The sequence below is a fragment of the Salminus brasiliensis genome, chromosome 2 (assembly GCF_030463535.1).
Source record: "Salminus brasiliensis chromosome 2, fSalBra1.hap2, whole genome shotgun sequence".
NCBI lineage: Eukaryota > Metazoa > Chordata > Actinopteri > Characiformes > Bryconidae > Salminus > Salminus brasiliensis.
The window spans coordinates 56,193,597-56,265,685 of NC_132879.1; the positions used below are offsets into that span (position 1 = coordinate 56,193,597).

General features: G+C 44.3%; 2 protein-coding genes and 1 long non-coding RNA gene across 4 annotated transcripts; all 3 read left to right on the forward strand.

Moving 5' to 3' along the window:
• The first annotated feature begins 12,577 nt into the window (after positions 1 to 12,577).
• On the forward strand, positions 12,578 to 15,125 carry LOC140549524 (shaker-related potassium channel tsha2-like). The gene has a single exon (XM_072673237.1). The coding sequence runs from the start codon at positions 13,052 to 13,054 to the stop codon at positions 14,528 to 14,530; it is 1,479 nt and encodes a 492-aa protein (XP_072529338.1). The 5' UTR covers positions 12,578 to 13,051; the 3' UTR covers positions 14,531 to 15,125.
• A 1,108-nt stretch (positions 15,126 to 16,233) lies between these two features.
• LOC140549535 (uncharacterized) lies at positions 16,234 to 31,351 on the forward strand. The gene is made up of 2 exons (XR_011978994.1): positions 16,234 to 16,639; positions 26,990 to 31,351. It is a non-coding gene; the product is annotated as an uncharacterized lncRNA (long non-coding RNA).
• A 29,525-nt stretch (positions 31,352 to 60,876) lies between these two features.
• Positions 60,877 to 70,979, forward strand: kcna1b (potassium voltage-gated channel, shaker-related subfamily, member 1b). 2 transcript variants are annotated; one of them, XM_072673238.1, is made up of 2 exons: positions 60,877 to 61,607; positions 62,132 to 70,979. In XM_072673238.1, exon 2 carries the CDS (start codon positions 62,339 to 62,341, stop codon positions 63,824 to 63,826), a length of 1,488 nt encoding a protein of 495 aa, XP_072529339.1. In that variant the 5' UTR covers positions 60,877 to 61,607; positions 62,132 to 62,338; the 3' UTR covers positions 63,827 to 70,979. The 2 variants fall into 2 exon arrangements, with proteins under 2 accessions (XP_072529339.1, XP_072529340.1); XM_072673239.1 differs by lacking the exon at positions 60,877 to 61,607 and adding an exon at positions 61,615 to 61,866.
• Positions 70,980 to 72,089: the final 1,110 nt, after the last annotated feature.

Here is a 72,089-nt window from a genome sequence, read left to right on the forward strand (position 1 = left end):
CTGGAAACCAGAAAGCTTCGTCCATGGTCTCCATGTTGGCCCCACATATGGATAGGTGGTGGGACCAGGAGGGGTTAAACATGGGCCCCATTTGGGTGGTACACTGCATATAGGGCCTGGATGGGACCCATGTGAGGTTAAGGTGGGCTGTAATGATGGGGCCCATTTGGGAAGCCCAACTGGGTCCCAGAACACCGGTTCTTCTATGGCATCTAGTGTAGACTACATGGCCAATATTGCGTGTATGTGTGTGTGTGTATGCCTGGGTGTATAAATAAGGACAATAACACTGCCTGGTAGATTAATTCAACCCCCCCAGGCCTCCCACCCATTCTGAGACACTAGCAGTGTGACCTATTCAATCCACTAATGCTTTCCTGGATAGCACGGCTGAATGACTGACAGCAGTGAGAATCCCACCACTGATGTATTCCAAGCACTAAAAAAATAAAGCCCCCCCCAAAATGACATGCGAATCACTGCCGCAGCCCATCATTCAGTCAGGCAGGCACGAGGGAGATGCAGTCACCTTGATGAAGTCGGTATTATTACTGAGGTTATAGCCTGCCGAATGCCTGGAAAGTGTGCGTGTGTGAGTGTGTGCCTGCATGTGGGTGTGTATGTGCATGATTTGCTCAAACTGTTGATTCGTTAGGGGAGCTATTACAGCAATTCGACAGGGAGGCAGGCTGCTGGCTGAACATAATGGAAATTCAAAGCAATGAATGACGCAAGGCTGCAACAAACACTGACTAGCGCTGCTGGTCTGACCGTTACCTGCCCTTATCAGTGGCTAACCACAGACAAAGACAGGAGAGGAGGAACCTAAACAGAATAGCATCTTTATGGGTTGATAAAGAGGGAACGGAAACTCAGAAGGTCTAAAACTGAGGTGTATAACAATAGAAGAGACAGTCGAAAACAGTTCCAGCTGAACCTGGAGCTATGTAGAGTCCAACACTAAAGGCAGCTCGTTTTAATGACTTAAAGAGGACAAACTCAACATATCTGACTGTCTTCCCCACAACATGTTCTGTAAGATTATGACCGCCTACCTAATAGTGGGAGTAACCACCTTTGGGTCAGGTGACACGTCGTGGCATGGACAGTATTAGGGTGATGGAAGGTGGTCAACACAGAGGGTAGCTGCTCCACAGTGGAGCGTCGATTCCTCTGTACCACTCGTCAAAGTCGTTGTTCCCCTCTGGCCCCTATGACACTGTTCTGCTGTTGGGAGGCACTCCGCCCGGTACATCTTCGCCCGGTACCTTATTATGATGCTCCTTTGCCAATTATGATGGTTTAGCACTCTGCGACAACTGACTGGTGTGCTCGCTTATGTATATGTACAGCAAACCCTGCCATGTGGCATCAGTGGCATCCCGGGCCGAGCTCATTTCAAACCAGGGATGGTCATGATACTCTGAAATGGCAGCATCTCGAAAGGCTGTATTAAAGGTGTATCAAGAATGAGCTTCTTTAACAGCGGTGCTCCACAGGCCATTGATGCCAGAGGGGAATGACGACTCCAGCGAGTGGTACAGAGCAATGGACGGAGCACCGTTGGTGAAAGTGTGCCCACCTTCCGTTACAGTCCCTAATACAGTCCCTGCCATGATGTCTCACTAGTGTCATCTGAGCCAAGGGTGGCTATTCCCACTATTAGGTAGGTGGCCATAACAGCCACTGGGACGTCTGTCTGTACGCTAAAGGTTGACGTTACGTAAACAGTAGAGGATGTAGATGTAGATGCACTACACTCTGCTCTATAACTCATCTATGAAAATCAGCCATGGTCATACCCAACTTTAAACACTCCCTGACTGATTGTTTATATTGGGCTACATTCTCAAAGCATCACCTTCATAAAATAAGACATTCTCCAAGCTGTGTCACAACTCTTCTGGTCATCACTGGTATAGTGTAACTCTGGAAATCTATGTGCCAGAGAGTGCAAAGGTCCTCCACAAACTCCAGTATGTTAATGAGCTTAATTAAAGATTAAGCCGGTGAGGCTCAGGGACTTCTCTGTGATAAAACAAGCTCTTTATTCCAGGTGAAGATAAGGGAGATTCCCATTCTCGCTTGCAATTAGGAATTACTTCATGTCCTCAAACAGAGAAAAAGACTTTTGACTGCTTCCAAGGTTTCCAAGCAAATTACAAAGCAGGACAGATAAAAGGAGAATAAAGAAACTGGAGAATAAAGTTTTAAAGACACACCGATCTGCCATAACATTAGAACCTCTCTTCAATCTTCATCTCTCGGAGGCATGGACTCCACAAGTGAACAGTGATCAGTTCTTGAAGCTGATGTTGGTGTTAAAGCAGGAGAAATGATCAAGCATAAGAATCTGAAACTAGACGACTAGACGGTCAGAACATCTCCAGAACATCAGGAGCAGGTCTTGTGGGGTGCTCCTTCCTGGTATGCAGTGGTCAGTACCTACCAAACATGCTCCAAGGAAGGACAACCAGTGAACCAGCAACAGGGTCATGAGCACCTAAGGCTCATTGAGGTTAATGGAGGCTCCGCCCACCTCACAATTTACAGGACTTATTAAAGGATCTGCTGCTAACGTTAGTTAGTTTTGGTGCCACAGATACCACAGCAGGACGCCTTCAGAGGTCTTGTGGAGTCCATGCCTTGAATGGTCAGATCTGTTGTGGCGGCACAAGGGGGGGTTTACCCAATATTGGTCAGGTGGTGTTAATAGTACGGTCATTTTATATGAGATGACAAGCTTTCCTGAATAAATTCAGTGGAGTTATAAATGAGTTTTTAAACATACCATGAAATTCAGTGGTCAGTGAGGAGAACGGTGAGAAAACTCTATTAAAATTTGACATTGACGTAATTACTACAATCACTGGAATGCAATTATTTGCTGTATGAGAAGTAGAATGTTGCATTGCACCTGATAATATGGAATTGTGTGTAATTCCCTCGGTGCCATATGTACAGTAGGTTTACTGCATAAACAAGGCAAAGGCAAAGGTGACCATGATGCTGTTTCAGCAATTTCTGAATGGATCTTCAGTGTGAAATACCCTATATCTAATGACTCAGCATGAACACTGTTGTAGCTTTGCCTTCTGCCTATTATATTATTGTTCCAAACAGGTGAGCCACACATTTCCCAGCAGTGTCCTTGACCCTCAACAAGAACACTGGACAAACGTCCAGTAATTACTGGCAAAGACTTGATGTACAGCTCTTCTAACAAAGAAAAGGACCAGTGGAGATCAAGCAGAGGTCTGAAAGACCAAGACAATCCAAACCAGACCCCTCTGACTGCAGAAGACCTTCAGGAAGATTTAGCAGACTCTGGAGTGGTGGTGCACTGACCACTGCATACCAGGAACACCCCACAAGATCTGCCTGATGTTTTGGAGGTGTTCTTACCCAGTTGTCTAGTCTCAGATTCGTAGACTTTTAGCAGATTTAGCAGACTCTGGAGGGGTGGTGCACTGTTCTACTGTGCAGCAAGTTCTGGACTGCGACACAGGCTTGACAAACCAGATGCTCACGGATGTAAATAAAGGGATCTTTAATAAACGGAGGGTAATCCACAAACCAGACCCTGTCTGACTGCAGAAGACCTTCAGGAAGATTTAGCAGACTCTGGAGTGGTGGTGCACAGGTCTGGACTGTGACACGGGCTTGACAAACCAGTAATAAAGGGATCTTTATTAAACAACAGTAGAGATTATCCCAGATTGTTGATTGTTCGGTCTAGTTCGCACTGAATTTCATGGCATGTTTAAAAACTCATTTATAACTCCACTGAATTTATTCAGGAAAGCTTGTCATCTCATATAAAATGACCATACTATTAACACCACCTGACTAATATTGGGTAAACCTCCCCTTGTGCCGCCACAACAGATCTGACCATTCGAGGCATGGACTCCACAAGTCCTCTGAAGGCGTCCTGCTGTGGTATCTGTGGCACCAAGACTAACTAACATTAGCAGCAGATCCTTTAATAAGTCCTGTAAGCTGTGAGGTGGGCGGGGCCTACATGAGCATCAATGAGCCTTAGGTACCCATGTCCCTGTCACTGGTTCACTGGTTGTCCTTCCTTGATTGCCCTGCTGGGAATTTAATCCTGGACCGTATCATCATCACCTGTTTTTGTGGATTACCCTCCGTTTATTAAAGATCCCTTTATTTACATCCGTGAGCGTCTGGTTTGTCAAGCCCATGTCACAGTTCAGAACTTGCTGCACAGTAGAACAGTGCACCACCACCACCCCCCCCCTCCAGAGTCTGCTAAATCCAGAGTCTGTAAGAATCTGAGACTAGACAACTGGGTAAGAACACCTCAAAAACATCAGGCAGGTCTGGTGGGGTGTTCCTGGTATGCAGTGGTCAGTGCACCACCACTCCAGAGTCTGCTAAATCTTAAGGTCTTTTGCAGTCAGACATATGAGCAGCTCTATCTTTCAGACCTCTACCTGATCTCCACTGGTCCTGTTAACTGCCATTTCTTAATTACATTAAGAACAACTGAGGACACGGCTAACTGAAAATGCTAATTCTATCTCTTACAGCCTCCTTAATCGATAAGCTACACCTGCAATGAGAAACAAGCTCTTCTCCAACATTTTTATTCATTATTTCAGCCAACATGTCCATCTGGGGCCTGTACAGGTAGCTCAGCTCGGAACCAGAACATTTTGTCCCTGAGTTTCACGTTGGCCCTGCATATGGATCCCTACCAGGGTCAGTGCTCGGACCAAGAGGGGTTAAACATGAGTCCCATTCGGATTGTACACTGCATACAGGGCCTAGATGGGTCCCCCATCTGTGAGATTAGGGTGGGCTGTAGTGATGGGGCCCATTTGAGAAGCCTACAAACCAACGTGCTCACTGCCTTCGTCCAAATGTTTGTGGACACCTGTTCTGAATGAATGAATGCAGTCAGCTACTTTAAGCCGCACCCATTGCTGATCGGTGCAAATGCACACATGTGCAGCTTGTCTGGTCCCTGTAGAGAACTACTGCCAATAGAATTGGACTCTCTGGAGCAGATAAACATTAACCTATTGGCACCAATAGCCTTCCCTGGAGAGTAGCGACAGTTCCAGCAGGTGTCCCAATACTTTTGTCCCTATAATGTATGGATGTCCCACGGCTTGATAGGTGCCACTGAAAGCAGATAATCAATGTTATTCACTTCACCTGTCCGACCTGGCTGGTCGATGTAAATCCATAAGTATTTCTATAATATAAAAAAAAATGGAAGTGGAATATGACTTTTTTAGCCATACCGAAGCATGAAAGTGCTCCTGGAAAGGCTTCTTACTGCACACTAGCACAGCAAATGTGTTGCGTATCGTGATCAAACCTCTCAAAAAACGAAGTTGGAGAAGTTTGAGAAGATGGAGAACTTAGCCAGTGGGTGGGAAGTCCTCCCTATACAATTGCTCTTTAGCTAGAGTGCCAGTAAGTTGTTTTATAAGGATGCTAACAACCTCCACAACCGCATATGTGGGCAGCGTGGAGCCGGGCAGCTCACTATAAGTACTGAGACACCCACCATCATATCTGGAACATGCAGAGCTGTGCTACGGCTAAGTGTAATTATAAATGTGCATATTAACAAGGCTAGCAGGCTCATTAACTCAGCGGTTTGTGCTTTTGTGCGTCTAATTACCACCAGCACTCACCAAAGCTTCTGGAAGGGACGAGGAACACCAGGAATATCACACGTCCCATTTGTTTATAGCTGCTCCCTGACAGAATCTCTATGGTGAAGCCAAAGCTTCTCTTATGAAGGAGAGCTCAACAGATGCAGCGGTTCAGAGGTCGTCATTGATTGCCCCTGGGAGACAATGCATTGTCCCTAAATTTGTCCCTGCACGTGCTTGTGTGGTGTAATCCCACATGCAAGGGTCCAAACAGCGAGGGTTTGTGTGTGTGTATGTGTGTGAGGCCACACAAACACCCAGCAGCAAAGCTCCTGGTGGATCTGCATGTTAAAGAGCTCCTGGCAGTCACTGCTTACGTGACGTGCAAACGTGAGTCCCAGTCAGGCGCTAGCACCGAACCCCCCCACCCTCCAACGTTTTCCACACGTAACATGAGATGATTCAACATGGAGTGTGGGACAAGACCTTCCAGAGCTGGAGGTGATATATCCAAATGCTCAATAATCCAACAGGCATTTGCTTATGAAAATATTGAAAATTACCACCCCAGATGTACAAGAACAACCAGGCTAGCGTTACTAGCACTATATGTACAAATAATTGTGGACACCCCAATGCAAGGAATGCATTCAGCTACAATATCCTGACCTCACTAACTCAGCTCTCATCACTGAATGCAGTCAAATCCTCACAGCAATGCTGCTCCAGAATCTAGTAGAAAGCCTTCTTGTTCTTCTTCTTCTCTGGATAGTAGAGACAGTTACTCCAACAAAAGCAGGATCAACTCTTTTTAATAGCCTTGATTTCAGAAGAAACAATGAATGGATGAGCAGGTGTCCCAATACTTTTTTGAACCAGGTGCATTGCATTTGGTTTAGATTGGGTGTGCATAATTTGCATGTGATTAAAATAGCCACTCAGTTATCATCAAAGGTAAGTACCAATAGAAATGCTCCAAGAAGAATGCATTAAAATGTGTCCACAAACTTTAAACCAAAAACGTCTCTACAGGTTTGGCAAAATCGTGGAACTACTAGCTCAGTTTTATGCTTTATCCTTAACTAACCAATCCAACTTACAGTTTACGTCAAACTATCCCTATAGGAATGAATGGTGGTATGTCCAGGAAGGTCAAACTGATGACGTCCAACCATCTTTTAGCCAAAGGTTTGTGGACATTGCTCTATTAGCCAAACATATTGGATACGATTTTGCCCCAATCATCTTTTGGGCAAAATTTTGGCGTCCTATATTTAAAAAGTATGTTGACACATCTCTATTAGCCAAACTTTAGACAAACACCTTAGCAACCACTATAGCAGAAACCTACCACCTAGCAAGAACTTAGCAAACAACACTTATACTGTAGCATCCACTTAGCGGCACCTTAGCAACCTAAAGCTATACCTCAGCAACAACCGTAGAGCTGCAGACACATTTCTGGCCAAGATTTCGGACTCCAGAGGTTTAAGGCCGGTTGTTGTGGTTGTCAGAATGGCCGAATCAGCCTCAGACTGCTGCTCATCCTTTGTAATAGCCTTGATTTCAGAAGAAACAATGAATGATTGAGCAGGTGTCCCAATACTTTTGTCCATACGGTGTATTAAATACCTGTCTGAAACATTTTGGTGAACCAGATGCATTGCATTTGGTTTAGATTGGGTGTGCATAATTTGCATGTGATTAAAATAGCCACTCAATTATCAAATTGAAATTGCATCAAATGTGTCCACAAACTTTTAACCAAACATTCAAACGTCTCTACAGGTCTCGGTTTTTGAGCATCAAACACCAAATTTGGCAAAATTGTGGAACTAATAGCTCAGTTTTATGCTTCATCCTTAACTAAGACACGCTCACAAAGCGCACTGTTAACATTTCTGGCCAAGATTTCGGACTCCAGAGGTTTAAGGCCGGTTGTTGTGGTTGTAGGATTGGCTGAATCAGCCTCAGACTGCTGCTTATCCTCTAGGGTGGGCCAGTCGAAAGTTGAAGAAGGCACAGGTCCCTTCAAAGCCATTTAAACACTTGATGAACGTCAGTGTTTGGCATACGTGCCTCTGAGCATTGAGCAATTGTCTGGATTGGCAGAATGTTTTATTCATATGGAATCAATTTATTCACACTGAAATCAAGAAGAATCCAATGCTTTAATGTGACCAGTGTAGCGTCTAGTATGTAGTCTAGAATGAACCGGACTGGTCTGTTTAATCAGAGTGAAGCATGTGATGTGTGTACGGGGGGTCAATGAGGGCGGCCAGTAAATCATCCCGCTATGGCATTTATGGCCTGAAGTAGTGGTCTAGCCATAAGCGTGATTGTTATGGGGCAAGCAGGGCCACAGACGGACGGCCACATGCCGGCTGGAGAAGAGGGGGTAGACTGACAGAAAGAGAGCCAATAAAAACTTGAGCATGAGTGATGACCTAGGTCTACACCATTATGGTTCTTTTAGAGGTGCCATAGAAGAACCACTTTTGGTTCTATAAAGCACCTGGAACCAGCTCATTCTCTAATATCTACCTAATAATGGGCTTTATTCCCCAAATCTGCAAGCCACATCCCAGCCAATATGCTTATATTAGGCTCACATGGGTGGAATGTGGGCTAGGTGGGTTCCAGGTGTCTGAGTGGGTTTCTACATGCATTTTTACAGGAACCCAGTTGGGGTTCCCAAATGGGCCCCATCATTACAGCCCACCTTAACCTCACATGGGCCCCATCTAGGCCTAATGTATGCAGTCTACAACCCAGATTGAGCCCATGTTTAACCCCTCCTGGTCCCATCGCTGACCCTTGACCAGCTTGAGCATGCTGTTTATGCTAGTGGTCAATGTGCTTAATCATGCTGGACGCTGGTTATGCTGATCAACCAGCATGATCAAGCTTGGTCAGACTGGTGGTCTAGCTTGGTCAGGTTCATCATGCTTACAGACCAGCTGGACCATCATGCTTGGTCATGCTGGTCGGCCATTGATGATACTGGTCTTGAATGGACAAGCTTGGTCAGACTAGTAGTCATCATGCTTAGAGACCAGCTGAACCATCATGCTTCGTCATTGGTGATGCTGATCAACCAGCATGGCCAAGCTTGGTCAGACTGGTGGTCTAGCTTGGTCAGGTTCATCATGCCTACAGACCAGCTGAACCATCATGCTCTGTCATGCTGGTCAACCATTAGTGAAGCCAGTCTTGCTGGTTGACCAGCTTGAGCATGCTGTTTATGCTAGTGGTCAATGTGCTTAGTCATGCTGGACGCTGGTTATGCTGATCAACCAGCATGGCCAAGCTTGGTCAGACTGGTGGTCTAGCCTGGTCAGGTTCATCATGCCTACAGACCAGCTGAACCATCATGCTTGGTCATACTGGTCAACCTTTGGTGATGCCGGTCTTGCTGGTTGACCAGCATGGCCAAGCTTTGTGTACTTGGTGGTTTAGCTGAACAATCATGCTTGGTCATGATGGACGGCCATTGGTGATGCTGGTCTTGCATGGACAAACGTGGTCAGACTGCTGGTCTAGCTTGGTCAGGTTGCTTGGTCATGCTTGTAGACCAGCTAAACCTAAATCATTCTTCATCATGCTGGTCAACCATTGGTGATGCTTGGTCAACCAGTATGGTCAAGATTGGTCAGGTTGACCATCAAACTCAAACAAAAACATACCCTATGCTGGTTTATGACAATGACGATTATAATTGCCAATGATGGCATTATGATTATTGATAAAAATGACCGCTTTCCTCAGATTTAAGCAACTCTTCTTACAACACGATGAACAGGACGGCTCTCTACTTTGCGTACGACCACTTTTTATGAGCAACACTTGCGTAACTTTCCCTCTCTGGAGGAGACAGTATGCGACTATGCGTTGGAAATGTAAAGGGATATTTCTGTATTCCAGCTTTCCTTTTTTTTGCAGCTGCTGTCGGTGGTAGTCCATGGGAAAAGAAAGCTCTCTGGGCCCAAGAAGGAAAAAAATAGCTATTTTCAGCCTTTACGTCACTCTTTTCTACTTGGCCCACAACTCTCCCTCTCCCTCTCTCTCCCTCTCCCTCTCTCTCTCGCCTCGATCAACTGTTGCTTCATCTCTGTTTCATGAGATATATTTGGATATGAAGCAAACCAACAGAAGATCAGGCTGAAATCGCAGCAAAACGGCTGTTGAAACACATTCCAGGGAGAAACACAGCCAGTCAGAACAGCTGAGGTGGAGGTTTTTGTTTTCCCACCCGTTTTCAGGCAAACCCCGCCTCCTGCTCAGAAACATTAGCTCGCAGTTTTCCTCACGCCTGCTCTGCGATTGGCTGGTAGTTACTCGTATGCCATGCAGCGATTGGCCAGTAGTTTCCCGCCACCTGCGATGAATTGGCTGGATTTGGTTGTGAGCAGCCAATTGGAACAGCGGAGGCGGGACTTGCCGGAATACGGGTGGGAAACAAAAAACAACGTGGCCCGTCGTGACGAGGCGAAACAGAACCGAGCCGAGTGGAAATGTGGACCTTTCCCTCCGCGGAACCGCCCTTCACACTGAGGTACACACGGGTGATCCACAATGAGGTCAACAACTGCAGGTCTCTCTGAGGTACTGTGGGGGTCTGCTCAGGGGGCTGGTTTGCAAACTCTTGCATGGCATTTGAGCAACACACACACATACACAGCCCAACACACACACACACACAGCCCAACACACACACACACACACAGCCCAACACACACACACACACACACAGCCCAACACACACACACACACACACACACATACACAGCCCAACACACACACACACACACACACATACACAGCCCAACACACACACACACACACACAGCCCAACACACATACACAGCCCAGCACACACACACACACAGCCCAACACACACACACACACACATAAATACACAACCCAACACACACAAACACACAGCCCAACACACACACACAAACACACAGCCCAACACACACACACAAACACACAGCCCAACACACACACACATACACAGTCCAGCACACACAGCCCAACACACACACACACACACATACACAGCCCAACACACACAGCCCAACAGAACACACATACACAGTCCAGCACACACACACACAGCCCAACACACACACACATAAATACACAGCCCAGCACACACACACACAGCCCAACACACATAAATACACAGCCCAGCACACACACACATACACAGCCCAACAGAACACACATACACAGCCCAGCACACACACAGCCCAACACACACACAGCCCAACACACATAAATACACAGCCCAACACACACACACACAAATACACAGTCCAGCACACACACACACAGCCCAACACACATAAATACACAGCCCAGCGCACACACACATACACAGCCCAACACACACAGCCCAACACACATAAATACACAGCCCAACACACACACACACAAATACACAGTCCAGCACACACACACACAGCCCAACACACATAAATACACAGCCCAGCACACACACACATACACAGCCCAACACACACAGCCCAACACACACATACACAGCCCAACACACACACAGCCCAACACACACACACACAGCCCAACACACACACACACACAGCCCAACACACACACACAGCCCAACACACACACACACACAGCCCAACACACACACATACACAGCCCAACACACACACACACAGCCCAACACATACACAGCCCAACACACACACACACAGCCCAACACACACACACACAGCCCAACACACACACATACACAGCCCAACACACACACACACAGCCCAACACACACACATACACAGCCCAACACACACACACACAGCCCAACACATACACAGCCCAACACACACACACACAGCCCAACACACACACACACAGCCCAACACACACAGTGTGAAATGAATTAGGCCTCATTTTCAGAGCATTTTATGCTTAGACGATAATATACCGATTTGTTTACGACGTTTAGAGTCTATTAGAAATATTCTGCCGCTGGAACTGAAATATTAACCATGTTTAATAATCCTACATTAATAAACAGTAGCTACAGTAAACCCATACGATATACCGTCGACATACTGGCTCTCCTCGCGAACACAGACACAGAGGTCAGCAAATTCGATTGAGGTCATGTGCACATATCGTAGATACGTCGGAAAGGTTACAGTGTGACAGGCCTAGACATCAGTGTGGCTGTGTGTCCGCAGGGTGTAGCAGTAAGGCTGGTGTTAGTGTTAGTCTGGTGTCTGACTGGGACACGGTGTGCAAAAAAAAAACAACAACAAAAAAACAAAAAAAAAAACAACGTACCTATATGACGTCACACGCAATTTCTGGAAATGTGTAAAAACGTAGCTGGACGTTCTTATGACGTTGTCTGGCAGCACCGTTGAAGCTGAGGGGCTGCGTTCACGAGCCCACGTGACACTTAGCCTGGTTATAACAGATGTAAACCTGATATTAAGTGTTTATAAACGTTTGCTGAGGTCATATGTACGTCAGAACTGGACAAATGCACCGTTTCTGACAGCTGCAGGCTGCTTGTGTGTGTGTGTGTGTGTGTGTGTGTGGAGGTGTCATGTAGGCTTGTGTTTGTGTTTATGGTGTATTTTGGAGGGTCAGAGCCACAGGTTTGTCGCACGAGCCGCCTTTGTTCTGAAGCCCACCTGGATTCTGGTCTCTTTCTTCAGGTAAACAGGAGGAAAAAATCTAAAGCGCGCGCGCGCGAGCGTGCGTGCGTGTGTGTGTGTGTGTGTGCGCGCGCGCGTGCGTGCGTGTGTGTCTGTCTCTCTCGTTCTCTCTCTATGTGTGTGTGTGTGTGTGTGTGTGTGTGTGTGCTTCCACGTCACGGCGCGGGGAGGGCGAGACGCCTGCTTTAAAAAGGCGCGAGCGTGCCAGCGGTTCCAGACAGCCCGCGTGCGGAGGGAGGGAAACGAGGGTGGGGGTAGAAAAGAGAGAGTGAGAGAAAGAGCGCGCGCGAGAGAGAGAGAGAAAGATCAAAGAAAGAAAGAAAAACAAAAGAAAAAGCAAACGGCAACAAAAGGAAGGGGGGGATAAAAGCGCGCGAGCCACCTGTGAAGGAGTAAAGAATGCGCAAGAGAAGGACAACACGAAGAGCCACGCGAGCGCGAAAGCGAGAGTGACGCGCGAAGGAGCGGACGAGCGCGAGCCCGAGAGAAAGAGAAGGCGAGAGAGAGAGAGAGACAGAGGCGCGCGCCTGGGGAAACTCGGACTTACCCGTTGTTGCCCCCCCATCCCCTCCCCCTTCTCCAGGAGGGCGCACACGGAGGGGTAAACGCGAGACACGCGCGCGCGAGGCGCGGTGAGGGTGCAATAGAACAGGCGCGCCGGTGCGCGTTGCCCTCTGGGGGTTGGGGAGGGGGGTGGAGGGGTGGGGGGCACAAAGATGACCGTGGTGCCCGCGGAGAACCTCGACGAGACCGTGGCACTGGCTGCCCTGTCCCCGGATGCCCATGAGCCCGAGAGAGCTGACCAGGAGTGCTGCGAACGCGTGGTCATCAACATCTCGGGCTTGCGCTTCGAGACGCAGCTCAAGACGCTGGCGCAGTTCCCGTCCACCTTGCTGGGTGACCCGAGGAAGAGGATGCGCTTCTTCGACCCGCTGAGGAACGAGTACTTCTTCGACCGCAACCGGCCCAGCTTCGACGCCATCCTCTACTACTACCAGTCGGGCGGCAGGCTGCGGAGGCCCGTCAACGTGCCGGTGGACGTCTTCATGGAGGAGATCCGCTTCTACGAGTTAGGCGAGGAGGTCATCGACAACTTCAAGGAGGACGAGGGCTTCATCAAGGAGGAGGAACGGCCTCTGCCTGAGAACGAGTTCCAGCGACAGGTCTGGCTCCTCTTCGAGTACCCGGAGAGCTCCAGCCCGGCTCGGGCCATCGCCATCGTCTCCGTGCTGGTGATCCTCATCTCCATCGTCATCTTCTGCCTGGAGACTCTGCCTGAGTTCCGGGAGGACGGGAAGGCGCGCGAGGAAGAGCGGGCGGCCTGGAACGCGACGGGACGCGCCGACTCGCCGCTGCCACCGCCCCCCAACCCCTTCACTGACCCCTTCTTCGTGGTGGAGACCCTGTGCATCGTGTGGTTCTCCTTCGAGCTGCTGGTGCGCTTCCTGGCATGCCCGAGCAAGGCGGCCTTCTTCAGGAACATCATGAACACCATCGACATCGTGGCCATCATGCCCTACTTCATCACGCTCGGCCTGGAGCTGGCCGAACACCAGGGCAACGGTGGGCAGCAGGCCATGTCTCTGGCCATCCTCAGGGTCATCCGACTGGTCAGGGTGTTCCGCATCTTCAAGCTGTCGCGCCACTCCAAAGGCCTGCAGATCCTCGGCAAGACCCTGCAGGCCAGCATGCGTGAGCTGGGCCTGCTCATCTTCTTCCTCTTCATCGGGGTCATCCTGTTCTCCAGCGCCGTCTACTTCGCCGAGACCGACGACCCGGCGTCTGGCTTCAGCAGCATCCCGGACGCCTTCTGGTGGGCCGTGGTCTCCATGACCACCGTGGGCTACGGGGACATGTGCCCTGTGACAATCGGGGGCAAAATCGTGGGCTCCCTGTGCGCCATCGCCGGCGTGCTGACCATCGCGCTGCCGGTGCCGGTCATCGTGTCCAACTTCAACTACTTCTACCACAGGGAGACGGAGCACGAGGAGCAGTTGCAGTACACACACGTGACCTGCGGTCAGCAGCAGCAGCAGCAGCAGCAGTCGTTGTCGTCGTTTGGCGAGCTCAGGAAGAGCGCCAGCAGGCCTTCCCTCTCCAAGTCGGAGTACGGCGACTCGGACGACGCGGACTCCGTCAAGTACACGAACTGCAGCCCTCACAAGGCGTACATGGGGAAGCTCACCGACGTGTGACGTTGGGACGGTTGAGGGGAAGCAGAGAAAAAAAAAACAGAGAGAAAAAAGACAGACAGACAAACAAACAAACAAACAAATCAAAACAACAACAACAACAGAGTGTGTCCCCGCACCGGAGGCACAGCTGCCTCAATTTGTCCATCCCTCCTGCCTCTCTTTGCGCTCCAGCTTGGGTCCATTTGGCTGAGCTCTGGTGTCCGGGCGTGTGTCGCAGCAGGGCTGAACGGGACGTGGAAGTGGATCGTCTTGCTTTTTGGTTTCTGTTCGTTTCTCTTGTTTTCTCCAAACTCGTCTTCCGTATCGGCGGCCATTGGTATCACAAGGTGGGGGGTTGGAGACGGGGACAGGGACGGGGACAGGGGGACAATACACACCTATATGTAGTCGGATATACATAGAAACGAATACGATGGAGCAGCCGAGCAGCCCAACCTGGCAGGAGATGTCTGGCACTTTACTCGTGTACTCTTAGTAATTACCATTACTATAATTAGCCTCGTTTTTTCGTGGGGTTCAAAGTTTACATATGATTTGCCTAAGCGAGATGATAGGACCAATATATCTAACACACACACACACACACACACACACACTTATACATATACACACTCTGGTTTTTATTTGACTTCTTCTTCCTGAGGGCATTGCAATTACGTGGCCACTAGGAGAGCCAAGGTGCCCCCGTCTTAGGTGGTCACTGATTTGTCATGGCTGAGATGGTAAAGGTCAGTGCACCTTCCAATGGGCAGATTTGGCAAATTCACATCATCATCATCATCATCATCCTCATCTTCGTCACTATCATCATCCATTAGCATCAGCTTTGTAATAATCCCCAGTAATGCAACTAGCTCATGAGATCCATCATCCAACCATCTAATTGCCCCCATCTGAGCACCTTCAGTCCGTCACACATGGCAATGAGTCCCCCTGGCCAGACATCTGGTTAGAGACGCTCCTTCTCGTTTACACCTCATTCTCCACCAGCCTGTTCCCAGGCCCATCCTTAATCGTTGCTGTTCTCCAGCTACACCCAAAAAAAAGAAAAGAAAGAAAAAGCACCAGGTGCCCAGAACAGCCGTAGCTGTTCACTGCTGTTCATCTTGACGCAGGGCTTGTTTTGGTTGGTTCGGCCGGTTTACTGGAGAAGATGCTTGAACTTAGTTAAAGAACATCCGCGCCTTCGACCTGTGGGCTGGTTGGACAATGTTTCTGAAACAAGAGCGCCATCTAGTGAACAGAGAGGAAAGTGAGAGGGGGCAAAAAAAAATTTAAAAAAGCGTTTCTATAGCAACCTTCCAGACTGTTCTGGAGGATCTCTTGACATCAGGCAGTTTTGTTGCCTTAAATTATTGTTGTATTTTTTTTTTTGGTAAAGTGCAAAACAGCAGAGGTGGGTTGTTGCTTGTAACCGTGCTGCTTCATAACGCCGACTAAAGTAATGTAGATCCAAAAGGAGACGAGACGAGTAGAGCTTATGTATTTGGCAGCTAGAGACCCCCTTACTAACATTGCAGTGTGTGTGTCTGATGGTGGGAACCTACAAGAACACTGTCGTCAGACTGGGCTCCTTAGTAGTGAAACTGACGTGCTTGACTACTATTCAATAGGTCTTTCTCTCAGTCTGTTCTCTTCCAGGATGGGAGAGGAGGAGGATGGTGGGGTGGTGTGGGATGAGGGGTGGGATGAGGGGTGGGTGGGTTGTAAACAAGGCAGACAGAATGATGGCACCACTGAGGACGGTGACGGCCTCGTCTGGTTTGGGGAAATACTGCACACAGATCCACTCTGCTACTGGGATACTGGGCTGGGATTTCTAAAGCAAGAGCAGGACAATGCTGAGGAGGACCGGCACTGGACTGTGGCGTGAGGAGCTCTGGGACTGGGAATCCTATTGGCTGGATTGGCTGGATTAGGAGGAGCTGCAGCCAATCACTGGATAGCAATACAGGCGAGATGGAAATACGTGCAAATTGCTTCTGGCACTACAAGAACTGCTGCAGCTTCATCATCATCATCATCATCATCATCAGCAACAACAACAACTGCACCCCACTTTCTGCTCAACAGGGGATGGTGGAAGAGGTTCCTGCAGAATTAAGCAAGGTGAGGTGTGTTACAGTTCCTACAAGGCATTTCAGTATTCAGGATTTGCTGTGTGTCCAAATGTTTGTGGACACCCCGTCTGATGAATACATGCAGATACTTTAAATTGCACACACACACACACACACACACAGCTGGTCTAGTCCCTGTAGTGAAGTACTGTCAATAAAATAGGACTCTCTCCAGGAGCAGATAAACAGGAACCAGGCCAGGCGTGGGCTATAGAGGGGTATATATAAAGCCCCCCAGCATTGAGCTGTGGAGCAGTGGGAGAACTGTGTTCTCTGGAATGATGATGGAGGTGGAGCTCCATCCAGTACTTTTGGGATGAGTTGTGGAGTTGGGGATGATGAGGTGAGGTGGTGATCATCATCATCCAACGTCCTGACTCTACTAACACTCTTGATGATGAATACAATCAAATCCTCACAGCAATGCTGCTCCAAAATCTAGAAGAAAGCCTTCTCTTTTTCCCCAGGCAGCAGAGACTCTTTTAAATACCCTTGATTTCAGAAGAAGCAATGAATGCTAGAGCAGGTGTCCCAATACTTTTGTCAATGTGTGGTTTATATACTATGCTGTGTAATCATGCATAATCATAAATAACTATACAGTTTTTGACACTAGGTGGCAGGCTTTACCAGTCCATCTCCCAGAAAAATGTGCAACGGTGAGGTTGGGTCTCTTTATAAGGTACCTTTACAGCATCAAGGTGAAAAGTGCCGCAGAATTAAACAAGTCAGAACTGAGCTTTAGCTTTTAGCACTTTATCATTTCCTCATGTTTGATCGTACAGTGGTATGTACAACAGCATATTATTATAAAATATTATATATACATTTTAAAATAACAATAATAATACAAATAATAATACTGGCGCCTTGTCCAGGGGTATTCCTGCCTTGTGCCCAGTGTTTTCATGTAGGCCCTGGACCAACAGCGACCCTGAGCAGGAGAAAGCAAATGAATAAAAAAATAAATAATATGGTAATGTATAATAATTAATATTTTCTATTATTATTCTATTACTCAATTTATTACATATGACTCAAACCAAACATAAAAAGCCTATTTAGCAACCGTCACTTTTTTTTAACAAAGTCGAACGTTAAGTAAAAATAAAGCACATACAGGTAGCAAACACACACACACACACTCACACACACACACACACACTCAAACTACAGTGTTCACCACATAGAAAAACCTCCTTTCTCCTGTTTTGCAATCTATTTCATAACCACTAGCCGTCCCACTGCAGCATAGTGCGAGTGCAGTGCACCTGATCTCCACTAGAGGTCACACCGTTGTGACTGAGTCCCTGAAGAAGCACCAGGCAAGATTACAGTTATACGGGGATGCTGCAGCCAGAGAACAAGAACATGCAGTTAGATCTGATTGAAGCAAATTAAACCCGTTATTAAGCAAATTAGGCCGCTAACGCCGAGCTTTCTTCGGCACACACACTGCACACGCACTTAACACTGCCGCAACAATGCAAAGGTTGCTCGGTAGTGCGTGCGGGTTGCTGAGGTAGCCAGATATGATTCTCAAGGATGAAAAGACACCAGCCTGGCTGGATGACCTTGAGATCAGGTCTCTGCTTCTCCTAGATACAAAACACACTCACACACTCAGACACACACACACACACATGCACTGTAGCTCTTCTCATAGCCTGACCAGAATATGAATGTACTGTATAGTGCATCTATACATTCTTACATAGGTAGAAAACACAGCTAGGAGACAGTAGGGGAGGTATGCACAGCAGTCTGGTGTTTGTTTATTTGCAGTGCGTTATTAGTGGTCAGAAGGATGTTCTGTATGACTGAATAGAGCTGGGCGATATGACGATATTTTATCGTATTGTGATAAATTTCGTTATCGTGATAGACAGTAAGCTTTTCTGATCATATGGAGGAGACTGTTAGTGTAATAAACACTGATCAGCTGCAGGTTTCATTACTAACAGTGTATTTAGACTGAAGGGTTAATTGAAGGGGTAATTAGATGTAGTAGATAGAGTATAAATCACTGTATTCAGTACAGGAGAGGATCTGAATAGTAGTTGTATCGTATATATGTATCGTGATAAATATCGTGTATTGCGGAAAAAGTCTTTAAATATCGCGATATAGTATTTTTAACATATCGCCCAGCCCTATGACTGAAGCAGGCTGGGATTGACCTTAAAGTGAATGCTGGCTCTGATAAACATTATGTGAACGAGGGAGATATGCTTGAGGCCTGCAGAGCTCGCTTCCACACTGGAAGCTTTTAATAGCTGAGGTTGAAGCTGGCTTAACACAGACAGTCCATTTTTAAGCTATAAGCAGTAATATTTATAGAATATTAAGAAATAAACTGTATCTGTATGAGTTTATAGCTGACAGAAATCTGATATATGGCCATATATGCACATATATAATAAAAGATAAGGCATATATACATTACAAATATAAAATTCATATATATTTTATATGTTATATATATGTTATTTACTGGACATATGCATGATATACAAAACATACATAAAACATACATACACATAACAATTTTGATGACTATAAAACATTTATGTATTATATTTGTGATATATTGTCGCTGTCTTCAAAAAAAACAACACCACACTTTACATAAAATAGATGTCCTATATTTGCCATTTGCCACATATTGTCCCGGTTGTGGAGCTTGGAGACGGAGGCGGGCGTAAATGCAGGTCATTTATTAAACATAAAACCAAACAAACAAAACTGGAGCCAAAGAAACACAGACTAAACTAAGCTAAGCTCAGCAAAGCTAAGCTAACAGACAGCAACTAAACAGGCCAAGCAAATAAACCATGAACTGCCACGAACACACATGTACAAAACCAGACCAGAAACACTGAAACAAAGCAACACCCCAGACCAACAAGAGGGCGGGGCTACAAAGAAGACACAGGTGGGAACACTAACGGGGACAAGGCGGGGCTAGGGCAGGCCAGTAAGGAAAAACACAAGGGCAAGACAAAGACACCCTGTTACACATATATTTTAATATGTGCCAAATATACAGTATGCTGGATATTAAGGAATTCAGTATTTTCTAATCTGTCATATATTACAAATAATAATAATAATACCATTTTTGTTTGGACACACCTGTTTGAAGTGTGTTGGATGTCAATGTACATTAATACATAAACATTTAGTCTCCTTTAAGTTCACTGTACAGCTTAGGCCTCCAGCCCTGATATCCTAACTGAGGTGGATACCCGAGTGTCCCCTGGTGTCCTCTGGTCACCATAGCATTTAGATTTGGCTTTAGTTTTAAGATGATGATCAGCACACATTCAACCGGGTGTGTCCAAACTTTTGAGTAGTACTGTATATCAGTATATGGTATTCAGTATGTGGAGATTTTGGCGCGAGCTGGGCCAGTCTCTCAGGATACTGCACTGTTCCAGTCATACAGCTCATGGTAGCAATGCAGTAATAAATAAGAGACTAGGGAGTGGTTATGGAGCGGTTATAAAGTGGTTATGGAGCGGTTATGGAGCGGTTATAGAGTGGTTATGGAGCGGTTATGGAGCGGTTATAGAGTGGTTATGGAGCGGTTATAGAGTGGTTATGGAGCGGTTATAGAGTGGTTATAGAGTGGTTATGGAGCGGTTATGGAGCGGTTATAGAGTGGTTATGGAGCGGTTATGGAGCGGTTATAGAGTGGTTATGGAGCGGTTATGGAGTGGTTATGGAGCGGTTATGGAGCGGTTATAGAGTGGTTATGGAGCGGTTATAGAGTGGTTATAGAGTGGTTATGGAGCGGTTATAGAGTGGTTATGGAGCGGTTATGGAGCGGTTATAGAGTGGTTATGGAGCGGTTATAGAGTGGTTATGGAGCGGTTATAGAGTGGTTATGGGATGGCTATGGAGTGGTTATGGAGCGGTCATGGAGCAGTTATGGAGTGACTATGGAGTGGTTATGGAGCGCTTATGGAGCGGTTATGAAGCGGTTATAGAGTGGTTATGGGATGGCTATGGAGTGGTTATGGAGCGGTCATGGAGCAGTTATGGAGTGACTATGGAGTGGTTATGGGATGGCTATGGAGTGGTTATGGAGCGGTCATGGAGCAGTTATGGAGTGACTACCTAGTGGTTATGAAGCGGTTATAGAGTGGTTATGGGATGGCTATGGAGTGGTTATGGAGCGGTCATGGAGCAGTTATGGAGTGACTATGGAGTGGTTATGGGATGGCTATGGAGTGGTTATGGAGCGGTCATGGAGCAGTTATGGAGTGACTATCTAGTGGTTATGAAGCGGTTATAGAGTGGTTATGGGATGGCTATGGAGTGGTTATGGAGCGGTCATGGAGCAGTTATGGAGTGACTATCTAGTGGTTATGAAGCGGTTATAGAGTGGTTATGGGATGGCTATGGAGTGGTTATGGAGCGCTTATGGAGCGGCTATAGAGGCGTGGCATGTTTAATAGCACAGGTTTCATTTATTCGACTTACGCTGGGTGCAACTCTCTGAAGGGCATTATGCAAGAGACCCTAGCCTGAAATTACATAATTTGGTAGAGGGCATATTTTTGCAGTCTGAAAGCCCTTCATTTCATGAAAGTCAATGAAGCACAGCACCTGTGCCAGACAGACCTGCAGCGATCTGAAGGTGAGGGAGGAATGAGCGGTGCACTGAAAAACAAACATGGTCGTGTTTAGCAAGATCCACACACACCAAATCCAGCATCACCCAAAGATCACACAAACGCTATCCTCCACAAATCCTAAACACATGTCATCTGTATGCCTGCCAGCCTTTTCTGCATCAGGAGAATGCGTCAGTTCAAAAAACATACGGGGAGTGACTGCCATAGAGGACCCACAAGCTGCCTGAGCTTCTTCTGACAGGACAACTGCAATAATACTGCTATTTCTATTAGGATTATGGGCCCGAGTGGTCTGGCGGAATAAGGCGCTGTGGATTAGAGGAGGGTCGCTGGTTCGAATCCCGGTCATGCTGCTAGCCATCGGCAGCCGAGGCCTTGAGAGAGCTCGATTGGTCTTGCTCTCTCCAGCGTGGGTAGATGGTGCTCTCTCCCCACATCGCTTCGCTGCGGTGCTGGCCGTCACTGGTGCGTCGGAGGCCGGTATGCGGCGTTTCCCTCCAGGCGCGTTGGTTGGTTGCCCGGTGATGTTGCATTGGCGGGAATTCGGAAAATGAGCTGCTTGACTGCCCACGCACTGGAGGGGGCGTGTATTGGTCCACCCTCACTAGTGTCGGGGGCAATGGGGGAAGAGAGTCATGGGTAATTGGTGGTGCAACTTGGAGAAAATGGGTGAAAAATCTGATCAAATTTATAATATTAAGAAGAATGTGGGATTATGAGTTTTATATAGGAGAGTAAAATATTATGGCATTAAAAAAGTGTTTAGAAAGGCTAAATGTGCTGACATGGCAGATTTCATCAGTGTAGGTGGTCGAATAAAGAGTGGCAGGCCTTGTTGGGCCTTTATTTTTAAGTAAGTGGAATTTGTGGTGTATAAATCCAAGCAGTTTTTCAGTGTGTAAAATTGGAATTCTAAAAACAGTAAGACTATATAAGAACAATTTTTAACCTTATTATTAATCTTCTATAAGGAATATGCTTTAATATGGTACATTTATTAAATGTGAGCGCACAATTTCTAAATTCAAACTCTAATCGACTCTAATATTAGCTTATATTACCTCAATGTGCAGAGCAAACAAGCATTTTGCTGCTTGGTGTATAGTATGCAGTATAAACCAATCAGCCATAACATTAGTACCACTGACAGGTGAAGTGAAGAACACTGATGATCTTCATCTACAGTGGGATTTCCTCATCTGTCCAGGGTTGGGAGCTCAAAAACAGAAAAAATGAGCAAGTGTAAGAACCTGAGCCACGGAACAGGTATTTTTCTGGTATGCAGTGATCAGTACCTACCAAAAGTGAAGCATCTAAGGCACCTAAGGCTCACTGATGCTCTTGGAGGTCCGACCTCACAACGTAAAGACACAGGACTTAAAGAATCTGCTGCTGATGCTAGTCTTGGTACCAGATCCCACAGCAGGACACCTTCCGAGGTCTTGTGGTACTAATGTTATGGCTGATCTGTGTTGCATGCAGTATAAAGGATGGTCTCATTTTCCTTTAGAAATATTTCCAAATGCTGTTCTGCAGTCTGTTGGCTTTCCCCTGCGCTAACAGCCATTTGAACCTCTTGAAAGGCTCGCTAATTAGCTGAGGAGTTGAGTCAGAGGTGTTGGAGGACGAGGATTGGGAAAACGCCGCACTGCAGTATTGATTGGGGTGTGTGTGTGTGTATGTGTGTTTCTGCCTGCGTGGAGAGTGTGAAGCTTTTGTGGTCTGAATCAGGTGGTGAGGGAGGAGAAAGATGAGAAGTCACAGTGTACTAACACCAGCCGCCCACGTTCTAGCTTCCTCTGTGTTACAACCGTCCTGCAGTTTTACCGAAATGCTGAAAGCAACATTCTTTAGCATTGCAACCTTAAAATAGCAGCTCATCAAGGCCCTCAGGGGTCCAGAGGAATAAGGCGCTGTCACTTTGACCAGAGGATCGCTAGTCATGCTGCTAGAAATCAGCCTTATACAGTTGGCCTTGCTCTCTCCAGGGTCAGTGCAAAGAAGCATGTGGGCTGAGGCGGTAGAGTAATACTACAGGATTTTACACTAATCTGACTCTATGGGTTCTGCAGCGTTACACAGCAGCAGTTCTGGAGAGAGGTTCTCCTGTTCTTCTACAGCTCCACCACCAAACCTCCATAGTGCAGTAGCAGTAGCAGCAGCCTACCACCTAGCCTAGCATTAAGTAGGTCCCCTTGTGCCACCACTACAGAACTGACCACTTCACTCAAGGCTCAATGGACTCCTCTGGCAAGACTTCTGAATGTGGGCACCTTCAGAGCCTCCATGAGCATCACCGAGCCTTAGGTGCCAATGGCCCTGTTACCGCAGGCCCTTCCTCATGTTTTGGTGGAGATGTTCTGATGACCCAGTCACTGTCTAGAACGTCCTTGTCAAAGTGTCTCTTGAACACCAACATCACCTTCGAGACCTGACTCTTCACCCGCTCCCTAATATGTAGCCTGGTCAAAGTGATTCAGTACTACAACAATGTCCTGAGTGGAAAAGGCTGAAAAGTCATACTGTACTAACACCAACAACCCCCTCAACCCCCTCCCAAATATGACACCCTTCTACTACTTAACACGACGGAGAAATGCACTTGCCAAAAGGGCAGGTTATTTCAAGCACTGGATGCAATGATTCCTTCATAATCCACGGACTTAAGGCACTTACACATGATGAATTACCAGCATGTGAGTTCCAAATGTGTTACTCTTAACTCGTACTGACCCCTTAACGCCCCTCGTCTGTATTTCCATAGACACCACAATTGTTTTGTTTTCCCTGCTGCCGTGGTGATGCAGTGACAATAACCCTGGCCGTATAATGGTGGACTCATTTGTGGCATTTGTGGCGTTGTATTGTGTTACAACACATGGCTGGAACATGGAACACAGTGGCAGTGGTGACCTCTTGGCAAAGGCATTGATGCATATTGCTGGGATATTTGATAATCACATCCGACAACATGAGACATTTGTAATATACTTAACAAATAAATGTATTTGAATGTGTTTTTAATGTATATATGTATTAAATACAAGTATATAAGTGTCAGTGTAAACCATATTGTCACTGTCGTAGCAGAAATGAAGTGGGCGGACAGGGCATGCACTAAAAAGACAAAAGTAATGGGACACCTACTCATTCAGTGGACTAGATTTGATTGCATTCAGCAACAAGACTGTCAGTGAGGTCATTCCCAACTCTCCGACTCACCCCAAAAGTACTGGATGGAGCGCCACCGTCCATCATTCCAGAGAATACAGTTTTCCACTGCTCCCAGACCTAGCTCAACCTACACTTTGGGCCTAGGCCATGTTTCCCAAGCCCAGCTTAACCTTAACCTTGGGTTTAGGTCAAACTTCCCAAGCCCAGCTTAACCTAAACTTAGGGTCTAGGCCATGTTTCCCAGACCCAGATTGACCAGAGTTATATAAAACCTAAACCTAGAGTTTTGGCTTTTTCCCCAGCCAAGATTAACTCTAAACCTTGGGTCTAAGCCATGTTTCCCAGACCTAGCTTAACCTAAACCTTGGGTCTAGGTCAGGTTCCCAGACCCAGATTGACCCTAATTTTTATTGTTTATCTCCATCTCCAATTTCCATATATTAACTTTATTGCACATTTAAATAAAGACAATTCAATAAATCAATGCATTTTATATTACTTTTAATATTAGAGTGATCTATTGCTATACTGCTATAGAGATTATTAATGCAATGTTCAAAAACTTCTTGAAATGACTGACAGTCAGCACATTGCACATCAACACTGTCAACAAACAGTGTTTTCCTCTGTTTATTAGATACATATGCCAACAGATCAGGCCTGAGATCAATAAAGGCAGTGCGCTAGGAGAGGGCGATTCCTCTGCACCAGTCGGACTGATTTTACAGTAGATCAGAGGGCTTTCAGAGGGGTTACAGTACTGCTGCAGCTTCGACAGCGTTCGGCTGTGCTGGCTGCCTGAGAAGAAGGCTGCAGAAAATGGCTTCACGTTGTGGCGGCACACTCTTGCTCTCTCACTCTTGCTCTTTGCCAGAGCAATGGGAACATTTTGTAGCGTGCTAGGTCGCTAACTCTGCCTGACAGTTCTGTGTCAGTGTTGCATTGTGGATCTCCTCAGCGGATTCACAGCGTTTAAAAAAAATCTACATCCTGTTTGTGCGATACAGAAAAAGAGCCTGAATGTACTATTGATGAACATGGTGTTCAGCTGCTGATGAAGCTGTGTTAACGAAAACCTTACAGATTCTGCAGGAACTCAGAGCTTCCTTTTAGAGGCTGCTGAAAGCTAAAGAGCAGAGAAGCTAATGGATTTGCGGAGATTCACAGAAACTACTGAAATCCAGAGTGGTGAAGTCACACTCTGAAAACAGGCCCAGTTGAGAATTTAGCGACATGCTAAGTTCGAGTCTGAAAACACAGTGGAAAACACTCCCAAGACCGTTGCCTCGACTCTATGCTCTCAGATATGAGGCTTTATCCTCTAAACGGATGTGTTTTAAGGCCTCAGTAAGCTGGACGTTTCTGTATACACATGGATTATTGGTTCTTTGGTCATTTGAATGGATGCTGTCGAGTCAAACTGCCCAGCGGGAATGTGGCGTCAGTGCATACTAGAGCTTAGATCGGGCCCAAAACCTCCAGCCCGACCCTACCTGAGCCTGTGCACCGCCCTGCTCTGCCCAATACGCTGTCAGTATGGGCCTGAGCCTGATTTAAACCCGTCATTTCTTGAGCGTTAACACTGACCTTTGAGACCTGTTACTAAAACTGTTTATTAAGAATGCAACTAAAACACCATTAAAACAATGCGAACAGTGACCCACAGGTCTAAACATCGGTACAATAGGCTACAAGAATGACGTCTGAATGACTTTCCTCTACTATAATATGATTTAACAAGGTTTAAGAATATAAAAAACGTTCTGAACGATAAATATTTTCATGATAAGCGTATAGCCTCAGTGCAAACAAGCAAAAAAAAAAAGCAGTAAGATGGGTGCAAATACTCCGGTTGCTTCCTTTTAGAGCCTGCCGAAAGCTAAAGAGCAGACAAGCTAATGGATTTGCTGCAATTCACAGAAACTACTGGAATCCAGCTCACTGAGCTCAATGAGTGGTGAAGCCACACTAAAAAACAGGCCCAGTTGAGAATTTAGCGACATGCTAAGTTTGAGTAAAAGGCAGAACAAGCAAACCCGGATGAGCCAGTCTACTAAATGAGCCTGAAAACAGTGGAAAACACTGCAAATAATTTGCAAATTACACTACTGCACATATTAATTCTGCATTTGGGCCTGAGCCGCAGCCCAACAGGGCCCGAGGAAAGTGGCCCGAATTGGCCTTGGGTTCGGGCAGAGACTCTAAACTCTAGTGCATACCCTCTGTACAAGATAAAGGATATAGCGCTCTTTAACGTATATAACGTTTAATAGTCTACAGCAGTGTTCTGAACTCTTCCAGTATGGACTGTATAGAGGTGATGTGAATGTGTGCATGTGAACCCTTTCACAACCCCCAAAAACCTACTCCAGAGCGGATCAGTACTGAGAGTTTGAAGCGGGTTTGAAGCGATATCAGACAGGGTGATCAGGTATTTTCCAGCCAGACCTGAGAGTCACTTTAACTCTGTGATGGAAAGCTGAAAGCTGAACCACAGCTCTGTTCTGTTTGCTTTTTGTCAGGAGCAGGGAGATGACCTTTGGTGCAGGTTTCCAGATCTACACAATGAGGACAATGAAAAGAACCAAAAAAATCCTCCGCCTCACCCCTCCATGGACCAGGATGTCAACCAGACTACTGTAATAAAGTGAGCGAGAACATGCTGGAGTTCAGAAGATCCATGAGGAGGACCACGGACATTTCTCCTGCGGAAATGGACACCTCCTCCCAGGGTCTTGGTGAAGGGGTGCTTTTCGTGCTATTGTGGAGTCTGTGATGGACGACATGATGACTGACAGCTGAAGACGACCTGCGGCTTACAGACGTGCTGAGCTGAGGTAGAGGAGAATTTACTTGAATCACAGATCATTTACATGTACGCTTTATGAGACACTGAACGTGTTCTTGATGTCTTTTAGAAAACGACTTGCTGTAAGGACAGGAGTGAGTGTGGGTGTGGCTGTCTGTGTGTGCAAGCGGGTGCATGTATGTTCTCACAGGTACACATCAAGATCATGTCCCATATGAACATTGCATATCATGTGCTATACCAAATCATGCTGCATGCTTAGGAATACGGAGCATGTGCTCAGAAATAATAATAATAATTATAATAACAATAATAATAATAATAATAAGGAAATCTTCATTTTCACTCTATGTTAACCAACGTCTCATAGCATCTTCAAGTCTAATCGCCAGAAAACGTGGGAACAAGGACCGCATTGATTTCAAAAAGCCTGGTTAACTATGGTTAAATCTATATTTTTTTAAGGTATCATATGTTTTATATGAAAAAGAAATCAGTTCAACTGCTGACAGGTTATTTTTTTAAGCGTTTTTGCTAAATGAGTTTCTTCTTTCTCATGACTTTTTTTTGCCTTGTTGGAACCGCAGCTGTAAGAACAGATGAACTGCAGAACAACTGCATTGTAGAACCAGCCTCACACCCCCTTTCTCTCCTCAGACAAAGTGTCGGTGCAGGGCGAAAGGTGCAGGGTCTCGTTATTCCTGGTTTTTCGGGTCTAATTGTGATTGTTCATATAGTTCCAAACGTACATTTGGATCAGAATGCTGTATCACCTGTCATATGAACAAAAAAGCATCTACCTCAGTGTCATGTCCTGATCTTCGTTTTCACCAGAAGCTTCACGCTGGGGAGACGAGGCCGCTTCCTCAGTCATGGAACTGTGCCATCATTAAACCAATGCCTTGTTTAACCTGCCATTGGAGTCGCATGACGTTATATGCGATATGGACAAAAGTGTTATGGAACATGTATAAAATCAAGCCTCTAGTCCTGCAGTCTGTCAGTCCTTTCTTCCACACATTAGAAGTGAAAGAACGTGAGGTTCTGAGGAGCTCACTGAACTCCAGCGTGGTTCTGTATGTAATAGGAGACACCGCTGCACCAACAACAACAAGTCAGCTGGTGAAATTTAGACCTTCCCTCCTAGATCTTCCTCCATCAGCTGTGAGTGGTGTTATTATTATTGAACAGTGGAAGAGTTTAGAGGAACAGCTCACAGAGAGCAGCTCAGCCACCGAGTGTCAGCAGAGTCGACCCAAGGCATATTCAAATTATGTGGCTGCTTAGGGCCCCAACGCCACAAAGATATAATAATAAAAAATACATATTTAAAAAATAACAATACTAATCAATTTCTGCTGCTGGCTGCTGCTTGTTGGGCAAATGCAGATATGCACTGCTTGGGAGATCGAAAAAGGCACGGACGCTTCAGCGTATTGCGCGATATCTCTCTCCCTATGGAAAAATTAAGCTGGTGCTGAGGTGATGGTATGGGGGGGGGGATCAAAATGTGCTTAGGGCCCCATAAAGGCTTGGGCCGGCCCTGAGCGTCAGACCACGTAAAGTTACAGGGCGAGGTCAGGGCCGAGTGCTGAGCTCAGAGCAGAGTGCAGAAAAGTCTCAATAACTCAATAACTGCAGAGCTCCAGACCTGCTGATCATTTCTATTGGTCTTAGAATGGGATGTCAGAAAGGCTCCAGTAGGAGCTGCAGAATGTGTAGGTGTCCCAGTACTTTTGTCCATATGGTGTATGTCATGTTCCTTAAAATATTTGGACCCGCTCGTCCTCACTGTCCATTCTTGAGGCCTGCTGTTTGTGTGGGCATTGGTCTAGATCCAGCTCATGGCAGTGCCACTGGACGTGGTTTTGTGGGGTGATACAAAGGCTTTAACACAAGGAGAGAGCGACAATTACTGAAGGGCCCATATCGTGAACAATTTATACTGTAATTAAGTCCGGAAACATATTTTTTAGGGTTTTGAGATGTACCACTCACTCCCATACAGCTCGCCTATACAGCCCATATTCAGAAACTAAGCCCCGTGTTTTTGTTTTGTCTGCCAGTTCAACCCACAGCAGTTAAGCTGTTTAGTCTAGCACTGCCTATGAATGAGGCAGAAAACAGATGAGCCGGTCAGAACAGAGGTGATTTGCGGGGCCCCGGGGGTTACGAGTTCAAATCCCAAGCCAAGCCGCTTTGCCATCAGTGGCCGGAGCCTGAGAGAGCACAATTGGCTCTCTCTGGATGGTGCTCTTTCCCCTCATCACTCTTAAGCAGTGTTGGTTGGCACTGGTGCGATGGAGATAGAGACCTGGTGATGTCCTCTGAGCATGCTGGCTGTGAAGGCATGCTTAATAAGGGTGGGTTAATTAGCAGCAACAAACTGGGATAAAAGGAGAAAAATGTAACAAACTAAATTTATTTAAAAAAGATCAGAGGGTGATTTGCATATATTAGTCTTAAAGGCACAGTAACAAAAACAGCCTATGTAACGCTACAAGATAAAGAGAGTTTGGGAAATGATAATTTAATAATTAATTATGGCTGTTTTGTGGTACATAAACTTTAACATGATTGTTAACTGTCGTATTTAGGTGGGGAAACCTGCAAGACAACACAATAAAAATGTAGGATGTGGTCCCTTTAATATGATATCTAATATTTAAATATTTAATATTTAATAGCCTCTTAATTGATGGTGTACCTATATGCTCTACACTATCCAAAAAGTCATAAGATGCCCCCTTTATTACTATTATTCCATTAATAACCATAATTTCATAACCTTCCCACTGTTTATATAGCTAGACTCTTATCTTCAAGCCAACAGTGTCTAAATACCCTGCCAATAATTACTGTGATGAATTGGCTTGGCGTCATGTAGAAATGATGTGAGAGTGGAAATGCTCATTTCTTTTCCTTCCCATGCACACCTGTGTCAATGATTCACCTTCAGCCCTGTTAATGGACCCCACCACCACCACCACCACCACATGGCATTAACCAATAAAAAACAATGGGACTGTGTGAGAAAAGCAATACTACAGAAAGCCATGCATTTCAGTCACTTACACTTTGAGCTCTTCCTAGAGGAAGCAAGATGCATTTTCTTTTTTTGTTTCCTTTTCTTAATTTCCCTTTCATTTGTGGCCTATTTTTGATAAATAAATGTTTGTATATTATTGTTCTAATGTTTTCCCATGCACTGTAATTAAGTTAAAGTCAGGCCAGCCAACTGACAAGGACGCAGTTTCTGATTATACAGCGTTTTACGGAGGTTAACTCAACTTATTTCACTTACTTGACAAGCAAGCTGCAGGTGAAACTGATTAAATACTGCGTAAGATGTTTACTCTATGGCTCCGCCCCCTCAACCTGTTTACTGTTTACTCCCATCTGCAGCTGTGAAGCCGTGTACATGTCCATGTCTGAGAAAGAAAGAAGGGAAGTTAAATTTACTCTGAACTGTAGAAGTTTGTATACAGGGTCATTTCACAGTTCTAGACCGGCCCTACGGTCTAACTGCTGCTCTTCATTAAGAGTGAAAAGATAATCAGGAATTCCCAAATCCCAGCCAGAGTTTAGCTAGCCCTTTACTATCAATAGCCGTCATGTGAAAGAGGGAGTTCTAACCTGCAGATGGGATTGAACAGTAAACCGATTGAGGGGGCGGAGCCACAGAGTAAACATCAGTTTCACCTGCAGCTCATTTACTGATGTTTTTGAGGCTCAAATCAATATGTATTGTTGACCAAACTGAGATGCATAAGTGAATAACTTTAGACTAGACTAGAAGTTGAATGAATTTAAAAAACGCCTCGTAATCAAATACTGCATCATTTTAAGTCGGCCTGGCTTTTACAGTGTGAAAATTGCAGGTGTACAAGATGATGATTGTGGGTTTTCTGTGTATAAGAGGAGATACTGTACGAGAGAATGTGTATGCAATTAATGTTTGTGAATGACTGTGCAAATGTGCACCTCACCTCGTCATAGATTTTGCACATTAGCTTCAAATCACATCAGTAGAAAATGTGACTCTAAAAGACTACTTAATAAATTATGTTAATTATCTCCCCTCTTCATTTACCCTGATCTTCCCTCCCTCCCACATCGGTTTCCTGTTTATTATACCAAATACAGCGATCTTATACATTTCCAGGAACATAATCTGCAGTGTTTAGTATGTGATTGCAGTAAAATTATGCATATCTGTCACCTACATGAGCATGAAGCGTAATACAGGCTTCTACAGATGCTTCGCAGTTTTTATAGCAAAGCACGATTTCAGGATCTGGGCCCACAGACATACATTATCAAAGCACATCTTGAAAAGGCCACAGGTACTCCCCACTGTGCAACTCTCAAACCCTTCCAGATCTGCTAAAACACTCTGAAAGGATGCATATATTTAACCACCGCTAAATGGGATTAGCCAACAGTGATGCAGCATAGCTTCCACCAGCTAGCGGCTGACCCACTTTCGCAAAAGTAGGCAGGTGTTCTTGTTGTTAGTGTCCCCCTGGGTCCTCGTATCCCGGGTGATTTTGGATGGAGCCAGCATTAATGTTTTTGTCCCGGGGAGCCTGGTGTCACTTTCAATTTTTCAGAACTCATCACGTAAGTATACCCCTGTGACTGCCAGCCGCGAAAAACTTCAGTGAAAGCGAGAGGGTGGAAGCGTTGGACAGGACTTTGGGCTTAGACTTTAGATGGCTAGCACTGACCATCCACTGAGACTGACCAGCTATAACATCTTTATCGTGTTTCTTTTAAATGGGCAGTCGTTGACACTGTGAAAAAAGGACATCTTGGCAATGAAAGCATCATAAATCTAGTCGATACTTTGGATACGTGGCATTTTGAGATACAGGTACTCCATAAAACTGATAGAGAAGCTTGGCATGCACAGATCTCATATCCTTAAAGTAAGTTATTATTATTATTATTATTATTATTATACAACATCGCTAAAGAAACCCTTTAGTGTCCCTAATATCTGTATAGATACACATCAATAACACGTGCACTAACATGGGTGGAGCTACTGGTGATGCGTTCGCTGTTACAGATGGATTACAGCAGCGTAGCGTAGCATCAATAGCTGTAACAGCATACAGCATTATATACTCTCTAATGTGGTTATAGATGTGTAATAAGATGAGGATAGTTTTATTCATATGATCTGCTGCTTTTGCTTCCAGAGCTAATGAGATGCGCTTGTGTAATTACATAAGCTGTACTACTGTAATGCACCTGTAGCAGTGAATACATCCCCACTAGGGTTGCAGCTGTATACCATGATATGAAAATTTATGGTTATCGTACTATTTGCTTAATACTGAGAACCTCATCAATAGATTAATGGAGAAAATAATCAGCAGATTAATCCATATTAAAAATAATCATTATCTGGAAAAAGAGATCCACCTTAAATGCAACGTATTTATTTATGTATGTATTTATTTATTAATTTATTTTAATTTATTTTCAAAAGGGAGACATATTTTACATATAATTCTATTAATAAATTGTCTCAAGTTGTCTTTAACTTCACAGCAAATCTTTTGTTCAACCAAAACAACCCCCATTCTGTCTTTAAGGGCCAATGTATACTAAAACTAATAATAATAATAATAATAATAATAACAAGAAGAGGAATTGTGAAGTACTGCATACTGATATCATAAAACCGTAATATCTTCCTAATTGCCAGTAGTTCTAATGATATTACACAGACTATAAATGTGTAACAACACAGTAATTAAAGATACTTAGTAGAAAGTAGATCCGCACTTCTTTTTAACCTCCTTTTAATCTTTTTTCATCCACAAACATTTTCTGACAAACATATATGCTGATAAATCACACTTTTGCTGTTTCAACCCTGACTAGAGCGCCCCCTAGTGGCTGAAAGTTCAGTTCTGCTGTATCTGTAGCTCCGCCTCTAATTGATATAATGATGCTAGTGAAGATATTTCCGTCTATTACACAGCGGTGGGCGACAACCTTATAAATGTTGGCACTCCAGCTGGTTGCTATGGTGATGCCTTCTGATTGGCTGTTTTCTACCCTGTCTACCCTATCTCACTAAGCTTTTCCATCCATAATCCATGTACTGAGATGGCTGGAGACCCGCTGATACTGAGGGTGGAACACAACAGCTCTGGCTTGTGAGACTACAATGCAGCTAGCATAGCTTCCTAAAGCTGGAAATCAAGCAAACCATTGGATTAAACCAGTTTCCCCAGATAAAGTGACTTAAAACAGGTATAAAATACATCATTTTACAGCAAATCTCATTGATTAAAGATGATTTCACTTGCCAAGAGTTGACTGAGAGATTTGCACAGTAAATGTTCTTCCATTTGTCTTGAATCGATGTGCAATTGTTGGGAAAAGGGGTCGTGCAATGATGTACATGTATAGGCGTTTCATGATGCTCCACTTCCATACACATTTCATGATGAATGTCTTGAGAATGAGAATATCTGCTTATGGCCTACAGTGCTGTTGTAGAGCCTGCACCACTGTCTGCATTTCATACGTCTCTTTTTTTGTGCAATTCGAGGGGTAGATTCAGGGCATATAATGTAATATACAAGTCCAGTTCATTCCCATGCACTGTTATACGCCACAATGCTCCTGAAGGCTAGTGTGAGGCATGATGTGGAGGACAGAGAATTGGTTCAAAGTTCAGTACGTTGAGCAATAATGCATGTTTTATCATAAGTGAATCATTTTTGGGGGAAAAATTATATATATATATACATTGTACAACGAAAAAAAGGCAGAATTGCACACATGACAGTGTCGTCTGGTTGTATTTGTATATACACCCTTAAATGGTGCCTTACATAGTCCTATATATCGCACATCGTCATATTGTTAGCAAGATCTCATTACAGAATGCAGATAGCTAGTTAGCGTCTGTAGATGACGTAGGTAGAAATCGCTTGGACCGTGTTGTTCTATAGATGACTGTAGAATCCTGTGGATTGAAAGGTAGAGTCTAGGAGCTTTGCTATCTAATATAGCAACATCATTGGCTGCGCTTGATAACCTGAATGAAGTAAACAGTAGATGAATGTACTGAATGTACTGAATCTTCCAGGATGGTATTCTGGAAGGGCTACATGTTCAAATACGTGCAAGGCTATAGGCCCCGTGTTTTCCTCTGGACGCTCATCGCTGGCCCCCATCTATTCCAACTCTACAACTCCAAATGCCTTATCGTAGAATCAGCGCGAAGGACCAAAATGAGCACATTCATGTCCAGTCATTGCTTCCATTCGGAACTCCAGAGGTCAACGCAGCAAGCGGCCATCCTTGTATGCTTTCTGATCGCTCTGCAGTCAACCGGCGTGTATTCTAAGCTTCAACCTTGCTACTCAACTACTGAAACTACTCAACACGTCTCGAACGCCCCCCAAAAGCAGTAGGATGTACGCAATAGTGTAACGCAACCAATAGCATATCTAGTCTAGTCAACTGCATTACTCTTCAGTGGAGAACAGGTAAGAATATGCTGCCAGTAGACAGAGCATCTTCCCAACCCCAGTGCAACACTACGACGAATGGTTCCCCCAAACCAGCACGGTCAATATACTCTCCAGTGTGCTCTTATCCTGTGTGGGTGCAAATGCAGGTATTGGTCTAGCGTGGAGAGACTTGCCCATTTGTAACACGTAAGCACTGTGCAGTCTTTCATCATCATCATCATCATCATCATCCACTGTGTTTGGTCCTGCTTCTGTACTGAACCATTAGCCATCCCTCGTATTGTGTGCGAAATACAGCGGAGACCTTAAAAGTAAATGGGCGTTCTGTACAGGTGTCTTATGTCTCGTGTTCTTAACATGACTGGGTGACGAATTAAATGTGTGGCTTAATATGTACAATGTGTGAAATACAGAAAATAACAAATGTTGTTAATAGAGAGTCTAAAATAATGTATATATATATATATATATATATATATATATATATATGAACTGTAAACGTACATGGACGATGTACGCAATAAAAACCCATTTGAATATTCCTGGTGTCCCTGTTTTCTTCACATCTGTGTCTTTCCTGGTGTATCTACATCTCTGGGGTTACCAGGACTTTTTCTTTGGGTGGGCATTAAGATATGTGAGGTGGACCACTTCATTCAACCTAAAGGCCAAGGTTTTAGGCCACCACCTGTCAAGGGGTGGGATCTACATGGCACAGGAACAGGGTCATGGGCACCTAAGGCTCACTGATGCTCATGGAGGCCCCACCTAACTCACAGCTTACCGACTTTAGTCAAGTCAAGTCAAATTTATTTGTACAGCTTTTACAACTGTTGTCGTCACAAAGCAGCTTTACATAATTAGTAATTAGTAAAAGACAGAGACAACAAAGAAATAACGTAAGACATGAAGGATCAAAGACCCCCAGTGAGCCCCAACGGCGACAGCGGCAAGGAGAACCTCCCTCAGAGCTGGAGGAAGAAACCTTGGGAGGAACCAAGACTTACAAGGGGGACCCAACCCATCCTCCTCCTCCTCCGATCAGAACTATTTATTAATTATTGATAAAAAAATGACCAAACCAGATACAGCAGATAGTTAATAGTGGTGATATTAATAGTGCAGATAGTTACGAGTCCTGGGAGGCTTGGAGAAGGTAAAAAGAGAGAGTTAGTTCTTTAAAGGATCTGCTGCTACTGTCAGTTAGTCTTGGTGCAAGATACCACAGCAGGACGCCTTCAGAGGTCTTGTATGGAGTCCATGCCTCAAACAGTCAAAAGCCTTATTCTTTCATTCATTAATTGACTAAACATTAGATTTCAAACATAGACATTTCTGAACCAGTTCCATGTAAGTGAGGTAGCAGTAGGGTCTGTTTACAATCGCCGTCAATGACCTGTCATTTCATTGACAACTCATTGACCCTCATTGACCTTGGATGTCCTTATGTGTCCTTGGTTGATGTCCTAGCTTCTTTTTCGTAGTCTTTAAGAGAAAGTTACCATGGGGCAACTCAATAAGCCTCAGAAACAAGTCAAATACTTTTAAATAATTAATAATAAAAATAAGTATTAGCAATTACCATAGGTCAGCATACACTTCCAATGCTGTCATAGGCCCAATCGTTTAAAAGGCCACTGTACTCCCACACATCCAGCAACCCTAGAGTAAAAGAGGGCAGAGCATCAGGAAGCAGGAGACGCAGGCTAATCGATAGGATAAGTGTTGGCCAGGTGCCTCTGGCTTTCCGGGCAGCAGTGTCATGGGGGAATGGGGGGGAGAGGAAAGTGGGTAAGAGGCAGACAGAGTGAAGGCAGACGGTGTGTCTCGGGCAGTGCTAGCCTTTCAGATGCCCCTGTCCTCATTCAAAAGTAATGATTTCACTCAAGGAAAAAGTCGATTACATAAGAAAGCATGTCAGAGGAGGCTGATGCCCACTGCCTGAGGGAGAGCATGTGAGGGTGACTGGCCACAGAGCACGGTGAGTGTGAAACTTGTCCTGATTGGGTTTATTTAAAGCATTGTGCTGCTTCCCGGTTCATGTTAGGATACAGGCCTCTGTGAGACCTGTCAGCAGACGGGTAAGTGTCATTAAAATGTAATTACATAGCAAAGAGAGGAATTGTCGTATTACAGTATTGGTACCCAGCCCAGTGCATCTGTCCCAATATTAATGACTTGGGTGAACTAGGACGCCTAAGACAAGTTAAGCCAATGCTCACCTCTATGTAATATACACTACATGTCCCAATGTTTGTGGACACCCCTTCTAATGAATGCCTTCAGCTACTACATTGAGTAGATGCACCCACTGCTGACACAGATGTGCAAATGCACACATACACACAGCTTATCCAGTCTCTGTAGAGAAGTACAGCCAATAGAATAGGACTCTCTGGGGCAGATAAACATGCCTAATGCCTAATGCCAGGGGTGGGCTAGAGCCCTGCACATTTTAGCACGACTCTGAAAGGGCTCACTAATGAGCTGATTCTCAGGGGTGTTGGGAGCAGGGTGCCTCCAGGACCTGCATTGAGAAACACCGGGCTAGAGGGGTATAAAGCCCTCCAGCATTGAGCTGTGGAGCAGTGGAAGATCTGTGTACTCCATCCAGTACTTCTGAGTGATCATCCAACATCCTGACCTCACTAGCGCTCTTGTTGCTGAATGCAGTCAAATCCTCACAGCAATGCTGCTCTAAAATATAGCAGAAAGCCTTCTTCTTCCTCTCTGGACCGTAGAGACAGTTACTCCAACAAGAAACTAATTTTTAATACAGTGAATGAGAAGGTGTCCCAATACTTTTGTCCATATGGTGTGTCCTCTGTAAAAACACATCTCCATTAGGATGCAAAGGCAAGTGGCTACAGCAGACTTCTGAACTCTTAATCTCTTGAATAAAGTTTAAATGCATATATAGAGTGGTGTCTTAACCACTGCTTTGCATTAAAGTGCACTGTTCCTGTTCCTCATTAGCAAATAATGGGCTGCATTGATTCTTTGTCAAGGGCAAATTAGCACTGCTGTCAGCTTTTCTTTACAGTATTTTAAAGATCTACATGAAAATGCTACATAACACATTTGATTTAATTTGGAACAACATTCAACTCTTAAACCGGTTAATATTTTTTCAATATAATAATTAAAGCAGCTATATGCGACTTTGGTATTTTTTTGTAATTCACTTTCACTCTACAGCAGTAAATACAAATCACGCTTTGAGCTTCTGCTATACACGTGCATTTGTTGATAAGCTGCAGAGAATTTGTACTTTGAGCCCCCACTAAATGACACCTTTTTCTGAACAAGCTAAGAGCCGCAGTGTCTCAGACCACCTTCACTGAGCTTCCAGTGCAGAAGCTAAGAGGATTCCCCCTGGATTCCCAATTAGTCCGGTAAGTGGAACAGTGCTCCAACGGTAAAAGTGCAGCTCATGGAAGTTCCTCTACAGCTCTACAACTCCTCCATGTACTGAACAGAAAGGGGGCGCCATGCAGGTCCTGCTGCAGACGACCAGCCTCCTTCAGCCAAGGCTTTCTATCTGTCAATCACTTCATTCCTAAGTGTAGCCCCGCCTTCTTACGATTAAAAACTGGGTTAAAAACTGGGTTTTACAAATAAAAAATGGGTCAATGTTAGCACAAAAAAATTAACTGCTGGAATTTGGAGACACTGGAGATGGAAAGACTTTGAGTTTAGAGGAGGGAAACGAGATGGAAAATGGGCAGAGTTTTGTCACTGAAACTACTATTATACTGCAACAAGCCAGCAGAGGCGCTACACCTGTGGTTGCTTCACTGCTTCATACACTATCAGGTTAAAAGAATAAAATAGTCAAAAGAGAGTCTAAACTGAGGGTTTAAGAGCATCATGGAACATGATGAACCACATGGCTTTTTTTATGGACGCCCCCAAACCGGAAAAATCCGGATTTTCTATATTAAACAGTAAATCCAACACTGATGCAGTGTTCACGTGCACTCTGCTCCGAAATACAATATTTCTGACATGACTTGCAGTCAGCAAAAGCAGACATTTAACAATGTATGTAATTCCTGTTTCTGAAAACTGCTGATGCTAGCAGGCAGTGTACAACACTCCTGTGGGCATGTGAGCAGATGCAGGCCCATGCGAAAAAACATCTGGACAGTATCTGCACTGCTGAGAGCTCTTGACAGGCTCATTTACAGGTAATGAAGATTATAAGCTGGACCAGTCAGTCACATTCCATAAGCTGTCAATCTGGAACTGGACTTACAGCCTACAGGAAGCTGAAACTGCACCCACTGCTACATACACTATAAGTCCAAATGTTTGTGGACACCCCTTTTAATGAATGCATTCCGCTACTTGAGGTTGCACCCATTGCTGACACAAATATGCAATTGCACTCACACACAGCTTGTATAGTCAGGCGTGGGCTAAAGGGGTATACAGCCCCCCAGCATTGAGCTGTGGAGCAGTGGAAGAACTGTGTTCTCTGGAATGATGAAGGTGGTGAGTGTGGGATGAGGTAGGGTTGTGAGCAATCAAAATCCTGATTGCTGAATGCAATCACACCCTCACAGCCATGTTCCTCTAAAATCTAATAGAAATCCTTCTTCCTTGGACAGTAGAAACAGTGGACAGTGTTTTATTACCCTTCATTTCAGAAGAAACAATGAATGAACGAGCAGGTGTCCCAATACTTTTGTCCCACTTTACACCCACAGCTCAGGAAAGGCTTGTTTTTGATCTTGTGGACTGGATCAGGCGTGTTGGGAGCAGGGAATACACTGAAACACTGCAGGGCAGGGGGTGCTCCTGGACCATGGATGGAGAACCACTGCTGTTTCCGCGGCCTGAGACAATGACCAGACAGCTGAAGCTGAAATTCAGATTCGGATATCTTCATCATGATTGGTTCGTAATGGACCCAATGAAATTTTTCATGCCCGTGAAAATGCCAAACAACGTATTACGTAAGACCTCCGGGGTGAGCTCAGGTTAACACTAAAGCTTAGTGACACTCTGCTTTGTTGCCTTTATCAGACAGTCAGTATGAATTGCTTAGCGGTTGCTGTATGTGTGCTGAATATGAATACATTTACCTTATATGTTGCTATTATTAATAAATGTTGCTCTAAAACTAGTGTCTTTGCCATTTCACCTGTTTGCCAAATCTTATATGCAGTTTTTGCACTAGATAAATTGCCTAAATTGCCTGAAATATTGATGTATATTTATTATTTTACTGATGACTGTCAGCAATTAGTGTACAGTGATCAGTTCTTAAAGGTGCTAAAAGCAGGAGAAACAGACAAGCGTAGGAATCTGAGACACTTTGACAAGAAGAACCAAACTGTGAGGTTCTAGACAGTGACTGGGTCATCAGAACATCTCCAGAACACCAGGAGCAGGTCTTGTAGGGTGTTCCTGGTATGCAGTAATAGGTCAGTACCTACCAAAAGTGCTCCAAGGAAGGTGAACCAGTAACCGGTAAACCAGTAATAGGGTAATGGACACCCAAGGCTCCATGGAGGTCCCGCCCACCTTACAACTGACAGAGGTCTTGCCTTCAGAGGTCTTGTGGAGCCCATGCCACGAATGGTCAGATCTGTTGTGGGGGCCTCTGCAATATTACCAAATTTTCTGCAATATTACTGTGTGTGTATATATATATATATATACTTACAGCTCTGGAAATAAAGAGACCACCCTACACTGTCAATTACTCTGGTTTTACTATTTATAGGCAATGTGTTTAAGGGATTTCATAAACCAAAGACAACATTTCCCCTAAACTCCAAATAAAAATATTACTATTTAGAGCATTCATTTATTTGCAGAAATGACAACTGCTCAAAAACAGCTGCTCAAATAATGCAAATAAATGATTATAATAATAATTATAATGTAAAGAAGTTATTATTCAGATTTAATCACAGTACTAATATCTGAACTCTGAGAGCATTCAGAATCACTATGGTGAAATGATAACCTCAACGGCCAATCACAGCCCTCATGTCTCGGCCGGCTCTCCACTAGTCTTTCACATTGCTGTTGGGGCTTTATGTCATTTATAGTCTGCAAATTCAGCTAATTCAGCTCTGTTTGATGAAATACCTGGAATAAAACGTCTGCCGTACACATAGAGATGCACAAATAGAGATGCCATACAAGTATGTATATATATATATATAACCGCACACACACACACACACACACACACATCAACAGAACGGGAGTGTTGTCAACAACAACTCTGAAGACTGTAATGTTGTCAGTGGATCTGCACCAAAGACAGAATGCCTCAGTCTGTGTGAGCAGTGCATGCGCCCTATAGGGAATCCCCCCGCGCGCTCATGCCCGTGCATGCTATTTTTAGCAGTCTTTTTTTCCGTGGAGGGGATTAGACAAATCTATTTTTGAACACACTCACTTGTAATTCAACCCACGGAATGGGAGAGGAGTTCACACCGGCTCCCTCTGTGGATTCAGAGTGTGATAAATAAACACAGAGAGGAGAATCAGTGTGGGGGAAAGACTGTCGTTCGTGAAGGTCTTCACTCATCCAGATCACTGAATTGTCCAGCAGCAGTGATGAGCCGATGCCTCTGGAAGCTTCGAAATGCAGTCAAGTTGACTTTATGAAGCTCCAGCCTATTAGCTCTGTCTGTCAGAGGGGACACAAAATGGCGTTGGAGAGTCACATGATTTCAGCTTTGCTGGGAAGGTGTGAAATGTGCTGAACTAAAGCTGCTTAAGCTGACGAAACAGCCTTTCCATATTCAGATTAAAATTCCAGCAGACTGGAGCAGATAAGGCCTCGAAATGCCCTAAGAATGTATAAATGTTATTAATAGTAAAATAACATAAACCAATAATTCATAAATGACAGTTTTCAACTGATCCGCTATCCACTGAGTCCACTGATCTGTTTACCTGTCTATCTGTCTATCTATCTGTCTGTCTGTCTATCTGTCTATCTATCTGTCTGTCTATCTGTCTGTCTGTCTATCTATCTATCTGTCTGCATATCTATCTATCTATCTATCTATCTGTCTATATATATATATATCTGTCTGTCTGTCTAGCTGTCTTTCTGTCTGTCTGTCTGTCTATCTATCTGTCTATATATATATATATCTATCTGTCTGTCTATCTATCTATCTGTCTGTCTATCTGTCTATATATATATCTATCTGTCTATCTAGCTGTCTATCTATCTGTCTGTCTATCTATCTATCTATCTATCTATCTGTCTGTCTATCTATCTATCTATCTATCTATCTATCATCTATCTATCTGTCTGTCTGTCTATCTATCTATCTATCTATCTATCTGTCTGTCTGCATATCTATCTTCCTGTCTGTCTGTCTGTCTGTCTGTCTTTTCAAGTCTTCTCTGTCTACCCTATGCTGTTAGGGTAATGGTTTCCACCAGCTTTTGAAAGAAATCGTACATCACAGAACTGTACTCCTTTATGTGTGTTATACTTTATAGTAATTTGCACCATTTTATTCAGGCTGATAAGTCTGAAAACCACGCACAGATTTCTAATGCCCTCGTCTGGATTAATGGGGTAATCCTGTCTCAGACTGTTCAATTAGAGCAACTATCTCACCATTCGCTATGCTCATATGTCACTGTCAAGGTAAACACTTTCAAAAGTGCACTCTCCAGCTCACATTAACCTCCACGGCGAGAGTGTGTCCCGGGATCAGGATGACTGCACCGACAGGCTGTAGGAGAGAGTGCAGTCCTGTGTCTGTTGGAGGTTGATAATTTATGGTAATGGGAGCTTATCGGAGAAAAGATGAAGTTTAGTGGAAGTGTTCTTAGGAAAAGATTTATAGCAGTAATTTTCCCTGCACACACACTCACACACACACACAGCCCCCAAATTCCCGTTCTCAGCAGTCTCTGTTGTGCAAACTCATTTCACTCAAGTGAAATGAAACCATTTGTTCATCCATTATTAAAGCAGTTTGAGACAACACGTGCTACAGTATGGATGGCTCTGAGCCAGGCATGGTGAAACAGAACCCAAGTGAAATGTTAATGTGATCAAAAATGCACCTCACCCCCTACCACCACCACCACCACCACCACGGCCATTCACCGCCGTTCACCTAGGCTCCGTCACCTCTCTGTCCTCCATTACGGCATGTGACATTAGCTCATCACTCCGCGAGAGGTTGCGGAGAATGACAGGCGACATAAGCCCAGTTGACAAGCACACACATGCCAACGGCCCAGGCATAAGCACATATGCCAGTGGCCTGGGCACAACACATTGCTCACTTTGGGATATGCTGACGAGGAGAGAAAAACTTCCAAATGCTGCGCAGCTGTGAATGCCACATCAAGGACCAGTCATCAAAGACATCAAAGAGCACTGATTGTAGATTAAAAGGCAGTGGATAAGAAGTCACAAAGAAGCCTCCTTTTTTCAGGAACTGAAAAACGTTCAGAAGAGAACTTCCTGCTGTTTAATTAATGTTTAATATCAATGCTTACCGCAGCACATTAGTCAAAGAGTAACAGAACAGTCACATGCAACTACATCACATTCTGGTCTTGATGGAGTTTAATGTGGATCTGCTGAGGAACTGTCGAGAGTAAAGGTCTAAAGGTGTCCCTCATGGCTCAGTCTTAGGACCTTCAGTTATTTGTTCTAAAACATCACCAGTGACCCAAAATGCAATGCTTACCTGCCTAATATGCTGTTGGTCCCTCAACGGTCCACAAAAACAGCTCACTCTACAAGGCCTCTTGTATCCGCAAGGGTATCTAACACCAAAACATTACAGCAGATTATTTACCGTAAGTCCTGAAAGTTGCGCGTTGGAGTTTGTGCAGATTGGACTTGTTCGAATCAAGAGGGTTTCCTATGGTATCTGGCACCAAAACTTTACAATTGATGGTTTAAAGCAACATTATGGAGCAATTGTCCCTTAAAATCATCAAAATTGTTGTGATGCTCCACTAAGTTTGGTAAGAAGAATAGCATAGCTGTCTCAGCATGCTGCTAACTGCACAATATACTTTTGGAGAAACAGATAGGAGTCATATTAGTGTAAAATCCTGTAGTATTACACAACCGCCTCAGCCCACATGCTTCTTTACCTTTCAGTGACGGTTCTATCAATCACCCAGATCATCAAGAAAAGGGGGGAGCCCAAAAGCAAGAAATGGCAATTTCCTGAAAAAGTCCTGAAAGTCATGACTTGTTGTTCCATGTGCCACCAAATTAACTGACACTTAACAAGTTAACTCTACAAGACCGCTGAAGGTGTCCTGTGGTATCTGACATCAAAACATTACAGCAGATGCTTTCAGTCCTGTAGGTGTTGCAGTAGAGCCACTGCAGATCAGAAACTGCAGTTACAGCACACGTACAGTGTCCGGACTTGGCTGTGAATGAGATGTAATAGAAAATTAGTCTAATCAGACCAGGGGACCTTCTTCCATTACTCCAAGGTCCAGTTCTGGTCCTTGTGTGTCCATATTAGGTGGTTTCAGTGGTGGACAGGGGTCAGCATGGGCACTCTGACCAGTCATTGGCAGTCTGAGGAGTGTGAAAGCAGTCCTAATATGCCATTGGTTCCTCATTGTACCACCAAAACAGCTCAAGACCTCTAAAGACGTCATTGTGGTATTTGGCACCAAGACATTTGCAGCAGATCCTTAGAAGTCCTGTAAGTTTCGTGGTGGAGGCACTGCAGATCGGACGTTTTGGTCCAGCACACACAGGATCCGTTATTGGCCGCCCTTCTTACATAAAAGAAAACGGAACTTATCAAGCTAGGCAATCTTTGGTTGGTGAGCTTTTATCAAACTAGCATTTTGAACATGTCCCTTTGGTACTGCAAGATGGATTAGATGGCATTGACCACTGCCCCAACAAAAGTCCTGTGATGAAGCATATTTAGTTTGCCCTGGGTTGCCCTGGAGTTAAGATCAGACTTTGTGTAGCATGGATTTTACTGTGAGGACAGTCATTTTTGGGCTCCTCTTGATTTTGCATGGCCCTTACACATCACTGGCTGCGATCGCAGCACCCATACCTCCAGGAAGTATCCCAGCATCCTCTCTGTCACAGTTGGCACAGTAGGACCTGCGGGGTCTGACTAAAGCTGCTGTGCTCTCGCCTGGCTGACTTACATTACTGAAACAAAGACCACTCCAACTGACGTGAAAGTCACATGGCTAGCATGTCGCAGAATACCTCTTTTAAGCTCATGGGGTGTGTTCACTATCCCACATTAAATGTGATAGCTGAAAGTTTATCTTACACGAGCTTAAATTAAGGGATTCTTTATTAGTGAAGACACAGCACATCTGGAGAGTTTGATCTTGACAGAGATTATAATGTAGCTGCTGATTAAACACTAAGGTTAAAGGGGTTCCACGAGGCTCAATTTTAGGGCTTATTTAATTTATGTTAATTCATTATTTCCAAAATTTCCAAACCAGATCTTCCCACATTTTCTTGAAGTGTGCATAGTAATAATCAGGCCTGTTTAGAAAGACACTTTCTGTCCTTTAAAGTATATCGCTGTTTTTACTGTGATTTCAATGTATATTGTTTAATCGATCAGACTGAACGTCAGTACTGCTTACTGATGGCTTCCACTTTGGCTTTGTGGTCCTAACCTTCAGAATACAGAAAACCACACCAACGTCAGGATCGTTCAACAACTGCAATTTGCTTCTGAAGCAAAGGCAAGTTGAGTCTGTTTCTCACAACAGTCAGCTTGCTAACATATTACTGAAACCCAGCAGGTAGCTCCTTGTATTTTACCATAACAGCCCAACTTTACCAGAGTAAGGCTTTACTTGTTAACATTTTCTAAGGAGACTCTAGTAGCAGGATGGTTTGCTTGTTGTGAGATACATATGTTGATGTGTGTATAGTGTATGTGTTGTGTAGTGTATGTATAGTGTGTGTGTATAGTCTATGTGTAGTTTGTGTATAGTGTGTGTGTATAGTGCATGTGTGGTGTAGTGTGTATAGGGTATGTGTAGTGTGTGTATAGTGCGTGTGTATAGTGTATGTGTAGTGTGTGTAAATAGTGTATGTATAGTGTGTGTATAGTGTATGTGTAGTGTAGTTTGTATAGTGTATGTGAAGTGTATGTGTAGTGTAGTGTGTATAGTGTATGTGTAGTGTAGTTTATGTGAAGTGTAGTGTGTATAGTGTATGTGTTGTGTATGTATAGTGTATGTGTAGTGTATGCGTAGTGTAGTGTATATATAGTGTAGTTTGTATAGTGTATGTGTAGTGTGTGTATAGTGCGTGTGTATAGTGTATGTGTAGTGTTTATGTGTAGTGTATGTATAGTGTGTGTGTAGTGTGTGTAGTGTATGTGTAGTGTAGTGTATATATAGTGTAGTTTGTATAGTGTATGTGAAGTGTATGTGTAGTGTAGTGTATATATAGTGTAGTTTGTATAGTGTATGTGTAGTGTAGTGTGTATATAGTGTAGTTTGTATAGTGTATGTGTAGTGTAGTGTATGTGTAGTGTAGTGTGTATAGGGTATGTGTAGAGTGTATGTATCGTGTAGTGTGTCTAGTGTGTGCATTGGGCATGTGTAGTGTATGCATATTGTATGTATAGTGTAGTGTGTGTAGTGTATTATGTCTAGTGTGTGCATTGGGCATGTGTAGGGTGTGTGTATAGTAGCAAAACTGCATTGAAGAAAAGCCCCCCCCCCCCCACACACACACACACACATACACACACACACTCACACACACAAGCATGTCTTCCTCTGAGGTGTTAAGACGAGGAACTGAAGCAGCTGAAGGTTGCTTAGAGGTGAACATTCACCCACTTGGACATACAGGAGATTTGAACCCCAGAACCTAGTAATTGCCTGGAGTCACACAGATGCCCACTTAGACTAGGAATATGGTACCATTGCATAACCTGAAGACTATATATATATATATATATAATATAGAGCCAGTCATTACTCTTTCTTACTACAGCATTTATGTATAGTCTGTAGAGAAGAGCTCCCTATAGAGGCTTCCCTTCGCATGCTCTCGAACCCGTTAGCAGTGTATAATTAGCTTTACTATATTAAGTCTATACATTATCATCAGGTCAGTACCTCTCCTGCGGGCCAGACATGCAGACACTGTACATCTCAGCTGTGATTCCAAGCATTGGTAGCTTAGCGTCAGTAGCTACAACTTTCAGAAGCTGTTTGGGGACAAACACTACTACCCACTACTACTACTACTACTACTACTACTCCACTGTCCGAGGAATACCACCAGCCACAGTGCAGAGCTGCTGTAGAGAGATTAGTGAGAGATCAGAGAGATTAGTGCTGGTCAATATATTGATACACTGAATCCAATAGGCTCTTCAAAGTAAAGGTTGTTTGGAGCCATGTGAAAGAAAAACCATTATGATTCATTATAATATTCATTATGGCCGAGGGGGAAAAACATTTGTATTGGTTATTCAAAGCAGTGATTCACAACCTTGGTCCTGGAGGACCCTCTGCCCTGCACGTTTTAGGGTTTACTCTGTTCCCAACTCACCTGATCCTGCTAATTAGCTAATTAACAAGCCCTTCCTGAGCTGAAGGTGATGTATTAGAGCAGGAAACCACTAAACTGGATGTAAAAAGTAGGGCAGAGGGTCCTCTAGGGCCAGAGTTGGGGATCCCTGCTATAGAGAATCATTGTTGTAAATGTGACGTGTGAGTGAGAAGAACCTTTTGAAGGTTTAAAGAACCTCCACATGATGTAGTAAAGACTCTAGGGAAAATCCTTAAATTAATAAAGGCATATAGGTTCTTCACACTTACAAGATCCTTAGTCAAATATTATTTAACAAAGCGTTGATATAAAATAATACAGACAGCATTTCAAATATTTCAAAAGTGTTCAAATCTCAAGAGAGAAAAAACATCCCACAAAACTTTTGTAAGCAAATAATTACAGTGTTTATTATTATTTTTATTCTTTTTAAATTATTTTTATATTATTTTTAATTAAACAGTCTTAAGAAAATACTGAGCAACACAGAAAAGCATTTATGTTGAAAATGTATTCTAATAATTACCAGAGGTGTCAAGTAATGAAGGAGAAATACTTTTCTTACTTTTTTTCTTACTTAAGTAGAAATGTTGGTTCTCTAAACTTTACTGGAGTAATTATTTATTTTCAGACTTTTAACTTCTACTTCTCACATTTTCCCCCAATTATCTGAACTTTCTCCTCCTTACATTTTCAAATCAGCCTAGTTCTCCTATTTCATCTCCCTTTGTTTTCATTCCGGCTCGTCATCAATAAAAACCCTCTCCAGATAAATCTCTCCATCCAGAAAGTGAGACACAGCAGACTGTGTCTGTAGTCTAGTATGAAGACTGTGTCCGTGGCAGAGACTCAAGAGAGCTGCAGTGAAACGTCCCGACTGAGCCCCACATTTACACTCCAATAAAGCTTATTGATCACACGCCTCTGAAGTCTGACTTTCTGCAGCATTACAGAACTTCTAGACAACGACTCCTCATATTTTCCTCCATGAAGCTCATGTTGATGCTCAGTAGAGCACAGAGACGCTCCTTTAATAGAGCTGATATTACTGAAATGCTTCATTTTCAATGGGCAGATCTGCAGCTGAAACAGGAGCCTAGTGCAGCCCAACATTTTTAACATCAACATTTTAATAGATCATTCTCCTCATTATGACTTTTAGAGAAATGGAGTTTTGGGGAGGGGGGGGGTAGTGCACTATAGACCCCTGTGGCGCGGCCTAAGCTTTCAGTCTTTGTTTTTTCCTTCCATTACTTTTACTTTTCCACTTGAAGTCGTTCTGAAACCAGTACTTTTACACTTTTACTGGAGTAAAAAGCTTCAGTTGATACTTCAGCTTCTATAGAAGTCTTTTAAACCCTCGTATCTCCACTCACTTCTACCTGAGGAATGAGTGTCAGTACTTTTGAGAAGTATCCCTTCAATCACAGCCTCATTTATAGAACATTTAAGAACAGTGGCTGTAATACAACAGAACTAGGATAAAGTGAAGTTTACTGTGCAGATAAAACATGGACAAAAACGTCCATCCCTTCAATCACAGCCTCATTTATATGTGTGATTGTTCTGACCATGCTTTCAGATTATAATAATTTGAGGGGACTGTAAGAGATTTGGCAAAGAACTGTGAGGATTTTGGGCAAGAGTCTGGAAGATAAGTAGAGCCTCTGATAAGTAGAGCCAGGAGGTAGAGACATAATTGAACTATAAACTAGTTCCTCCTCCAAAAATTGAGTTGTTTCATAACACCACTTAGAATAAAATGTGCTGTTTATAGCTACCTGTCTAGACAGCTATCTAGCTATAATGACTCAGAGGCTCACCTGTGAGGCTATGGCAGAAATAATGAGTATTCCTAGCTCGTATCTTATCATGTACAGATTAAATAGCTTAAATGTACGCAAAAGGCAAAATGCAAAATGCATACAATTCAGTACAATTAGCAAGAATAAAATTGGTGTTATGGCTAATATTAACATCAAGCATTCTGTTTACCCTAACTGGGCAACTCAACCGAGTGGTCACAGATACATTTTTTTAGGTTAACATAGATTTACATTTTTGTTTAATAAAAATATGATTTCAGAAAGTGCAGAACATCAACTTTTTGTGAGGCTAGGAGTAAATATCTGAAGAGCTGCATCACACAAATACACTTTGTATTTTTTGTGCTTGCAAAATATTCCAGGGACCCAGTGGATATCCAGTGGACATAATCACCATTGCACACTCTATTCAATGAGGGGAATAAGCCAAAAATGAAGAAAGCCAAAGAAGTTTTATTGCAAGAATAAGATCACGAAAAAAGGCTCTACCATGCGCTTACAGTGCCTGTTAAGAACGTGTTTTAGCAGATTTAGCTTACTAATAAATACTATAGGACGTCTGTAGTAGATAAGCTATAGGAACAGGCTACTCTGCGTGTGATGGCGTCATTTCTAGAAGCCTTCTACTTATTTGCAAGAGTATTTCCATTAAGGTGGTCCTCATTACCTAAACTCACGGGGGGCTGATTGGATCAGGGCAAGGCTGCACTGGACAGTCATTCGCAGTGGAATACAGTCATAATGGACTTGCATTCAAAGCCGCTCATCCGATTACCAACAATCTCATTCACTTTCATAAGACGTGCGCAGCAAACACAGCCACTTCCAGAGCTTCTGTGGTTCCAAGTCATTTCCACAGACAGGCAGCTCTACACAATCAATCATGACTTTGCCAGCACACACACACACACACACAAACACACTCACACATACTCACACTAACTCACTTTCTCTCACATGTACACCCTCACTCTCCCTCGTTCTCGTCCGACGCGGCTATGCGCTCCATGCGTCGGATTCCGCCCTCCCCCTACATCTGTCACTTCTGCTCCCCTTCCATTGGCTGTGCTAGAACGCGGGGCTAAGAATAGCTCCCCAGAGTCCGGCCTCAGCGGCCCCCGGGGCATGAGTGTTCGTCTTGAAGGGCGCTGCGTGAGTCCCTCTCTTCCCACATGCACATACTATGGGCTTTATAAATAGATCGCAGGCGTTATATAAGCACCGGTGTGTTTGTGAATGAGACTAGAGGGGTGGGGGTGGAGAGGGGCTACATTCATACAGTAAGACTGAGTTTCTTCTCACATACTGAATCCCCCTCACATGGCAGCACAGTTCCACGGTGTGTGTGTGTGTGTGTGTGTGTGTGTGTGGGAATGTGGGTGTATACTGCATACAAATATCACCGAAAATCCAGATGAAAGGCAATGACGAGCACTACAAGGACAGTTTCCCACTCGTAACACATGAAAGATCTGGATGGGAACTCATATATGAGGCAGACCGGACCGAGCACTGCATTCCCCTTTAAATGGATGTCAATGCTGTCAGAGAAGCCCCCCACTACACACGCTGCTGTTGCTAGGCAAAAGCAGCCATCAGGAGCTCCACACCAGCAGGTTTACTGTATGTAAGTCACGATGATTCAGTCTGCGCAGCCAGCGCACGGCTCTGTGTGGTGACTTCCTGTATCTGCTGACGTTTAGCACATGTCAAGGTCATTTGTTTTTGGACATATTACCACTCGAACCCATCAGGTCCTCTCCAAGCACCACAGGAGATGCTGAGATACTACGTGAGGAATGTGGTGGGCTGGTTCTGTTAGGTTTGGATAACCTGATGAAGCTACACGAATTGGATCACTGCAGCCATCAGCAGCCGGAGTCTGAGAGAGCACAATTGGCCTTATCCTTCTCTGGGTGGGTGGGCGTTGCGCGCTCTCTCGCCACATCACTTCAGTGCGACGCTGGCCGACACGGACGTTTCCTAGTGTTGGTTTCCCAGTGACGTTGCCAGTGCTTCTCAACCCTGGTCCTGGAGGACCCCCAACTCTGGACATTTGATTCATACCCTGCTCCCGACACATCTGATCCACCTAATCATCTTATTAACCAGCCCTTTGAGGGTTAAAAGTGGTTGGTTGCCAAGGTAAAGTCTGATTTGGCTAGACAGTGTAGCTCCACTGTATGGACAAAAGTATTGGGACATCGTTTCTTCTGAAATCAAGGGAATTAAAAGAGTCGATCTTGCTTTTGATCTTGCTTTCTCTACTGTCCAAAGAGGAAGTAGAAGAAGGCTTTCTACTAGATTTTGGAGGAACATTGCTGTGAGGATTTGATTGCATTCAGCCACAAAACCATCAGTCCAGATAACACAGTTCTTCCACTGCTCCACAGTTCAATGCTGGGGGGCTTTATACATATATATATATATATATGTTATATATGTAATATATATATATATTACATATATAAATATATATATTTGAATAAAAGTAAAATATTACAAAATATTATTTTTGTTATACATTGTTATTGTTATATATACTGTAAATCATTTAAAATTGTTTTACTATCCTATTTTTAATAATTATCCTATTTTGTCTAGTTTTTCTCTATTTTCTCTAGAAGATCAACACTGGTCTGCACCGGAGAGTGTGTCTTATATAACACAGCATACTGTCTTCATTCACCTACATGGTCAGACCTTAGCGTCCATATAAACTGCAATCACTGCTGTCACGACACCTCATGCATGAAGCCTAACTGTCCCTGGGTTTGACCCTCCTTGGTATTCAGAGTGCTCCTCCCTGAAAGCAATAGGCCTCGGTTTTCATCATTATCTCGAGCTTTAAAACTACTGACCCATGCCATAGAAACTATTAGGAAGGCAGCTCATTCACAGCCACAGCTATAAATATCAAATGACTCGTCACGGTTGTTGTAGGCGAGATCTGTTATCCACTGCTGGCTTGTGTGGACTGTTTTCCACGGCGCAAGCTTAAAGACACAGTCCACCTCGTCACCATAGAGAACCATGTCTCGTACCATGCCGCTCAACTTCCCGATCCGTCCCAAGTAGGAAAGGATACGGCACGACACGTACACTACATGTCCAAATGTTTGTGGACACCCCTTCTAATAAATGCATTCAGCTACTTTAAGTTGTCTAGTCCATGTAGAGAAGACCTGCCGATAGAATAGCAGATAAACATGAACCTCTGTATTGGCACCATGCTGCCTAATAATGCCAGTCGTGGGCTAGAGAGGGGTATATATAAAGCCCCCCTGCATTAAGGAGCTGTGGAGCAGTGGAAGAACTGTGTTCTCTGGAATGATGGATGGTGGTGGTGCTCCATCCAGTACTTTTGGGATGAGGTGAGGAGCTGGGGATGATGAGCTGGGTGGTGATCATCATCCAACATCCTGACCTCACTAATGCTCTTGTCGCTGAATGCAATCAAATCCTCACAGCAATGCTCCTCCACTAGTAAAAAGCAGGAGAAACTCTCTTTAATACCCTTTGATTTTGTTTCCACCTCCAAACGTGAACAGCAATTCTCCAACAAGGAGACCTGTCTCCACCTGATGTCCAGTTTGAGGTCAAACCTGATTGAACCATTATGGGCTCCATCTCTCTGAAAGGTCAGCTCAGCACATGGGGATTGACATGGGAGTCCCATGCGAAATGAGCAATGTGTCATATGTGCAGATTGCTTCACTATGCATGACCGAGTCATTTTTTACTGCAGGTGCACAAATCCAAGCCCACCATGAAGACCACCACTGGATTCCAGCAAGTTCCTGAGGCTCAGTGTCTACAGTGCCTCTCCACACACTGTTCCATTGAGTTTATCACTGCATCTCCCTGCTCCCACTAAACTAAGCAGTTTGTTTAAGCTTCGCAAACCATCATACACTATATGGACAAAAGTATTGGGACACACATTGGCCATTCTTGGTTTGTTCTGAGCTGATCCATGCCTTTATTGCAGTACCTGAAGGCAGCTTTCTACTAGATTCTGGAGCAGCACTGCTGTGATTTGCTAAATTCGTGAGGTCAGGATGTTGGATGGATGATCATCACCCCTCCTCATCGTCCCCAACTCCCCAGCTCATCTTAAACGTACTGGATGGAGCACTTGTATGTTCTGGAAAAGGTTTTTCTCAAGCAGAGGTCTGAAGCACCACGGTACCACATTAGAGAAAGGTTCGGCACCCCTCATCATATCACCCTACTAACTTTGTGGGCACTCCGGGGGAATGGTCAGCGACCTTAAACAGATGAGAGGTTGCAATAAAATGATTCAGAAACATCTCACCAGGTTGTGCTCCACTGAGCTAAAGGTTGCTAACACACTGTAGCCTGCCAAGAGATCACAGATGATTCGCCTTCCTAAACACACTGCTGAACTGGCTACATCTGCATACCAACACACCAGAGCCTCGGCAACAGAGCCTGGGTCAGACAGATAATCCAGATAAACAGATAATTAATTTAATAATAATTATTGTATTTCACTCATAATTTTTTTTCTTTCTTGTAATAGCACATAACATGCTTGAATATAATAAATAAATAAAATGTATTGTAGAAAAGGGCCAGGGACCAAGGCCGAGAACCAATGCTATAGAAGAACCACTTTTTGGATCCCTAAGGAACATCCGAGTGTGTTGGTTTTCCAGTGACGTTGCATTTTAACAAAAATGGCAGTGCTTCTCAACCCTGGTCCTGGAGGACCCCCGGCCCTGCACACATCTGATCCACCTAATCATCTTATCAACCAGCCCTTCTAGAGTTAAAAGTGGTTGGTTGCCAAGGTAAAGTCTGATTTGGCTAGACAGTGTAGCTCCACTGTATGGACAAAAGTATTGGGACATCTGCTCATTCATTGTTTCTTCTGAAATCAAGGGAATTAAAAGAGTTGATCTTGCTTTCTCTACTGTCCAGGGAGGAAGAAGACTAAGAAGGCTTTCTACTAGATTTTGGTGGGTCATTGCTGTGAGGATTTGATTGCATTTAGCCAACATAAGCATCCCCAACTCACCCCCAACTCTCCAACTTATCCTAAAAGTACTGGATGGAGCTTCATCATCCATCATTCCAGAGAACACAGTTCGTCCACTGCTCCACAGCTCAATGCTGGGGGACTTTATACCCCTCTATAGCCCACGCCTGGCATTAGGCAGCAGCATGGTGCTAATAGGTTAATGTTTAGGTTCATAAGTTCAGCAACTTCACAAACATTTATATATATATTTAAATAAAAGTAAAATATGACACAATGACATGTTTGTTATACATTATTATACATTGTTATGGTTATGGTTATGATTATGATTGGTTATGATTTTATTTATGATATTACTGTCATTTGTCACTGATATTAAGTAATTTAAAATGGTTTTATTATCCTATTTTTAATTTTTATCCAATTTTGTTGTTTGTAGTTTGTCATTATTGCTGATTAAATGAACAAACCTTTAAAAAAAAACATTGTCATTCCTTTCTTTGAGAAGATCAATTATATATTATATTATATATAAATATATATATATATATATATATATATATATATATATATATAATATTATACTGAGTGTCCTGCACTACGTGAGAATGAGTAAATGTGGAAAAGGGCTGCCTGCGAAAAACACAGTCCTGTGAAATGATTCACAATCATGTGATAAACAGCGATTAGGCTGTGCGTGTTTACCATAACATGTACCATTAGTCTTACCTCAGGCTTCAGGAAGAGAGTGTTCACACGATCGCACTGCGAATGAGTCTGAGATTTCGCTGTTAAATCCTGGAAATCAGCAGCATGAACACACCAACAGGGCTTTCAGGACTTGAAAGGACCAACCTGAAAGTGTGTCTACGGTAACGACTGTTATGTTTAATGTTGCGTTAACAATGAGGTCCTTGATTTGACAATGACAATGAATGAGCAGGTGTCCCAATACTTTTGTCCATACAGTGGAGCTACACTGTCTAGCCAAATCAGACTTTCCATTAGCAACCAATCACTTTTAACTCTAGAAGGGCTGGTTGATAAGATGATTAGGTGGATCAGATGTGTGCAGGGCTGGGGGTCCTCCAGGACCAGGGTTGAGAAGCACTGCCATTTTTGTTAAAATGCAACGTCACTGGAAAACCAACACACTCTGACGTCCGTGTCGGCCAGCGTCACACTGAGGTGATATGACGAGAGGTCAAACCAAGGTCAAATCAACATGACGTCGACTTACTGTCAAAACCCAACATTTGGTTCACGTCAAGCTCCTGGGTTGGACAGACGCTGAAATTTGGGTACCTAACACCATCACTAATTATTCAAAAATATAGAAACTATTTATTATATTATTCTATTAACCCTATTAATTAGTCGGTACCTACTAACTATTCAATAAAAACATTTCAGTACCTGTTCATTATTTTAAAAAATGACTAATTATTCAGTACAAACTAATAATTCAGTACTTACTAATGATTCAATAATTTCATTGTAATCCATTTATAATCTGAAGTTTGAAGTATGTGCCCACATACAGGCCTTTGATGTTGAAAGGGTTAAAACCAACAATATACACTATATGTCCAAATACTTGTGGACACCTCTTCTAACCAATGCATTTGGCTACTTTAAGTTGCACCCATTGCTGATTGAGATGTGAAAATCACACACAAACACACACACACAGCTTGTCCAGTCACAGTAGAGAAGTACTGCCAATAGAATAGGACTACAGATAAACACGAACCGATGTGCTATGAACCTATTTGGTGTGGGCTAGAGGGGTATAAAGCCCCCCAGCATTGAGCTGTGGAGCAGTGGAACTGCTGTGTTCTCTGGAATGATGGATGATGCTCCAACCAATACACATATTTTGGGGCGCTGGGGATGATGAGGTGGGGTGGTGGTGATCATCATCCAACATCCTGGCCTCTCTAATGCTCTTCTCACTGCTTGCAATCAAATCCTTACAGCAATGCTGTTCCAAATTGAAGCCAAACAGAAGGCTTTCTTCCTAGGACAGTTGCTCTAACAAAAGCAGGATCAACTCTTTTTAAGACCCTTGATTTCAAAAGAAACAGGGTCCCAGGCAGTTGTCCCAATACTTTTGTCCGTTTATTGTAGACAACTGGCATTAGAGGTTGTTCTACATTCGACCAGCAGCTTTACCTGCGCGTTACTCTCACCTGCACGGCCTTGTACAGTGTGATAAACCGGCCAATACGAGGTGCAGCAGTGCTCTCCATTCAGCATGCAGAGCACAGCTCTGTGCTTTTCCCTCTTCCCCTCCCTCTCTAACGCTCTCCATCTCCCTCCTCCTCCTTTTCCCTCTCTCTTTTAGTGCCTGGTAGCTCCTGGTTACCATGGAGAAGTGTGTTGAACATGCTGTACATTTGAACCCTCTCTCGCTCTCCCGCTGACTGGAGGATGTCCCCGCGCTGCAGCACACACAGCCTGCAGCTCTCAGCACTAGCAAACGGGTACAAAGGTGTAACAGACACTACTATCCAACCTTGGCAGGACCAGCATGCCAGCTCACAGCCTGGCTTTCATTAAAACCATTAGATGGAAGCTAGAAGACCATGTTCTGAGATTTCGGTTTCTTTACTGGTAGGTGGAATTGATATCCATGCATTATACATACTGATTTAAACACCTATTAGAAGGTTATCCCATAACATACCATAACATTAACACCACCTCCTTGTCCATCAGCTGCACTCCCCCCCCATAGCTGCACTCCCCTATGCTTCTCTAATTCCAGGCTGTCTCCATCTATATCTCTGCTTGCTCTGTTATCAGCCTCCTCCTTTCACCCTGTTCTGCAATGCTCAGGACCCCCACAGGACTGACCACCACAGAGCAGGTAGGTAGTATTTGGGTGGTATTTGGGTCATTCTCAGCACAGCATTGACACTATGGCCCGAGTTCGAATTCCATTGATGCTTTGCCATCAGCAGCCAGAGTCTGAGAGAGCACAATTGGCCGTGCTCTCTCCAGGTCGGTAGATGGCGCTCTCTCTCTCACCTTATCTCTTAACTCCTTAATGCAGAAAGGCTTATTACACACTGGTGGCGCTATTCTTTGGTAATAGAGGTTTGCAAGAACACTCTGAGTGTTAAAAAATTAAAATAGAAGATGCATCAAATGGCAAATAAATGAATAAAAAATAAAGAAATATTAATAATAATCCTATAATTCTGAAATGGAATTTCAATCAGCAGTCATACAAACACCAGGAGCCTTCCTTATCTGTCTACTGCAATACCTGTCTACCTGAGCTTATGATTGAAAATGTATATGTATGTATATATATGACAATATATATATAAGTATATATGTTTTTTTTTTGTTTTTTTTTTTGACAGAGGGGACGTACTCGCTGGATATATTTAATACACAAAACAAACCAAACAGAAACCAAACAAGCACAAACCTTACCAAATAAACGACACAAGAATCCCATAAAGAGGCCAAATCTACAAACCGTGAAACCGACATGAACATATAAGGAAGGAAGGCTAAAACAAAGGGATACTTCTACAAAGACTAACAAGGGACTCAAAAAGAAGGGGGGCGTGGCTACCAAGGAGACACTGGTGGAAACACTAATGGACAGGCGTGGCTAGGGCAGACAAGAGCACATGACTAAACAAAGGCAGACATGACAACAGGGGCAGGGTACAGACAATACCTGTGGCTTGCAGGTCTTTCTTCCTGCTGCTGTGTTTGCTGTGCTGCTTTCACTCACATGCAATATGCAAGCTATTCTGCTGTTCTGCAAACCTGCACACACAGCATCTCCCTGCCAATTTATCCGTGAAGAGGTACACTTAACAGTTGCTAAGTTACTCAACTACATCGTAAGGGCCCTAATTATAAATAAATAAAGGTTCTCTAAAGCTCTGTAGATCAGGCTAGCCCATGTAATCTGTGTTTAATTTGGTCTGAGCTTGTTTGTGGTCTATCTGGATTATTGGAGCTTGCCTTCTTATAAAGCCACCCGCTAATTACACTTTAGGGAGGGTGTCCTGTGAAGTGGCATTCACAAGAGCCTAATATCACTAAGGATCAAAGAAATACAAACATTTGATGTAAATAATGCAGTTGAGGACGTCTGGCAGCCCAGTTCAGCTGTGCTATTCAGTTAGTCAGCTGCATCAGTTGCCATTTGTCTTGCGGCCTAGTGTTTGTGCAGCCCTCCCACAGCAGTGCAGTGTGTGGTGCACTCCGCACAGAAATATGAATCATGTATTGATTTCTATATGTTGGGAAGGAGGCAAATCGAGAGAAGGAGCTGTAAAGGAAAGCAAAGCAAAGCAAAGCACACTGTCATCTTAGAAGAGTGATTGATAGCAGACGTGTTCACATGCATGCACCTCTTCCAGCCCAGCATGGCCAAATTCTTTCATTTAGAGAATAAAGAGGTTTGAAATATAGGCCCGGTCACTGTCCGTGGTGCTGAAAATGTGTAAACGACCTTATTTAGAATTGGAGGGGCGAGACTTCTTGTAAAAGACCAGCGTGGATTTACTGGAGCTACAGCTGTTCTATAGAACTATACATGCCAGCTCGTAGAGCCATTTGGATAACTGAACAGAGCTAAGCCCGTTCAAAGGGTTCTTGGCATTATTGGAAAGCATTCTGTAGATGTACAAAATTGTTCTATATAGCATGAAAAAGGGTTCCACTACTGTCGTGTCAGAGAACTTCTTTGTAAATACTGTATACAACCCCCTTTGCTTGTGCATGAGTGTGGGATGAGAAATCTGCTTCTGGCTACCTGTCATGGTCTTGGGACTATCTGTATCTTCAGTTTTCCACCATTTGAGCTGAAGAACACATCATTGTCTGGCTCCAGATTCAATCTCAATGCATCCAGCTACCACATGTATTCGGTCAAATGAATTCCAGCTATGGTTGATACTGATACTGATAAGAGTTTTGGAAATAGGGCTGGTGTCGTCTCCAGGGGGAATGCCTACCTAGAGTCCAATCATTCTGAGGTAGGCTTTGGACCATAGGTCAGGTAGGCCATGACCTTGTCCAGGAAGACGCGAGTGGATAAGAAGTTAAATGGATGGACGATGGACATACAACCAGCCTTAACATTAGTACCACTGACAACTGAAGTGAAAGCAGTACATCTGTAGTACATCTGTAGATGATCAAGAGGTGGGATCTAAATATTAGTCTGGTCTTCAGGGGGATCACTAGCCACTGGCTGGCTCGCTTTCTTCAGCCTGGCTGGCTTTTGTTGGCTGGATTCTCGTGCCACAGCTCCAATCAGTGCTTCTACTGGGCTGAAAAGCATTAGCTTGTAGCCTAGTTAGCCTTGCTTCCTCTGGCCAGCAATTTTGGAGACATTCCATTGATTATCTTCATCGACAGTAGCATCTGTCAAGGGGGGGGGCCTACATATTAGGCAGCAAGTGAACAGTCAGTTCTTGGTGTTAAAATGGGCGTAAGAACCTGAGACACTTCACCAAGAACCAGACTGTGATGTTCTAGATAGACGAGTGGGTCATCAGAACATCTCCAAAACGTCAGGCATCAGGTCAAGCATAAGAATCTGAGACACTTTGACAGGAAGAACCAGACAGAGGTTCTAGACAATGACTGGATCATCAGAACATCTCCAGAACATCAGGAGCAGGTCTTGTGGGGTGTTCCCAGTATGCAGTGGTAGGTCAGTACCTACCAAAAGTGCTCCAAGGAAGGACACCCGGTGATCTGGCAACTAGGGATCACTGATGCTCATGGAGGCTCCGCCCACCTCACACCTTACAGGACTTATTAAAGGATCTGCTGCTAACGTTAGTCTAGTTAGTCCCGGTGCCACAGATACCACAGCAGGACGCCTTCTTCTACGGTCTTGTGAGGTCCAAGGTCAGATCTGTTGTGGCGGCACAAGAGGAACCTACTCAATATTAGTCAGGTGGTACTAATGTTATGGCTGATCGGTGTATAATCACTACTACTGTAGCACTGTGTGCAATATCTGGTGCAGTTTACGATTACGTAGCTGATCCGCAAAGTCAAGGTGATCCACCGACCCACTTGAGCAGAGCCCAAGTGCCTGCCTGCCCTTTCCACGTTGACCTTCCCCCCTTCCTCCTCCTCCTCCTCCTCCTCCTCCTCTTCCTCTCACAACAGTCGACGTCCACCTCCTCCTGCCTCCTCTGGTAGCAGAGTGCACTGAAGCACTGAAGCCTCCAAAGTGTCCTTCAGCCACTGAATGTGGAGGAGGACCTAGCTGGGACCATTGTGACCATTCTGTGCTGCAACACTTTGGCACGAGACATCTGCACCAACCAAACAGCACTGGTGCAACACTGAGAACGCCACCTTTGCACCTTTGGGATCTCCCATCCCACGAGAGCGCGTCAGCCGGACAGCACAGCGGATCAGATCGGGCGGAGGAGGACCTCCACACCTCCACACGCAACGACCATCGTGCGTTTCTCTGCGTCCTCTTGGAAAAAGCGCTCGTAGGGGCGCATGCTGGTACAGACCGTCTGCATTGCGCTGAAACCAGCTACACCCCCCTCCTCCCCTCCCGTCCCCTCCCCTCCTCCCCACACACACACACACACACACACACTTCCCTTTCCCTCTCCCTCCCTCCCTCTCTCTCTCTCGCCCTCTCTCTCTCTCTCTCTCTCTAGCTCGTATGAAAACCTGCAGTGTGCTTTTTTCACATGTTCACGGAGCTCTCTGCCACTCGCGCAGCCCCCCAATTCCTCCCACGCGCGTCCGCTGCGTCTCGGCTCGTCCGCGTTTTTCGTTTTTCTGGACGTCGACCCACACGCGCAAAGCTTCCTCCCTCCATAACCCCCTAGTCCTGCTGATGCGGCACCTCGACCGCTAGCTAATGCACCCCCCTCCTTTCTCTCTCCCTCTTCCTCCTTCTCTCCATCACACCAACAACAACACCACCACCACCACCACCATCATCATCACCATCATCATCATCATCATCATCCCCACCGCCTCTTCTTTCGACCTTCCTCGCGCTGGGCAGCGGCAGACGCGCTTTACGCTCGGAGCGCAGGAGCAGCACTCGATGGACACCTAGAAAGAAAGAGAGAGAGAAAGAGCTCTGGAGGTTTGGTGCTGGTCACTTTTACACTCTTACCCCCCTCCCCTCCCCTCCCCTCCGTTCCCCTCCTTAACTGGTCTCCGCGTCCTTCAGCGTGATGGTAAACACACCCCGGTGTGGAGGTTTGCGAGATTTGCCCACACACTGGCTCGGACTGTACAGGGCAACGGTGGACTGACTGGTAACGACGGGAACCTGGCTGGTCGAGCCTGGACGTCTGGTCGTCCTTCAAGGAGGAAAGGAAAAAGGCTGGTGGAGCACACTGAAGCCAAAGTTGGACCCCCACCCCCCACCCCCAAGCTCGAGACCCCCCACGGAAGCCCTTAACAGATCACCATAGGTAAGATCATATCTGGGAAGAGGCATTAGAGGCAGTTGTTTAGAGGCATTCTTGGATTCGGATTCTTCTCGGTGCCTTAGAAGCTCCCTAGGAGAGCCGTGTTGCCGCAGACTCACCAGGCACAGTGTTGTGGATTAGTATAGCAGCAGTCAGTGTGTGCTGGAAGATGGGTGAGATATGAGGATTTTGCAGTATGAAGATGGGCAGCAGTGTGAAACTTGAACGCTGGTGCATAACGACTGCGCACCGAGGAATGTAGGTGTGTATCTCTATGTTTGTGTATGTGTGTGTGTGTTGGATCTGAGAGGCTGCTCTGGTTTCCCTTAATGGAGTTCTGATCTCATCTGATGCGCATTTTAGCCGTCGCAGCATTTGCCGTCTCTTTGTAGGCAATAGGAGAGGAAATGCATAGATCTGCCTTTGATCTCTATGAAATAACCCCTTAGATGTCCGGTCAGTCACCTTCCTCTCTCCCTGTCTCTCTCTCTGTCTCTGTCTCTCTGTCTCTGTCTTTCTCTCTGGAGTGGTGAGCGAAGAGAGGTGATGCAGCACTCCACCGGAGACTGGGGACATGAAGCGGTGGAAGGGTGAGCGCAGAGGAAGCGGCACGACAAGCTCCCTTCCGATGCCAGCTTGAGCCTTGGAGAGCGGAGGCGAGGTGAGGCGAGAAGCTGCATGAGCGCGCGCCCGACCCCAGCCTGTCCTGCGGCGCTGCTGGTCTGAGCTCCGCGATGACAGTGGTGGCAGGGGACCACTTGGACGAGAGCTCGGCTCTGGCGGGCCACCCCCAGGAGTCCTACGCCGCCGAGCATGACGAGCACGAGTGCTGCGAACGCGTGGTCATCAACATATCCGGCTTGCGCTTCGAGACCCAGCTCAAGACGCTTGCCCAGTTCCCGGACACGCTGCTGGGCAACCCCAAAAAGAGGATGCGCTACTTTGACCCGCTGAGGAACGAGTACTTCTTCGACAGGAATCGCCCCAGCTTCGACGCCATCCTCTACTACTACCAGTCCGGAGGACGGCTGCGGAGACCCGTGAATGTTCCTTTGGATATGTTCTCAGAGGAGATTAAGTTTTACGAGCTTGGCGTGGAGGCCATGGAGAAGTTCAGGGAAGACGAGGGCTTCATACGTGAGGAAGAGCGCCCACTGCCAGAGAATGAGTTCCAGCGGCAAATTTGGCTCCTGTTCGAGCATCCCGAGAGCTCGGGTCCGGCACGCGGCATCGCCATCGTGTCCGTCATGGTCATTCTAATATCCATCGTCATATTCTGCCTGGAGACACTGCCAGAGCTCAAGGAGGACCCGCACGGACGGCTACAAACGATAGGGAACAGCACAATCTATTACAAGCCAAATGTTCTCACGGACCCCTTCTTCATCGTGGAGACGCTCTGCATCATCTGGTTCTCCTTCGAGTTGATTGTGAGATTCTTTGCGTGCCCAAGCAAGGCAGCCTACTTCAAAAACATGATGAACACGATCGATGTGGTGGCCATCATACCCTACTTTATCACACTCGGCACGGAGCTAGCAGATGATTCGGAGGAAGGGCACGAACCGAAAGGAGGGGGAGAGCAGGCCACATCCCTGGCCATCCTCAGGGTCATCCGTCTGGTCAGGGTGTTCAGGATCTTCAAACTGTCCAGGCACTCCAAAGGGCTGCAGATTTTGGGCCAGACCTTGAAGGCCAGCATGCGTGAGCTGGGCCTGCTCATCTTCTTCCTCTTCATCGGGGTCATCCTGTTCTCCAGCGCCGTCTACTTCGCCGAGGCCGAGGAGAAGGAGTCCTTCTTCACGAGCATCCCGGACGCCTTCTGGTGGGCCGTGGTCTCCATGACCACTGTGGGCTACGGGGACATGTACCCCGTGACCATCGGGGGCAAAATCGTGGGCTCCCTGTGCGCCATCGCCGGCGTGCTGACCATCGCGCTCCCGGTGCCCGTGATTGTGTCCAACTTCAACTACTTCTACCACAGAGAGACTGAAGGAGAGGAGCAGGCGCAGCTCCTCAACGTGAGCAATCCCAACATTGCCACCGACTCCAGCTCCAGCCGGCGTAGTTCGTCTATCGTCAGCAAGTCGGAGTACGTAGAGATTGACGAGGACATGAACAACAGCATTGACAATTTTCGAGAGGCCAACCTGAGAACTGGGAACTGCACTGTCATGAACCAGAACTGTGTGAACAAGGGGAAGCTTCTAACAGATGTGTAACGCTCCAGTCCCATCTTGGAGGAGCAAGAGGCCATCTCGGCTGCACCCAGAGTGTTAATCTTACCAGAATGCTTTATCTATGCAATGCGTTGTTGCATTGCATATGCTTTACCCTACATTCACAGCAAGGGATACTTCTACAGGCATTCAGCTTCAGATAGATTGTCAAAAATAAAGAGACAGTGCTTTCAAAGACTGCATTCTATGACAATACGGGAGACTCCGTGACCGCAGAAACGACGACACACGGATTTTTCATATAACACACCTTGCGCACAGCATCCAGGAACGTGCATCAGGACCTTCTAGAGCATCTGCAGATACTGATATGGGGTCTGCTTGTGGGAGCTATGCCATGTTACATCTTGAGCTCTACTGAGCAGGTTAGAGGCACCTTATTGTAACAGGAAAAGCATGGTTTCCAGTCCCTGCTCTGACGATTCTTGCTGGACAGGTGGCACTTTTGTGAAAGACATCTGCAATGCTGCTATTTCTCCCGCAGATGCTACGACTTTTTGCCCCATAAGACCCAATGCCATGTGAGACAGCACATGGTGTTTGGGGGTTTTTACGCATGTTAAAATATTGTTTTTTTTTGTTTGTTTGTTTGTTTGTTTGTTTTTTTATATCGGCATGCACAAACATTACCTCATTCATTTCTTTCTTTTTCTTTTTTTTCTTTTTTATTATTTATTTATGCCCTCAGATTTTCTCTCATTTGGTTTCACCAAAAGTGCAATGGTTATTATTTATTGTTCCTGGTCTAGATTATTTAAAAAAAAAAAAGCATTTATGAGATGAATGTTTAATCTTAAGGTTGGAGCAGTTCATTATGGAGATCGTGGCATGTCAACTATGAAGCATTGAGGCCTACTTGACTCAGGTACTGTGTATCCTGGTATAATTAGTGCATGACATCAGTATTAACAAATTGAGATAGGTTTGTATGTATTTGTAGATTAACAAAAGGGATATGTGCCGACTCCAACAGCGTATCGATTCCCAAGATATCCAGATGACATTTCGTAAAAAAAATGTCAGTACACTCCAAACAGTATTACAGTATCTACAGTCAACAGGGCATGGAGGTGACAGACCCGCAAACCCGCAGGTTATTGGGACGACAGTTACCAGACAAATATCATCAACTTGTAAATGATGCACCCAGTATTTAAGGGTACACTAATTAGGTTTTTCCTAGGGTTCCTAATGCCTGCCATCGTCAACAAGCTTAAACATACCATTTATGAACTGGTCTAATACTAATACTAATACTAATACATTTCGTAATGGTAAAAGTACACACTAATGCATTCATATTACTCTTCCAGCCTGAGCTGATCGAGCACTGCACTTCATTTTTTGCTTTTTACACATTTAGAAACAGAGGAATGGAGGGGTAGGGGTAGGGGAGGGGTGGCAAGACAGTTACATACATTATTAGGAACAAATTCAATAATCAAAACAAGCAAACAGTAAACAAAAACAAATTCAACTGAATACAAAAAGTCTTGGATAGATTCATATAAGTTAAATTTAGCTGTTAGATATTCCCGTCAAACTATATTTTTGCACACTAGAGATCCAAAATTTCATAGCTAAAAACACTGAGGGGAAATCCATTAGTTGTACATCTATTTCTGGGTAGCTGTAAAACCTGCCCGTAACATCCTTGGCTTTATTAAAGAAAATTTGTCCAGTGGACTAAAGCACTGCCACTGATATTTGAGGTTCACTGGTTCAAATCCCGGGTCATGCTGCTTGCCATCAGCAGCCAGAGCCAGAGGGAGCACGACTGTCCTGGCTCTTTCAGGGGTGGGGCGATGGCACTTCCTCCCCACATCGCTCCCAGTGTGATGTTCGTCAGCACAGGTGTCTGTTAGCTGTTGTATCGGAGCTGGGGAGCCTGGCTTTCCTCAGACTGCGCTGGCTGCCTAGCGATGCTGCATCAGCGGCGGATGGAAAAGAGGCGGTGGCTGCATTCACATGTGCTAGTCTTCACCCACTTAGTGTTGGGACGTTGCCAGTGATTGGGGGAGTTCGCATGAATGGGGATTGGGTATTTGGCCTTATAAATTGGGTGAGAAAAGTAAAAGTAATTTAGATAATCTATCTACTGTAGAAATCCATATGTCTGCTACTTCGGGACACTCCCAGAACATATGGATAAACATAGCAGGTGCTGAGTTACAAATATTGCAAAAAATAACTCGAAAAAGTGTCATTTGGTATCTCCTACACTCTAAACAATAAAGGTGCTACACATGGTTCTTTGAGTGATGCAGTAGAAGAACCACTTTTGGTTTGGTTTGTCATTGAACCTTTAAAAGACCCAGAAAACGTTCTGTTGATGCAAATGTCAGTTTTAAGATCACATCTCTATTACAAAAATGGTTCTTTATGGAACCTAAAGTGGCTCTTCTATGGCCTCGCTAAAAGAACCTCTTGTAGTGCCTTTATTTTTGAAAGTGTATATGGCGTCGATTTTTGATGGCTTAAATTAGACCACACGGTTTCTCAGTCCAAAGAAGGACCAGTAGGGGAAAGCTCTCGATCCCAGAGCTGCCAGCATTCAACTATCAATGGTTTAATATGATAGTCTACCAGAGTATATAGATAACTGATACCCTTCCCCAAAGGCTACCCACAGGTCTTATCCAGTCTATTAAAGGATAGTAAAGGATAGAACACTGCCGCATAGAACTCCATAGGCTGGAAATGCAAAACATGAAAGGAAATCGCCGATTTCATGACAAGCATTCTTGATTTTACAGCGCATTTACCATCGCATTCAGTCCGGTCTACAGTGTAAAGTTTCAAACCACGAGAAAAATATTACTTAGTGTATCTTTAACGACTTCGAAGATACACTCATTCAAACCCTCTGTTTTTGTTCGCGTATAGTGCCTTTAACCCTCTAACTGACACAACTGTTAAAAGTGCCTCCATGTACAATAGCATCAATTTTACTGTGCAGCTCCTTTTAACCTACTGTATGATGCATAGTCCAGGACCCATCGGAGTATCATACAGACTGCCGTAGTGCAAACCGATGCACATCTAGACAGTGGGGGTATGTCTGTGGCTGTACGGTGGAATACTCAGTGCATGGAAAGTGATGACATATTGATTGAGAATGCAGACTGTTGCGAGGAAAAGCAGGAACAGGGTGGGACTACAGTGTAGGATATTTCAGGATCTGCCCCTTCAAGTCCTTGTATATAGAAACCTTCATCTCCGAAACAGAAACAGTCACCGTTGTACAGAGAAGAATTAGAAATATCTATTTTTCATCTCTTTCGCTGTCCATTATTATTAATTATTCATTCATTTCACTTGATTTGTTTTTGCTTTGTCATGTCATACCATAATGAGCCTTTTTATGTGTTTGTCTACCTCAGTGTGGTCACGTATGGAGTGTTTGTGAAACCCAGAAGCTTAACATCCAGCTAGGCATTCCCCCAAGGTCAAGAACCACAGTCTTTTGCACAGGAAATCAACACGGGAGCTGAACAAAAGTGCTGACAACAGCTTTTAGAGAACACACCCACCGTCCGTAACTGCCAGTTTGCTCCAAGAGTTGCTCAAACAGTAGTACTGAATCACATCTGGAAGGAAATAAGAGATTGGGGAGCAGTGGATGGTACTTTTTAACGAACAGACAGTGCACATGGAGGGTTCTGTCTTTAGCGTTTGAACACTGCCAGGATTATCAACATACTGCCCAGACCAAATAGGTGTATTTATCCATATACATAGTGAACTATCTGAGAAACTAACCGACCAGTCCTGCAGACTCTATAAGAACAAGTCATACAGTATTATATAGTTATCATGCATGTTGGACTTTGGACCTTCTGTGAATTTATGGGTTCTTACAAGTACAACCGATAGCTTTAAGACCTACTTCTGAGAAAAAAAATGGAACAGTTCCTGGAAAGGTTCCTAGAGGTACTTTGTGGGATTATGGGTTTTATGGGTTTTAAACATTGCTGTAGATATTCTGATAAAAAAAAAGAACGGTAAGAAATAAACAGCATGAAAATTTGTTATTGGGCTATTTCAGAAGATCCCAGGATAGCATAACCCGACACTGGTGTGTACCATGAGCATGTTCTGTACATTTCCATACCAGAGTAACACCATTTACTTAAGAGTAGGTTAAATTTGAGTCTATATATTTTTTATAAACCATGGTAACTAATCCAGGGGACCAAAAAAATCTCTCTTTTTCTCCCTTTACAGTGTGTAAAGCATTACTGAATACTAAGCAAGTACTATACCAGGATAGGAACATGTGACAGAAGTGAAAAAATAAACAAACAAACAAATAAAAAAAGAAAACTGTGATCGCTTCCAGAAATATTCCTCATTAAATCACATCTTATTGACAGAGATTGTTTTATCTTTCTCTGTTCTTTGCTTGAAATGATACAAGTGGGCTAAAATGTTACTAATCTTGAAAAAAAAAGACCTTTAAATCATTTCTAGAATCATTTTCTAGCATTTCTTTCTATAGAGAAAGTTTCTTTGTTTGTTTTTATAGAGCTTTTAAAAAAAACGGACGCAAATGTCATGGGTCATAATTTAACACGAGCTCTAACTCAATGAGATTCTATGAAATAGCCATTGATTTACTTACTATGATGTTGCACAATTTTAAGCCACATGCAGCGCTGCGCAAAAGTCTTAGGCCATGAAACTCGTTTCAAACGAGTGTGTTTTTACCCTTAAACTCAACAGAACGGAATAAATACAAATAAACATAAATGCAGTAGAGAGTACAGGGGTGAACAGTCAATAGTTAGTCTGTAAAATTATTGATATCATTGCTTTCAAGCAAAAAAATTAAAATTGGACACAATGTGGGTGGATCTAGGTGGGTTCCAGGTGGGCATGGGCTCTGAGTGGGTTTGTACATGCCCCATTGTTACAGCCCACTTTAATCTCATGTTGGTCCCATCCAGGTCCCCATGCGCAGTGTGCAACCCAGACGGGCCCATGTTTAACCCCTCTTGCACCCATCACGGACCCTGGTGGGCATCCATATGTGGGGTGAATATGTGTTTTTGGGTTTATTTATGGGTTAGGAATAATGGTTTAACCTCTTAATGCAGAACACAGGCTTATTACACACTAAGGTGTGTTACTCAGTAACTGCAGGGACCTTTTTGGGTTTATTTCTGGGTTAGGAATAATGGGTTAACCCCTTATTGTATATATAAAGCAAAAAAAATAAAAATTGGACACAATATTGGTGGATCTAGGTGGGTTCCAGGTGGGCATGGGCTCTGAGTGGGTTTCCCATCCAGGTCTCCATGTGCAGTGTGCAACCCAGACAGGGCCCATGTTTAACCCCTCAACCCTTCACGGACCCTGGTGGGCATCCATATGTGGTCAACATGGAACCCAAGACCAAAACCTCCTGGTTTTGAGTTGGGCTGCCCGTACAGGCCTGACACGAACATGTTATGTAGGTATTATGTCTAAAGTGAAAATCTGGAAAGTCGGGCCTCTGACTTCTCTGTTCTGTGAACTTCAGACACTGTTTCGGATTAGATAAATTAGTCATTGGATGGAAACTGGGAATGCTGGCCTTTTATTTTTTGGAAATGCTTAACCCCTTAAAAAGCCTGGGGTCCACTGGCAGGCTGAAACGTCTCTTACCAGAGAAGTTGAACAGAAGTCCATGTGGTTACAGAGTAACACACCTTAGTGTTCAATAAGGCTGGAAGTGTGTCAAATATGTAGTTGTTTGCATTTATTCTAATGTTCGTAAAGTTGACAAATGAAAAACCATTTACTGCCCAGGTACGCTCAGGTGCCTATGAGACTTTTGCACAGTACTGTATGATATTGAATATTATATACGGAAACTTATTTTCATAGAAAAACAAGCATCACTTATTTACTGCTGAGGAGAAAAGAACAATACCGGCCTTTTTCTTTAATATAATATAATTTTTTCTTTATATTTGATTGCTTGTCTACTATAAACAGTTCGGCTGCACTGCGCTGGGTTGGTTATGTACTAAAACGTCTATGTCTTATATGTCAGTTCTTTTTTTTCTGTTTTTCTAATCTTTTCTAATCAGTTCTGATGACTATATGTAAGCTTTATTACTGAGGTTTCAAAGAATGTCAGTGTTTTCTGAACCTTTTTACGGGAGAATAAGGAGAAACTACTGCATTGAAGCCAATGAATCTCCATCGAGTGTGATGGATGGATTGAGCTCCCCCTCGATTCTGCTCTTTGTTTGGTTAGCGTTACTGTTGGTCACTGTTAAGAACAATAATACAAAATACATCATAGATATCTTCAAAATACATACTGTAAGGAGGTACGCATCAGTCTTGCAGCCGATTCATCTTATCTTATCTTCTGGAGATGCGGAGAAGTCCTGTAAAGTACAGCAGCAGAGTGATGAGTTTTGGGTTTCTGTTTGTAATGGGACTGTACTCAAAGTACTGAACTACATTTCCGGGTCATTACAGGCTGCAAAGCATCACATCCATCACGTCCTTCAGCACTCACCCAACCCGAGTCCATGTTCTATTCCAGCACTTTGGTGAGCTTTAATGTGTTCATTTAACTGCTTAAATCAACAAGTGTGCATGATGAAAACAAAGAACTGCATGATCCAAATAATTCAAAGGATAAGATCAAAATCTGCCTCAGCACTTTCATGTCTGCCCTCATTTGCTTTAGGATTTCTGCCAAATTATTGATGATTATTATTATTATTATTATTATTATTATTAATATTATTATTATAGTCAGATTTTTATTCATGGCAAAGAAGTACATCATCATTACTTAGTGTGTGTGTGCGCAACATCCAGATCTCTTTTCCATATATAGCTACATACTTACACACACACACACACACACACACATTAAAATTAGACTGACTTCTGTATGTGAACCTTATTTCGGACTCTGTTGTTTTTGGATGTTGTTCTTATATTGTACGTTCCTTAATTCCATGTTTCTGAGTCATGCTGTCAAACATGCAGGATCCTGCAGCAGCGTATTCTGTTTCATCATATGCTGGTGAAGGCATAGTCTATGATCTATGCAAGGATGTCCATCTCCTGTCTACTCTCCATCATACTCCGCATCCATATCAATAAATACAGAAATATATCTGAAGATTTGATCTTTACTTTGTTTGTTTTCTAAAACAAAACCCCAATAAATTCAGTGTGATCTGAAGCCGTTCAGCAAGACGAGGTCTTAGACCAGGGGTCTCCAAAGGGCTGAAGTCAGCTCCGGGGTCTCTGCTCTGCACACTGTTGTGTTTTTGGGTTTATTTATGGATTAGGAATAATGGGTTAACCCCTTATGCAGGCTTATTACACACTAAGGTGTATTACTGAGTAACTGCAGGGACCTCTGTTTGATATTAGAAGTTTGTAAGTACACTTTAAGCCCACCGGTGGGCCATAGGCTGTTGAAGGGGTTAACCCAGGTGCGCTGACCTCATATCTCCAAAAATCTTAACTTAACAGGAAGCAAAAAAAATTTTAACTTTTAATGGAAGAAATGTAAAAATAATTTAATTCATAATTTCATTCAAAGCCATTTTGGACAATTCCTATTGGTCCGTTCATCATGGAATCTGAAAGCAGTGTAAAGATTCAAATTTTGCCAAAAAGTGAAAAACGGTGACGTTCTAGACGACATCCAGACCACATCAGGCAGTGGTATGCAGTGTATGCGGTACATACCAAAAGAGCTCCAAGGAAGGACAACCGGTGAACCGGCAACAGGGTCATGGGCACCTAAAGCTCATTGGAGGTGCTCATGGAGGCCCCGCCCACCTCCCAACTTACAGGACTTATTAAAGGATCTGCTGCTAACGTTAGTTAGTCTTGGTGCCACAGATACCATAGCAGGACGCCTTCAGAGGTCTTGTGGAGTCCATGCCTCGAATGGTCAGAGCTGTTGTGACAGCAGATGTTACTAATGTTATGGCTGATCAATGAATACGGGCAATGCTTGCCCATATTTCTGTTTGCCGTTGTGTGCAAGCCCATAATACTGTAACTGACCTTAAGTGGCCACAAAGACAACAGATCACTGAAACTTTCTGTCAACAGCTGAACAATTAACCCCATTAATATCCTCAGACAGATTAGTGCAGTGATCTTCAGCCTTCCTCCTGGAGAACTACTAGTGATGGCAAATCCAGGTCCAGAAAGTAAAAGTCCAACTGCCTGGACACCTCATTCAATCACTCAGAGACCTCTGATAGCAGCG

Coding starts and splice junctions, on each gene's coding strand:
- LOC140549524 (XM_072673237.1), top strand. CDS start 13,052: ATGACCGTGGTGCCCGCGGAGAACCTCGACGAGACCGTGGCACTGGCT.
- kcna1b (XM_072673238.1), top strand. CDS start 62,339: ATGACAGTGGTGGCAGGGGACCACTTGGACGAGAGCTCGGCTCTGGCG.